This window comes from Sprattus sprattus (assembly GCF_963457725.1).
Source record: "Sprattus sprattus genome assembly, chromosome: 10".
NCBI lineage: Eukaryota > Metazoa > Chordata > Actinopteri > Clupeiformes > Clupeidae > Sprattus > Sprattus sprattus.
Window position 1 is genome coordinate 11935155 of NC_137908.1, and position 60948 is coordinate 11996102.

The 60948-nt window shown below is 42.1% G+C and overlaps 1 protein-coding gene across 7 annotated transcripts; it reads left to right on the forward strand.

Annotated features, from left to right (window-relative positions):
- Nucleotides 1-27279: 27279 nt before the first annotated feature.
- ralgapb (Ral GTPase activating protein non-catalytic subunit beta) lies at nt 27280-60623 on the forward strand. 7 transcript variants are annotated; one of them, XM_080846568.1, is made up of 33 exons: nt 27280-27433; nt 28832-29039; nt 30662-30864; nt 31454-31620; nt 32225-32411; nt 32647-32778; nt 33294-33472; nt 34155-34205; nt 35296-35367; nt 35638-35697; nt 37014-37165; nt 37381-37591; nt 42405-42606; nt 42841-43008; nt 44373-44487; nt 44708-44852; nt 44988-45052; nt 45459-45597; nt 47004-47125; nt 48080-48262; nt 50115-50266; nt 50761-50948; nt 52048-52154; nt 52698-52853; nt 53818-54021; nt 55091-55249; nt 55457-55625; nt 56278-56400; nt 56852-56988; nt 57178-57283; nt 57597-57675; nt 57970-58118; nt 58613-60623. In XM_080846568.1, exons 2-33 carry the CDS (start codon nt 28863-28865, stop codon nt 58804-58806), a joined length of 4653 nt encoding a protein of 1550 aa, XP_080702694.1. In that variant the 5' UTR covers nt 27280-27433; nt 28832-28862; the 3' UTR covers nt 58807-60623. The 7 variants fall into 7 exon arrangements, with proteins under 7 accessions (XP_080702694.1, XP_080702696.1, XP_080702695.1 ...); XM_080846570.1 differs by having other exon boundaries at nt 52701-52853; XM_080846569.1 differs by having other exon boundaries at nt 52051-52154.
- The last annotated feature ends 325 nt before the right edge of the window (nt 60624-60948 follow it).

The window sequence follows — 60948 nt, forward strand, 5'->3', positions numbered from 1 at the left end:
TGCCATTTTTTTTTTTGCTCCATCCTCCTATACCTCCATGTTGCTTTCAGCCTGCTGCATATAGGCATCACACAACCAGTGATCCCTGTTTCATCTTCTTGTGTTGCACAGAGGCAATGAAAAGAGGGGGATGGGTGGATAGAATGATTGAGAAAAAGGAAGCAGAGGTAGAATAAGAGATTGAAGATAGAGAGGGAGGGAGAGAGAGAGGGAGAGAGAGAGAGAGAGAGAGAGAGAGTGAGATGGCCTTTGACTGGATTTAGGAGACTGCAACATTTTCATTTGCAAGCTGCCTGACTTCGCAACTCTTTCATATCTTAAAAGGGACAACCTAATTGATTAATGTTTCCACTCTTGTTGGGGTTGGGTGTGATTTGAACTGCATGCTTTTCCATATCCAGCGCAAATACTGTGTGCTTTCATTGGGAGTAGGATGGTGTCAGTAGATGTGAAGATAAGACAAAGAGAGAATGTCAATCACTGTCATTGCGCAATTGAACTGTTTTGCAACATGTCCTCATGGCCATGCAGGGCCAGTCGAAATAAAGCGAGCTTGCTTAAGACATTCTATATGTGTACACGCATCTAGCTTTATCTTTATATATACATGAGTAACACTTTGAATTTGCTGTCCCTGAAATACAGAGATAAATATGTAGTGGTTTTAGCATAAGCCGTTGCTACGATTGTGTAAATGTTTGATAAAACATCAAATCACTTGAACCATTTAGATTCAGTCATTTACAAAATCACAAATGTCACTGATTAATAGATAATTTAAATCTTTTATCAAACACACAAAAAATGTTTTAGATTTAACAGGATAGCTTAGTTAGCCATCCAATGTCATTCATATGTTAACTACTACACCACTGTGTGATCTGATAGCAAGATGTTTTTATAACGTGAAAGAATATTCCTGTTTGAAACAAGGCTGAAAAATCAGTTAGCAGTTTCGGGCGGCACAAAAACAAGTTTAAAATCTAAATTTGCTCCTCTAATGCGACAGTGTTTATAGCTCTTTCATCCAGCTAGTTGTGCTAGCTAACAACCCAACTTTAGCTAGTGCCTTTTATCACTGTTGCCTATTTCTGTTTTTTCAGCCTCTCACCTTTCCTATGATCTAAGTTCTAGCGTAGTTTTCTTATTCAATATCAATCTAATCCATCAGTGTTTAACTGACAATGAGTGGACATGTCTTTTTAATTTGTTAGCTGTCTTGTTATAGCTTGAGATATCTCTGCTGTCCCTTTCACCGATGTGGTTTTACTGTGTTAGCTATGCATTTAGGTCTAGATTCATGTTTACCTCTGGTGAAGGATAACACTGGACTGGTAGCAGCGTTAGCCAGTTAAAGTCATCTATCAGCCATGAACTAAGTTCTCACATGCGCCGTGGAATAAATGTATCTAGCTAGCTACTTCATGTTTGTGACACATGATTCACCTCAGGATAATGTAGCTTGTAATACAAGATAAATCTTTAGAGATTTTTTAAAAACAAGACCTTGTTAGACTGATTTTTGGCCTGCCAGTCAACAAGCTGTGTGGAGTGGGGTAATACATAAAACATAATATTCTTGCTTTTGAAATCACACTACAACACAATGGATGCTGTAAAGGAGGTTATACAGAGATGCCATTCATTGGATCCATATTATCAGAGGTCGTAATGAGGAACATAAAATTACACAGGCTTTTTTGCAAAAGTAAAGATGTCATTGCTGATGCCCTTCATATATTTGATACATTTAAATTACTGACTTTCTGTGTTCAGCCTTGTGGTTCTGTGCAAACAGTGTAACTTGGAGTTCAAGCAAGTCTAATCACTTTCAATGTAATTTGGATTGGCGCTCGTTAGCTTTGTTGCCATCCTAATTGGAATCCCATAGAATGTTTCCAGCCCACAATAAACACACTGGAACATATCAACGTAAACATCCCAACTTGGCCTGCACAGCTGCATGTGAAGTAGCAGTCCGTAGGAGTCCGTGCTCTCTTGGCCTTGGCACAATGAACATTTCATCAAATGACTCATATGCTCTGTCAGCTCGGAACCCCACAAATGTGAGATGCTGTTTGGAGCACAAACTTTCAGAAGCTTTGGCCTTTCAGATATGTATGCATTGGTGTGACATTTCAGCTACCTTTTTCGAACTTTAGTTTTTCTAACAGTCTAGAAGTTTGTACAATGTGAAAATGGTGTTGCGCACACATACAAGGAAATAAATAAGACAATGCATTAATACAAGATACTAAATCTCATCATGATTACTTGCCCTTTCTGTGTTTTTGACAGCAGCAGAAATATTTATACATCACAGTGCTTCTCCAGGCATTTTCAATTGTGCATCAGAATCTGCACAGAGAAACCACAACAATCTTGACCTTTAGCAAACATGGCGTATTAGATGCTAAAGGTCACTCAGGAGCGGAAAGGCAAAACATATAAAATAAAAAGAGAAAGGGGAGCTCTACACACCCATTCACTGCAAAGCAACAACCACATATTTCAAAATGATCTGAATATGTGTAAGAGAAAGTGGTTGATACAATCTCAGTTTACCATACATAGTTATTTTTGTGTCTACAACAATATGACTCAATGTGTGACAGTGACCATTTTGCTGTCCCTTGCTGTGGAGCTGTTTGGTAAGGATGCTACTGTAGCCTTGATAAATTCAATCGTGTGATTAGTTAGATAACTTTTGATTGGCAGAGCCTCGGGGTGTCTCCCTGTTTCATGGTTTCATCTTGATTATTTAAAAAGCTTATCACTGGAAAGTGAAACTAGGTCACCAAGCTTTTTTCCGTTAAACCCTTTATCAGTCCATGTTGAGCAGGAACACAGTTGTGGCAATCTGCATGTTAGAGACACTTAAACCTATATATGTTCTATAACTCTAAAACCTATATGACTATATTCACTATTGTATTCATCTGTGAATGCCTTTTAATTATATATTCTGTACCTGTGCAGCATAGGTCTTTTCCCCCTTCATTCTATATTGTGAAGAGAGGTGTTGTCCTGGTAATCTACACAACTTTAACTACAGGATTGTTACCACCACACATGGGTCTTAAGGTTCCAAAAATATCCCATCTTAGTGTGCATCCCGTGATGTTTTGTTTTAAATCCTTCAGTAAATATATCAAAATATCAGACCCAATCTGTTGAGAGGACAAAAAAACTCATTTCATGAAGTTTTCTTTGGAGATGACATGCCTGAATCCATTCCGAAAATCCTAGTTGAGGTCCATGAAAAATAAGAATTGCGATATTTATAATTCATTTACAGTGAAAACAGATGGGAGTTGCCTGCAATAAATCAAATTAAACACAGATATTTCAGATTGGATTGCCGGTAAATTGAATTTAAAGCTTCCAAGAAACAAGGAATTTAATCACATTCTACCTTGAAAATATCTGAAAAAAATAATAAACATATCTTTCCTGATACTTTTATCTTACAAAGGAGTCTAATTTAAATACATCAAGTATATTAAAAGATTTAGTACGAGAGCTAAAAGGGCTGGTTGGTCATTTATTCAGAAATGTAATGTGTGGAAAAGAGCACAACCTTGAGAAAGTAGAATTCCATGCACAGCATAAGTTCTCTAGTGGAATGTCTACCTTTACACAATTCCTAGATTCCAAACACAATTCTCAAGGCCAAAGCACTTCTAGCTATAGAAAAGGTGTTCAGCTGACAATGTTGACAAATAAACTCTGACTGTCCTTCTTTCTCCTTCTCGTCTTTTTCTGTCTCGTACCAGTTTGGCTAATGAAGACACACATGCTTATACTTTCTCCTGTGTCCTTGTGTGTGATGCTCCATGCTCGTGTGCTTAACCGACGTAAGAACATAAAGTAACAGTGGCAGAGCACTCATCAGATAGTACCACCCAGACTGCCTGTCGCTAGACACCTCACTAAAACTAATAATCTAAATGTAGAGCTCAGTGAAGGATCATGGGAATTTGGAGTCACTCAGACTGATTGGCCATATCATTACTATGCTAGGGGAAGGAAACACCATGTCTCTGTGGTGCTGTTTCCATGTAACCTTGACTATAAGGCAGAGGCATTCCAAAACAGTAGCTGTGAACAATGCACAATCATATTTCTTTGTCTTGCCTCATCAAAGGGTATATTATTAGTACTGGCATGCCTCCTTATATATTTCATGTTGTTATTTAACATTTAGGGTTTAAGTTAGTCACTATCTTATTATTGTTTACTGGGCATGTGTTTCCTTTCAGCTCCTTGAATACAAGGACACAACAGAAAAGTGTGTATAATGACATAAAAGACACATGGTGTTACCATCAGATAGCAAAGTAAGATCTGCTGTACAACCCTGTTCAATAACATTTCCATACCAAGAGTAGAAAACGGAGTAGAGTGTGTAACAGTGAGTAGTAAAGAATGTTTGCTTGTGAGGACACGAAGCTGAGACAATAACCTGTACACTATACAAAGAGTGGAAAAAAACATTTCATGAATTTGACACTGACAAAGTTCTCTCTCTCTCTCTCCCTCTCTCTCTCCTCTCTCTCTCTCTCAGAACACAATGAAAAAAGCTTCTCTCATCACCCCTTTCGGATTTTCAAGGCATGCCATTTGGGTTATGTAACGCTCTGACAATGTTCCAACAGCTCATCCAGCTATACTGTATATAGACTGGCAGGTTTATCTTGACCATATCTCATATCTTAGTGTTTTTGCTGAAAATGGAACTTTGGTCAGAAAACCTAAATGCAACAGCGAGTTTGATAATCTTGAAAACTTCTATGAAATCCTGTCTTCTTGTGTATGCACTGACAGACATCCACTGACACATTAGTACTAGCACATCATACATTAAATGACATAGTGTCTTTATATATACCCTAACCATAATTCTTAGCCCATTAAGAGAGAGTGTGCCTCAATTAATTGTACTGCAGTAGCTCAGAATCTTTTGGGTCTTTTGAAATAACTTTCTGTCATAAAGGACACTCTTTTAAGGGGGATGTTTTTAGCACGTCAATGTGGATCTTAAATTTTTAGATAAATGAAAGAGACCTACAGATTTTCACCATCTAGTAAAGTTACATAAGCCACTTTCAGCTCGTGACACACTTAAATAAGCAAAGGTTATGTAACCCCGTTAACTGTGCTTCCACCATTGAATTGCTGAGCAAATTAAGTAGGTGTACAGGAATTTACAAGTGAAGCAAAAACATTGTACCAGATTCCTGCCTTTGTTCGAGCCCATGCATTAAGACATGTTTTCACATCAAAAAAATAAGGTACAGCTGTAAAGCATTTCCTCCCTAACGGGTGACTCACAGGAAGTTGAAGAAAAGTGAAAAATAAGACAGGCACCAAAAGGCTTTGCACACTCAAAACACAAAAGTACACATAGAAACACTCTGCAGTCTTTTTTTTTTTTTTTCGTGCATGCTTCATGTAAAAAAGGAGAAAATGGGTAGAATATAGGGAGAGGAGAGTGGATAAGTGAATTGAGGGGAGAGTTAGGAAGTGTTATTTTTTACCGAAATGTAAGTAAGTGTTACTACTTATGAATTCCAAAAGGAGGGGGTGCACTGTATGTATTTGAGCCTTTCATGGATCCATTAATACTTTAAGAGTAACATGGCTTTTTATCAGAAGTACATTTTTCCCATTTCTTTCTGCGCTCTTGATGTAAGCTGTGTGTCAGTGCGCGTTACAGGATTTTCCTTTTATCTCACATGATTATATTACCACATTCTTTCTCTCTCTTCTCTCTCTCTCTCTCTCTCTCTCTCTCTGTCTCTTTACTTTCTCTCTCTACTTTCTATAATGGTTCAAAAATAGTTGTGCTCTCACTCACCCCATCTCAGAAAAGCACGACTGAGCAGCAACTCTACCACATGAACCTAAATCAGACGTGGCTTCAAGTAAAGCGACAGTTCACAAAGCAACACCCAAGACAGTGAAGGAAAGATGTATAGAACAGGGCCGAAAATGATATGGTAATTTCTCAAGCATTAAACTAGGAGCCTGGAGTGGGATGGTGCATCGTGTGGCAATTCAATGAAGACAGCAGTATTTCATAGATAAATTGTGTTCTAAAAAGCAAGAGGGAATATGGAATAATCTTAAGGTCAGACAGTTTGTGAATTGATGGAAAGACATTACCAGCCCTTCAATTGCTGATTCTATGGTCTGTGGAAAACAGCCCTGTGAAAGAGCTGACATTAAATATTTATCACAAATAGCTATATTTATCATAAATATTCATAAGCCAAGTCTGTTATTTTTCAGACTGTGGAACATAACATTCTGCAATTATAGAACAGTCAAGTTGAAGGAGACTATTAAATCTTTACCAGTGAGAATTCCTTTTAGAGGACATGAGAGGAAGGAGAAAAATACCTTGTTTGTTAGCAAGATATTTATGTTCAACAAAGTTTGTCTCCCTCTTTTAATTGGAGGATGTGTCTTTCCATATGCTAATATATATGTGCAATCTTTTGTAGGAGCAGTCTGCACATTTTGTTGTTGAACAGTCATTCATTTATTTTGATGGCTTAAATTACTTGAAATATGTCTTATTAGGAGTATGAGCAAGTTTAACAGTGTAAAACGGTTGTTGATTAACTACATATTGGAATAGATTTAGCTGGATTATATTTTAAATGAAAAACATCTACAGTTGGTTCAGGGAAATATTATGAACAGTATCTGCTCTGTGAACAAAGAATGAAAACACTCGATTTTGTATTAAGTAAAATGGAAAACATAGAATATACGTCATCTGTTGTTGATTCCTCCCTCCCCCACTTTTATTCTTTTAACCCTCTACCCCCTCTGACTCTCCTCCTCTCTTCACCAGCGTTCTCCTCTCTCTCTCTCTCTCTCTCTCTCTCTCTCTCTCTCTCTCTCTCTCTCCTACCCAGTTTTCCCTCCCCCCTCTCAGTAACATTCTCTCTCTCTCTCTTTGTCTCTCTCTCTCTCTCTCTCTCTCTCTCTCTCTCTCTCTATCCATTTCTCTCTCTCTCTCTCCTGCTCATCCACCAGAGATTAAAGAGCTGCTTGTCTGATCATTAGTGATGGTATTAAGATAAAGAAAGCAGATCTCTCACATTGTTTTCAGCATTAGAGTGTGCTCGCTGAAGTAATCATATAGATGCACAGCCTTGCACAGATTTCAAAAGCGAGTGAATCATACATTACATTAAACAGAAATGAAAAAGGCAGAGAATAGCTTTCACCACTGCACGGTTATATAAGGTGCTTTTGTTGCATACACAAAATAATACACACAACCCAAAACAAAATGTCTGACTTGGTGGAAAATAAACATGGAATTGAAATGAGTCGGTCACAGCTGTCCAGAGCAGCAGCCAGTGCTTTTAGTCTTTTATCTCTCACAGTAATGTGCACAGGTGCTGCTTAATTCAATTGGAAAACGTTGCCATGGTTTTACATTAATATGTTTCCATGTTACCCGCACACTGTTGTCATGGTGATGATAGGACTTATTTGAGCTGAAACGGGAGTGTGATTCAAAAGGCGCATGGGTGTGTGTTTTCATTGTCTCTCATTTAATTTAGATTTGTTTTTATCCACGACAACGAATGAAATAAAAGTGATACAAACGCAGTTCTTTTGTGTTTCATTAAAGGAGGAGAAAGTGACTGTGAAATGGCTTGCAGCGAACACCCTCAGTGCCTCTCACAACCTATACTTCTGTGCTGTCTGGCTTCTTCAAATGACACCATGTGAGATTCATCTTTAAAAATGTCAAGAGTTTACAGAATTCTATTCCACTCATTTCTGAAAATCTGTCCATACACAGGAGAATATATGACTTTGTTATTTGTTCTGCCTCATCCATGACAGCAGCTTTAACCACAGAACTGGAAGATGACTGACAGCTCTTACATCCATTTTCCATTGCAAAAGTCAATATGAAATGTCTTGCATTAAACAGCACTTTCGTAAGAAAAAAACATGTAACTAGATTGCAATGGTCCTAAATGGTATATCAAACCAAAGGAGAGCCCAACACCATCAGTGCATAATAGCCTCCCTTGATTACAGTGGCAGTTGCGAAACAAATGAAATGGAATCACATCCAATCAAAAATGTCATACTCATATTCCATTACATCCCTTTTCCTTATGCCTACCCAGAATGCAACGGGAGTGCACTTCCTTCATTGTTAGCTGTGCATGACCTTATCACTGCCTCACATGTTTGGCAGATCAAGGCCATTAAAGATGCAGAGAGAAACACAAAATGTCTCCCAGCAGCACTTCCCCCTTCTACCCCGGTGCATGTTACCGTGGGTGATTTGCCATATTTGGGAAGCAGAGGTAAATGATGTGTCCTGGGTTACGGTGTTCTCGCCGAGCTATGGGAGGGTAATGCAATCACATGGCTTTGTGGGAGCGTCAGACTGGCATTATGTGTCTGCCTGAGTGAAAGGGCCGTAATTGACATCCTTTCATATCTACCAATATAGGAAATCACTACTGTAATTATGCCAAAGATTAGACTCCCTTGAAGAGCAAAACATGTATGTGATGCATCCATTTTCTACTCATATTTCCTGTTACATTTATATTTATAGTTAGGCTTAAAATCCATGTCAGTCATACATCTGTGTATCAGTGAGGAGATAACTATATTTGTTTGCAGCATTTCTACAATCATTTGCAAGCAGCTTTCGGAATTTGGACAGATCAAGCAGCCCATATTTTCAAATGTACTGCATCTCTGTCTTATTTGCAAACCGGGTTTCATATATAAAGTCTGAAGCTGGGGAGGAAAAGACAGATCTCAGATGTATCAGAATGTAAGGGAATGAAGGTGTGGAAATGATGGTATTAAAGGCACCCAGTGCAACTTTATGTAAACATTCAATGAAAAATAAACATTCAATTTCTAGTCTTTTTTCCACGTAGTAAGTTTCAATAACTCCATACCATTACATATCGACATTCAAGGAGCAAAGATGAGACGTCGTTGTGTGGTGAGAACTGATAGAAAATCGTAAACAACAACAATCGCCGGTGGGGAGAAGCCATTTTTCCATTGACTGGAAGCCTGCTTTATTTATTGTAGGTTACAAAAAATAAAGGAAATGGCGGCGATTGTTGGTGTTAGCGATTTTCTATCAGTTCTCACCACACAACGACGCCTCATCTTTGCTGCTTAAATGTCGGTATGTAATGGTATGGAGTTATTGAAACTTACTACGTGTAAAAAAGACTAGAAATTGAATGTTTATGTTTAAGCCTCGAAAGTTGCACTGGGTGCCTTTAAGAGTCGTTGTGGGTTTAAAATGTGCAATAAAATACTACCTCTGGTCCCCTGCTGCAGTAGACTCAAACCTATTAACATAATACAAAACTTATACATGTTTTTATTTACACTTCGCTGTCCATGACAACCCAGAATTTTACAGATGTAACTGACACAAGGTACCCTCTCTCAGTTTGCAGTATTTTCACAGTCCTTTAGTGGACAAAATAACTTCCTGTGCAGTTAATCTGTCCATTAATACCTTTTTGTCAGTTTTGGGTATTGCTAGAAGTGTACTGGAACATTTGGCATAAATCTGAATTTAAAGTAGTCTAATGATTCATACTGGACTCAATGAAATATCTTTCAGTTGTGGGGGAAGTGGATGTGGTTTAATTGAGGTCTTTACAAATTCATCACCAACAGCTAGACTATTGTTTCAGTGGGCCAACACATTTTCACCTTTGTCATGAGCTTATACATACAAAATACCTCATAGGGCTACATGTGCATATATTTTCAAAATGTACCCTGTTTCCACTGGATACTGTACCACTCAAAATGTAAGCCACTGCCAGATTCACACTGCATTGCATGAAAGAGGCTCTGGCAACCCAGGTATTCTGAGAGGGATTATTGTGGTTGCCACACTGTCTTAACACGCATCCACTGATGGGAGGTTCAGTCATGTGTTACCATTCCCATACAGCTACATTGGGAGCATAGCGGGGAGCCAATCTTTACTCTCTCTCTCTCTCTTACTCCAAAAAATATATATGACAAAACCACCTCTGCAACACCACCATATATTATTAAACCTTGTGTGCACAAAAAATGAAAAAAAAAAGTATGAAGATGTATATTCCTTTCCTTGTTGAAAAACAGTACCACCACAGAAATGTTCACTTTTATATATGAACGTCTTTAGAAGATACGTCTTTAGAAGACATTCAAACTTACTTTGTACATTTGGATTGTACACCTCTCTACAGAAACCACTCCACCAACGATCAGCAGAAGTCAACTGAGGGAAAAGGGTCACGTGGAAAAAGATTGTACTCACCCTGTCTCAAATGCAGTCGTTTTTTATTAAACAGCTATGTGTCACGCTAAAGGTCTTATTGCAATAGCTTCAAGTGTTTTCCATCTGCCTAACTATATGTGCTAAGGCAAGTGAAAGCATCACCTCCCTACTTTGTGATATTATCATTTAGAACAGGGCACGTTAGGTTACCTCAAACTCACATAACACGTAGCACCTGTTGCTCAAAAATGAAAAACGTGCAAGAGAATATGAAACCACAAGTGTTGTCATGACCTAAAAATGACTTTCGTCTCTTTGAAACAAGTAATTACAGAACATGGAAATGAAGCATAGTGGAGCGTGTCTGTGCTTACAAAAGGTTGTCAGCCATTTTGACCCAGCACAGACAATTGGCAGCACAAGCTAGAGTAAAGACAAATCTAGTTGTGCGAGCCCCTCTGTGGAATCGACTTGCATCTCAGCAGCAGGTCTCCGCTTTGTCATAGTTTCCATCATCTCCACTCATCATGAGGCATTACTGAAAATGAGAGGGAGAGAAAGGAAGACAGTCAGAGAAAGACATGGAGAAAGTGAAGGAGACAGAGCGAGAGAGAGAGAGAGATAGAGGAAGAGACAGAGAGAGAGAAAGGGGAAGATTAAAAGAGAGAGGGAGAGAAAGAGAGAGAGAGAGAGAGAGAGAGAGAGAAGGATTTGAGGGACAGAACAGACAGCACTCTGCGATCCTTATATAAACCCAATGTGACAAGATGGTTACTTTCTCTCTCCGCTGTGACAGTTAATTCTGGACGAAGAAAAACGTCAAAAATGTTTAGCCGCGCTTGACTGGAGTTAATTACAGCCCCCTGAGGCTGCACCGACTCAGGCTGCTAATGGCATTGACTTACAGATAAAATTCCATTTACAGAAATGTTTTTAGCTACAGATCTAATTTACTTAATATCAAATATTTATGCCAGTGCAATTAAATTGACAATGTTTGTGCTCTAAATATACTGAGTTGATCTTGTTTTTCCCTCCCTCTTCTTCTTCCTTCTGCACTTCTGCACTGACTACTGACATTATTTCTGTATCATATTTGCGAATATGGGAAGTAATTGGTTTCTGTTCTTTTTTACTCCTGATTCGCAGGACAAGGGGGACAGCGAGGGGAAAACATGTTAAATGCTAAAGCATCAACTGATGACCATCTGTGGATGGCGCTTCCTTTCGTAAATGCCACTCAGCAGATTCAGCGAAGACATCTTGTCTCTCAGTGGCACCACACCATGCAGAATATACATTTCTATATTATCATCACTGCATTTGGAAGGACAGGCTTGTTAGTCTGAATTTAGAATAATAGAGAGGCCTGCTCATGCAAAGCAAATCTCAATCGGAATTCATGGACTGTAGTTATCAGATCATAAGATGTGGTTCAGTGGGATCAACTTGCAGTGCTCATTTATACAGCAATATATAGAAGTGTATATAACAGTGTGATGTGTGGCAATTACAAAAGGCAGTAAAGCGTGGTGTACTGGGTGTGGGTAGTGTATCTGATAGAGCATGGTGTGGCAGAAGAGACATGGGGCTTCATAAAGTGTCAGGTTGGAATGATATGAGGCTGGCAGGTTATTTATTTCACCTGGGTTGATCAATACTCTAAGGTTCTCGGGCTAAATTGTCTCCAATCCTTGTGACTCACACCGAGTGGGGAGAACATGCACAGAATGCATGGTCTTTCATGAAGCCCTCGCCTCCAGACCGCTCTCTTTTTCCATCATGAAAAAAAACAACAAAAAACCTCCTGTAGAACAAATAGTCTGCAGACTGCAAATGAATACATTAATAAATCAGTCCTTCTGTATGATTCTCCCTCTCTCTCTCTCTCTCTCTCTCTCTCTCTCTCTCTCTCTCTCTCTCTCTCTCTTGTGTTGGGCAGCGATAGCATAGCTAAATTTAGCCTAACCTTACCTGTTCAAAATACAGCTATGTAGGGCTCCTGAATTACTCATGCTCTGCCATTAATCATTTCAAAACTTTTTTATTTTTTTCTCTTTTTCTCTATGTGTCACTTTTGAAGTTTTCAACGGTTGTTTCCATCTCTCTGGGTGACATTTAAGACCACCTGTAGAAAGACAAATATGTATTTTCTGCTCTGTTCTTCCTCCAACTCACAAGCAAACACTTCCTGTGACCTCGCTGGCTCGACTCGTTGCATGGCATTGTGGTTGCATCATTTCCTTTTTGGCAGCAACCCCTTGCTTGCTTCAAACTCCCTTTGCGTTAAAACATGAAAGTTAGGGCACAGTTCATTAAAAGACAGCCACTGGTTTTTTTGTTCAACTAAGTGAATGAAACCGCTAAGTTTTGAAGTAGGTGTTGAGTTCACAAAAATATCTCCTCTGCAGGTGTGAACTTATGCCATTACATATGAGTAAATGTACATGTATGACTAAGTCAAATGTTCATTCCACAATAAAATGATATAGCCAAGCAGTGGAATCTATAATGCACTGTACATTCACGGCTGGTGAATGTGCGTTCAGGAATGGTACTCTTTGACTTTGGCATATTTTGGTGTTGCCATTTCACATACATGCATGGATAGTGGTGGAGCTAGAAGAAGGAACGGGCCTCAGTTATTTAGAAAGGTTACAGTATGAGCCTGCATTTCTTATCATCATATTTTTAACTGTGCCAGTTCTTGTCTTGTCTGCCTGTAGCATGTCTGAATTCAGCTGTCATTCCAACATGAATCACCACAAAAGAACACAGTCATTAGTATTATGGGCTGTACGCCGAGGCGTCAAGCCACCACCACCCTTGACTAATTTTTTATTTGTATCAAGAAACAAAAAGCTTCATAAATCCCTGGGGGACCTAAGTGGCTTTCCATCACATCTGAGTATGCTAATTACCTTTCGCATGATTAATTGGACCAATTAGAATTAGTGGTGGAAGAAAACGATTCTTGGCAAGGTGCAAAACATTAATTAGTCATGAAAACATTATTTAATGTTGGGATTTAATCCAGGCAAATACAATGGAATTAAAAAAAATATGGACAATTATGATGTGGGATGTTCAGTCAGTGTGTGCGGTGGTACAAGTAATAACTGTGACTGCTTGTATTAAAACCACATCAACCCCTGTCTTTCTGTCTTTGTCACTCTTTCCCACCCCCCACCCCCACCTCTCTCTCTCTGACTCACTCTCTTTATCATGAAATGAAACCATGGTATTCTTAACAGTCCCACAGTGATTAATGATTGATGATCCATGTGGTCCATATGTAATTGCTCCACAGAATGGTAACTATTACTAGGGAAGTTACACCATGTAGGTTGCAGCAAAACAACACAAAAATGCATCAATTCTCAAATGATAGACTGATTTGAATAGTAATTGTTCCTCTTTCAGTAATAATAGAACATGACAGTTAAATGAAATCATCTTTGTGAAATGGAAAGAACATTGACAAGACAAATTAGTACCCTCGCTATGCCTTAGTCATAGCTTTTAAATACATGGGGTATACACTTCTTGAGAAAACTTTTTGGAAATTCCTGATGCAGTCATGAGCGTACTTGTTGGTATAGAGTATAGCAGCACTTGCAGGAAAATTCTGTGATCAGTGCAGGCGCTTTTTTTGCTATGGCTAAAGAATATAATGACATACAGTCTACCTGAACAGTCTGCCTACGCAGATGCTAGGGGGGAAACAACTACAAGTAGAGGATATCGGACCATCTCATCTGTGACAAGAGGAAACTGGCGACGTCAAAACTAGTGAGTAGTTTAAATGGCCAAGTGGTGCAATTGATGAATGTTATTAAAACTGGGCCAGTTAGACATTTTAATAGTCATATCGACCACTGCACCTTATGTTTTATTCCAACCAGGAAAGGTGGGCCGGATGCCTGAGTTGTAACACTATCTTACTGTTGACAGATTTAAGCAGGCAATGTAGCTACTAACCTAAGGAAACCTTTCTGCCTTTGACCTTGGCACTATACATGTAGGTTGCTGCTCTTGCTATACATGACTTAACAAATGCAGGGGCTGTTCGTAAAATCATAAAATGGCACCCTCCTTGTTGTGTGAAACAAGCTTACCTGACTTCCCGTGTAGTGCACAGGGCATGTGGTAGGCTTTTAGTGTTGTTTCATTGCTCTGTGTTAATAACCATTTCTATAAAGATCAAGTGCGAGCACCACATTAAGTGTTCTCTTCTCACCAACTTGAGAAATGTCAGTGATGCTGCTCCCTGAGCTTCTGAAGTGGTCAATATTCATCTTTGGAGACAATAAAGCCTTGACTATGTAAAAGTGTAGCATATATGCGGCATATTCAAGTTTTCTGGCACCACGATTAGTCAGTTCTGTAGCTATATGGCCTGTTTAGCTCTATGGCCAGTTTCTAGTTAATTACACCACAGAAGCAATGAGGACAATGATCTGTCAGTTGAAGATGGTGACAGCGAATTTAACTTGCGTCATAATAGATTACAGTGTGTCTTTGGTGGAACCAAAGTAATGGTCATTATCAGGTCGAACTGACTCTACAGTACTGGTTATAATAATAATAATAATAATAATACATTTTATTTAAAGCGCCTTTCATGACACCCAAGGTCACTTCACAAACAGGTTGTTAGAATTACAAAACATCTCATAGAAATAAGAAAAATAAAAGTCAGTCAGTCAGTCCATAAGCTATCTTGAAGAAAATTAGTTTTAAGTCTGCTTTTAAAGTCAGTAATTGAGTCACAGTGTCTGATGTAGTCTGGCAGTGAATTCCACAACTTGGGGGCGATGTAGCTGAAAGCCCTCTCTCCCAGGGTGCTGAGGTTCGCCTTAGGAACATGCAGTAGGCCTGCTGAGGAGGATCTCAGTGAGCGGGCAGGATTGTAAGCTTCCAGGAGGTCAGAGAGGTAGGTGGGGGTACTGTTGTGTAGGGACTTGTAGGCCAGGAGCAGGACTTTAAAGTCAATTCGGTAGGATACTGGAAGCCAGTGCAGTTGCATAAGCAATGGTGTTACATGGCTGATGGATTTGGAGCGTGTTACAATCCTTGCTGCAGAATTCTGGATGAGTTGCATGTTGTTATAACAACCAGGACACCCTACTATGAGTAATCAGTCAGAAAATGGAAAAATAAACAAACCAGCCTAAACCTGGTAGCGGCAGGGAAAGACTTTATCAGTTTATTGATATACAAATCAACTTGTTGAAGATACAATGTTAATACTCTGTGCTAGCTGTGTAGTTGCATGCAAGCATGATATATCCCAAAAACAACCAATTAGAAACAAGGAACTGTGAATCCCCATGTTCAAACTACTGTGAGAAGACTGACTTCAAACACGGGCCAGGCGATAACAAAATGAGAATACCTGACATTCAAAAATCAATAGGTAAAGGGTTTGAGATGATAACTAAACAGCAGTTGGAAACAAACAAACAAAAAAGCGTACTTCTTGTTGTTTTTCTTTCCGTTATTATTTCCCCCGGTCTGTACCAAAACATAAAAAAAAAACATTAAGCAGCTGAGTCTGCATTGGCTTGAAAATGTTCCCCGTAATTTCCATTTCCACAGTAGAACTCTGGGAAACCAAGTCATTTCAGTACCAGTAAATGTTGGCCCACATCAATTGTCATTAACCTGCAAAAGAAAAAAAACAAAAGTAATGCCTCCGATTGATTCCAGTAAGTAGAAATATGCCACTGATGAAACCAGAAGGCACTTAGCCTTCAAAATCATAAAAACACGTATCTTCATGCAAAGGCAAGAAACATGTTGTTATGCCATCCAATGCCCAGCTCTGATCAGAGTGCCCCTGTGACCAATTTTGCTATTCTGAGCTTACCTTTGGTCAGAGAACAATGTGCTCCCACAGCTATCTGACTGATTTGATGTGGTCAGGCTCAAATCTCACCCATCTCCCCTTGGACATTGGTATATATACAAACTTCTGGTCAAATAATGTGCTCAATTTGAGACGCTTAAGATGCTGCATTGTTAGTTTATGGACCCTCCATATTCTTAACGAGACATGGTTTATTCATCACTGAAGTGCATAGTTAACATTTTCATTAGGAAACATATTTAAGCAATATAGTACGAGTGCGAGTGGGGTGGGTAAGGGATATTCCCACGGGTGGTGTTCGGCCGTAGCCACAGAGGCCGGAGGCCGAGTGGTGTAGGCAACAACACCCGTGGGAATATCCCTTACCTACCCCACTTGCACGAGTACTACATTGCTTTTATAAAACAATTCTATAGTCAACCAATTCACATTTAAACACAAAGTTATTGATTACAAAAATGTTTATTTTGCCATTGTTTCTCCGCAACACAAAATTGTTCCATTATCATCAATGTGCTATAGAATGTTTCATCGCAGAGTGATTTATTATTCGCTGTGACAAGTCAGAGTTGGATTGTTCTGGGATAATCCAACGCATCGAACGTCTATCGTCCAATCAGAAACAGCTAAATAACGCGATAGAACCCAATTGTTTTATAATTATACTTAATATATTCATAAAAGGCCAAAAGAGTGGGCCTTTTGTCTACATTACGAACTACGTTACTTTAACTTATAAACAGTGAATAGAGAGTCTGCATAACATCTTGCTTGTTGATGTGGTCATCAGACATACTTCTTCAAAGCAGGGCAAGTTTTTAACACCTTCCCACCCTCACACCCAGTATCTCATCAACAACCTTGCATGCGCTGTCAATATAGAAGTAAGCATATGCCTGGTGATGAACAAACAGACATCATTGCAGTTGAGGTCTCCACATGGTGGTAATATTTTTAGCTCCACGGAAGGCGGGCTAACAAACTCAGAGTAGATAACAGATTAAGAACACAATGATTATTTAGACTTTCCTATTAAAAACACCACTGGGCCCATACGGTCTTGTTATTTATCCTCCTGCTTTGGAAACTGCAGATAATAGAGTTTCCTTGTCTGGTGTTGCTGGTGACATTTAAATCGGTGGTGATGTTTGGCTGGTGAAGGCACTATGGTCGTGTCCTTCCACCTACTGCGTTCCGAGCACTTTGCCTCATTTAGAGGGAAACACTGCTGTAATAGAAGGAAAATGAAAGAAGTTTTTGCAGAGCTTATCTAATTGCACTGTGAACCTTTATACTTAGGCAAAATCATATAGATAAGTCTGCCTCAAATTGGGAAGCTGCGGACACAACTTGTTTGGCTGCCCCAGGTCCATTGCTTTTAATGCATGAACACTGTGTTCATTTGGGGAAATTGACTGGGTCCTGTACAGCACAAATGGCTTTATTGAAGACCAATTTAACTGAGCAAAACATCAGTAATAGATGGTGCGCCCAATGCTAAAACTTAGGCCCTGTGAAATATATACCATTCGATGTTTCTGACAATGATCTAAATCATCATATATTGCTGCGAAAATATGGCACATCCCTCATCTGGCAGCCCAATCTGTTTCTTTTCGCTTTATGTGACTTTTATGAAAATCTCTTGAGCAGAAATGATCTAGAAGAGCAATAATGTCCAGTACTAATTTAATACCTTATTACCATAAGCCTGGTGCAATGCATGCATAATAAATTGTTGTATCTTACCAGACTCAGGCATATGGTTGGAACAGGATCCTGTCCTCAAACTGTGCTGGCGAATTTGCATGATATGATGTGAGAGTTGAATGGATTGGGGGATTATGTGAAACACAGCCTCGCTTCCCTGCCCATTGTGCTGAAGAGAAGTATCGCATACCCACAGATGGAGGGGAATTTGGAAACAGCTAAAGAGAATCGTTAAAAAAATGCACGGTTTGGGGAAAAAAGAGACATCAAAGAACATGCATTTTTAATTTTTTTTTCAAAGAATATCTATAGGATTTCAGTGTTCCGTTTTCTTTAAAAAAAATCAAAATTCAATGCTACTAACAACTTGGTGTGAGGAGTAGAGCCAATGTTGTTAGATACAGTGGAAGTCATTCTAGGACAGTCATGTTTCTCAGCTAACTCAACACAACAGCAAGCTTGTGACCTTGCCGTCTTTCTGTTTTGACCACAGATGTCAGAGAGATTGTAAAGCGAATGGGAAAAAGATTTGGTCAAGATTTAATTGTCACAATGAACACAAGCTCTATCATCTTCCTTCATACTGCTTACCAATCACTTGCATCAGGCTGAGTTTACAACCTGTTTGTTTTGTCTCAACTATGGGGAGCTATCAAAATATGATTTAATATATGTTTGAATAGTCTACCAGCCAAAAAGCAGCAGGTAGTCACTAAAACATGCTCAAATGAAAATGGACTCTTATTGGAATACTTATTGTTTCTAGTGGTACTTTTTCCTATAGGGTACTCTAAGCAATGTCAATAATTGAATGTTCTTAAAACTGATGAAAGTCTTTTAGCTTTTATATCTGTCAGACAACAAGAGATTTGTAAGGTACGAGTGAGAAACGTGTCTACATGTACCTGCCTATGATAATCCCAGCATATGCGTTGAGAGGGCAAAGTGTGCGTAACTTCAAACTGTGGCCAACTTGAGAAGTCTTACAATCTGATGGCTAATGTCGATTCGGTGACAAACCGTGTGGTCCTCCCTCTTACAGTAAGCTTGCCCATATTCTGAGTTAGTAGGTCAAACGGTGTAGGTGGAGAGAAACCAAAGGTTTGCATTTATATGCCAAACCAAAAAAAAAAAAAAACGGTTAAAAAGAGACTTAAACTATGTCGGGAATTTTTAAGTTTGTTTAAAAGTTTATGACATTTTCACATTTTCTGTATGAACAGTTCTTACCGCTCACACACACACACACACACACACACACACACACACACACACACACACACACACACACACACACACACACACACACACACACACACACACACACACACACACACACATACACACACACACACACACACACACACACACAAACACACACACAAAATGCTTGTTTACTTCAGCTTCATCATTTGGCGGCTCTGAAGTCTCTGCCTAGTCCTTAACATCGGGGCTCTCGACAAGTCCCACATATTTAGCAGCAAGGTTATGTTTATTGATCGTGAAGCCAGGGGGAGAGGAGATGTTGTATTAATATGACTGTGGTCTGAACCTGACACATCCAGGCACATTCCATTCCACCGGTAAAGGTCAAGGAGAATTTGAGAGACCAGCTTAGTTTCCGTCTTGCTTAAAGGTTGGTTGTGACTAGTCACATTGCTACCCCTAAACAACATGATGTGGAGAGTCTAGTGGATTGTTCATAATTGTCTAAACAATCCAGTCAACCTATAACTACCCTTGGGACACTTCAAATGAGAAGGAAAAAAACGTTATGCTGATCTTTCATCCATCAGATTTTTTTCATTCTTTGCCCCCAAAGTGCTTTTCTTACCACAATTTTTGGCCTACACACAGAGTGTAACATGACAGACCATATTATTGAGTGATGCACATAACAACATTCTGTTAAATATTAGTAAATAGATGTCCTCTGCTTTCAAAATTGTTAGGGCCTGTTCATCACGAAGCACTTAGGGAAAATGCCCTGTGGAATCTAATAATGAGAATATCAGAATTTAGAATCTAAATTGCTTTGACAATGATGTGAGATCAAATAAATGTCTTCAGAAGTTGGATGAAAGTAGATCTGAATGCTGAAAAGATTTGCCCAGTTTTGTGTGAACAAACAGACATGATGATGATGTCCCCCTCCACCTATTCTATCCATCTCCCCATCATGGTGTGTCACATTTTATTTAATTGTCTACTTCAAGTCCAATCAAGAGCGGGCTGCTTTCTAAAATTAGATAGTGATGACTCACATCTGAAATCATCCTCTAAAGGTTAGCTGATTCTAAAGAGCAGTAATTGAAGTGGAAAGCCTATTAGCTCCAATAGAGTCTGAAACCATTGGGGAAAAATGCATTCTCATGCCATTTCATATGCTTTTAGGCTGAGGGAAGATGCATATGAGAGCAATGAGTAAACCTTTCATTTACCTCTGAAAGCACAGAAACATTCTGGCGCATTTAATGATGTGATCATTCCTAACCACGCTCCTTTTATGCGCTAGTTAGCTTGATGGCTGCTAATGTTATGGAGTTTGGCATATCTAACCCTTGCAAGTAACCTACATGGGGAACCAATTCCGATGCAAACTCTCATCTTGTAAGAAAAGCAAATTATGCACTTGAACTTTTGACCTAGTGTGATGATGGGTGATAATTTTACATAATGATGACTTTTTTTTTTCAACCGGAAGATTGATTTCATAATTCATCTATTAAATCTAAAAAAATGAGTCAATTTGCTAGTATGGTAGGCAGATCACAGACAAATGCAAGAAAGGTTATTTTACCCAGACAAATGATAGATATACCTATTAAAGACATCACACTCAAACCTGATCTTACAGCTCCTTTATCATATATGATGTATGGAAACAAAGCCCTTTTTCATTTTTGTGCAACAATCGACTCTGTGCTACGGGATGGAGCTCCAGTTTAAGATGCACAAGTCCCCCCCCCCCCCCCCCGAGATACCACAACTATTCCTTCCCTGGCCCAGCAGATATCAGAAATAATCTTGTGTTTCATCTGTCTGTGCTGTGCAGAGTTGTATTGTCACGGAAAATGAAAACCTGTGTTGCCGGGGCTGCACAGAGAAGAAGGCCCCATCTCTTGCATGAAGGTACGTTCAAGCCTCTACATGCATTATTCATCCCTTCCACTCTCATTTCTGTGTGCTGTTGATTCGTGGAGGATAAAATGAGCGAGGTGCTACTGGGGGGAGAGGAGGGCAGAGCGTTGTGTGTTCCTGGCGTCTCTGTGCATCTCTCTGTCTGCCTGGAACCATCCTGAGGTTCATATTTTCACAGGGATCCTACTGTGTGTGTGTGTGTGTGTGGGGGGTGGGGGGGGCTCTGAAGAATCAGGAAACAGTGGCATTCCTGATTCACAAAAGGGGCATCTGATTTGACAGTGTGTCAGGGGAGGTAGTGGTGATGATGTTGGTGGAGGTTCACCCTTACCAAAATGGCGCCTCGGGCAAATGTTATGACATGTAATGATATGATTATACTGCGGTCCATGCTGTGTGTGAGCACAATGTCTTGTTTTATTATATACTAAAAATACGCCTAATTAAAATTGTTTTTGGTCCCTAGGTATTCAGAAAACCATCAGGTTCCAATGTCAGCATTTCCAGGAATTTATGATGAGGTAAACTAATCGATGGAACCACACAAAATGAGTTCCATTTCGAGGGAAAGGGAAACTTAAATGTAACTGTCCACTCTCAGTGAATCAACACTGTCTCAGTGGGATTTATTAAAACCGCCATCTGGTCACCACAAACGCTCCTTTACAAAATAAGAAAGAGATAGAGGGGGAGACAGACCACATAACAGCAAAAAAAGAGAAGATAATATGAAAAAGTAGGTGTTTGGTGAGAAATGAGATGAGGTGGGATTTCCCCTTTAAGAGTCAGGTTATAGTCATAAAGTCATAAAGAGAGAGATTGACAGAGAGAGAGAGAAAAAAAAGAGAGAATGAAAGAGAGAAAGAAAGAATGGTGGAAAGTGTGGGAGAGAGAACCTGTTTCATAACGTTTCAGTTCTGAACACCCGTGGCTCTCACGTGTGCTACAAAAGCTATTTTGTTTGACAAAGTGCAGACGCAGCACATGTAACTCAATCAAAGGTGTTTGCTACATGTGACTCATCTTAACGGAATCAATTATCGAGAGTCCTCCTGAAACACCACATGTTGTATTAAGGAGTCATTTTAGCATTAAAATTGATGGCACCTTCCCCTACTTTTGAATAATGAAACTGGATGATGAAAGCTTAACGTTTGCCAAAGAAGCGGTTAAGAGCATATTACTAATTTAGTGCACATCAGTAACTGGTCAGAGTAGTTCACAATGGAAGTTGCTTACACTGTAACCCAAACATTATTGGTATTTAACATGGTACAAGCTTTTCAATATTTAATTTGTCCTTGGTACAAGCAGTGTGATTAATCCTGGCATATTCCTATTTGTACCCACAGGTGTTATGCATCCGTGGACCCCATTGTCTCCTTAACAGAGTAACCCTTTTAATGATGATAATTGTGGGGAAAATAATGCAGATGTGAACATATCCGTAAATTATAGATGATTAAAATGGCTTTTAAAAGCTTTGTTGAGGAATTAAATTGCACTACACAAGAGGATAATAAGTAACTGTGGCATGGCTTCATTGATATTTAAAATGGGGCTTTAATGGCCCTGTGGAGGGAGATGTTGAGTGCACAATCACATCTATGATAAATATTGTATTTGTAATATGTTGTTCGAAGACCTCTAGTTGACATTGTATGCACAAGGGAAAATAAAGGCTCCCTGCATATCTCAAGGTCAGCCATACATCTTGAGACCTACATCTCCTCTGCAAGCTTCAGCCACTGTGTTTTTTATTTATTTTTGTGTAACTCACATCTTTTATTTATCATATCTCTCATGTGCAGATGTTAAAAGCAGTCGTCCTGGATGCATTTCCACAGAGCATGTGACAATTCTCTGAATCATCACCATGCAAAAGTATAGGAACATCCATAAGCAAAGCTTCATTGATGCACTCTGCACAGTGGTTCTTGCCTCTTCTTTGATCATAAGGTGAGCGGTAGGTGCACTGCGCCTGTACTGGCGGCTCTTGCAGTCACAGTAATGCATTTGTTTTCGTTTGATTCAGGCTGTGTACGGGTGTATCAATGTATTATTAATCCTCCTGGAGCCTCAAGTCTCTTCCTCTCACCAAACACTACTCAATCTGCTTAGCGCCACTAAACCATTCGACAACAGCCCCGCGCAAACAGGAACAAATATTAAGCAGAAGCACAGTGATGCTGTGTGTGTGTGTTTTTTTTTTAAGACGCAGCAGTGGCAAAAGAGGAATGTCTCTGAATATAATTACAGCAGGGCTTCAGATCTTCAGATTGCTCCTCTGTCGGATCCCTCTCAGTACAGAGGTTCTCGCCGCCTCTGGACTCTGAGACGATCCTGGGCTGATTTAGGTGACAGCTCTTTAGCCCTCCACGTGCCTGACAGCCATTAGGAGACACCCAAGGGCATGAAACCCAGAGACGGATCCCTTCGGCGAGGGACTGGTGTTCGGCGAGCGCCCACAAATCAAAGGCAGTGTGAGGACAGGACCGGGTGACGTGCAGCACTGAATCATGACAATCAGTGAAGGCGATCATTGGACAGAGAAAGGCTTCACATTGGAATACATATTTGAAAAAAAAAGACTGCTTGAGGAGTCATAAAGGATGTTTTTTTTCCTCTGGTAGTGTCCTGCGTCACCAACCCCCCAGCATATTCAAACATGAGACTATGGTTTGCCATCTGAATATGTCTCCCAAGTGTGAAAATGATATAAGGAGTGGTTTTGTCTTGTCTTTCTCTTGATAAAATGCATTCCCATACCAACATACTCCCCTTTTGACTTTTAGAAGGCTATACTTTATCTGCACAAAAACTAAAAATCATAGTTTAATAACATAAATAGTTTGATCAATATCCTAGACAAAATAGCCTACAGAGAATGTTCCCATTGAAAATGAAACAAAGGGGCTGCCCTCCACAATTTTTTGTTCAACCCTTTCAGTGTAAAAGCAACTATACAGCCCATCTGCATGCCAAATGATGGGCATTGAACAGACTGTTTTGCAATACTGAAAAGACCATTATTCCTAATAGGCTCACTGAAACTTTACACTGTGACCTCTAAATGAGGTCTCACTTTTGTTCAAAGACCAAAGACCCAAACCATTTATTTATTTATTTATTTATTACACAGGGTTTAAGTATTATGATTTCTGTTATTGTGATGTAAAAATTCCAATCAGTCATTTATCATTACACTGACAATCCCTGGTGCATGATGGTTTTGCACTGCTGAGGGATTACTAATGTGAATACTATCTTCTACCCCAGATGGCTGAGGGCTTGCACTCCTGTTTAACCCATGTAGGAAAGGTGCCATCTACTGGATATGTGAATTATTGCAGTTTGGTGCACGTTGAGCCGTGCATCTCCACTCATGTGATTCAATTAATTAAAAAAAAAAAAAACATTACTGTAACTCAATCAGTTTGAGATAATGCTAGTAATGACCACATACAACCATGAAACATTAACATGCTAGCATGCAATGTTGCACTCTAGGTAGCTGATTATCCTATTGTCTGTGACAGGTCTCAGAATGTATTATTTTGAGATGTGAACAGCAAAGGATTTATGATTGTTGACTAGCCCAGTGAATTAAAAAAAAAATCACTCTGTAAAAACATTGAATGAATTGTCTGTTTCTCTATTCATGCAGAGGCAGTGAAAAATTGTATTGTTTAAAATACGTTTTGTATTGAGATGTATTGACTTAGTGTAATGATGTACTATACAAAAACAAACATGTTGTTTCCTGATATTGCTGTGCATTGTATGCATAACTAATTCTTGGTATCATGTTTTTATGCAGGTGTTTACATGTTCAAAGATCAGAATTATTTTAGCAAAGGCAAAAAAAGGCTTGACAGAGATAAATGAGGCTCGGAATCAATGACTGTAAAATGCATAAGGAGATAATGTTTTTTGTTTTTTTTATCTGGCTTTCAGAATGACTTTATTGTTGTAAGTCTAAAAGCATTTTTTGACAGCAGAAACTACTTACTGCACCTTTAACTCATGGCTTAAAGAGCACAGATGCCATGAAGTGCCTGTGGATTATTATAGGACAATGCAGATGAAAATGGTCATGCACTTTACACTGAATGTGCAAATACTGGCCTCTTTAATTATTTACTGTGGCAGCCTGTCTTGGGCTAGTGAATAGAGTGCAGTGCAGTGCTTGCTGTGACGATGCAGAATTATTCTGACAAGATGCAGTGAAAGCCCGGAGCAAAAAAGCTTCAAGGAGGAGGGGTGATGCAGGCTACGGTTTAAACCCTAAATGGACCTAAAATACCGTCAGATTAAGAAACTGTCAGACAAAGTTCATTACCTGAACATTATGAAGTGAGATAGACTAAATATTTCAGGCAGTAAATAAAGGTAAAGTTTGGCTGAAGCCAAAATACATATTTCATTGAAGTCTTCTGGAAGCAGAACATATTTACTTAGGCCTATTATGCCTCAGGTATTAATATACCCAGTTATTTGAGGAAATGGCATTGTTTTCCTGTTCAGAGTGGCATTCATGCATGTATAATTAAATTCATATTCCCAAATATATTTTAAAAGTTCCAGAATAAAGTAACCGTGCGAGTACCACCACAAATAGAACAAGCAAACTGGGGCCAGGTGATGGCGCTATTTACCACATTTTCTCCCTGAAAATAACTGAAGGCTCTGTTCACTCACAAATCGCTCACAAAAATGTGACGGAAAAAAATGGTACAGGAGGTAGAATACTAAATGCTCTATCTTCATAACTGTAGAGGTTATAGTGTCCCTGCTCACTCATATTGAGCTCATAAATAGGCTACGGATTTGATGCAGACAGAGGATGAAATGATTCTTGGTTCATTATATTTTTTATTAAACTAATTCTTAGGCCTGATTCTAGTTGGGCCATCAGCTTAGCTGCCAAATCAGTGGACATGCAGTCATGATGAAGCAAGTTGCTGAACAGTCTTTTTTTTTTTTGCCTAAGCTGCATTCCTACCAGTCAGAGTATAGAAAAAAAAAACAATACGAACTCCAATTTGCAACTCTCTTTTTTTCCATGGATAAATTGCCTGTTTTACCACACTCAAAAGTTTAGGTTGCATGGAAATGATTAACCTATCACTATTATCCTATATTGTTTTACAGTTTTTCTTTGTCACTTTGGCACAATTCTCAGATCAGAAGGTACAATTCTCAAAAAAGACCTACTTGTTTAAGCTCCACCCCATCTAGTCACTTGCAGCAGCATTTTCTCATTATTTTTGTGAATTTCTCATTCATTTGTGAAATCGTCTGCAGCTTAATCTCAAGAATGAAAAAAGGGTTTTTTAGAGAAACAATTTGACAAATTATTGTGTGTGATCATTTGAGCCACACACCATGATGATAAATGTGAGTTTCATCTTTATTCAGTTCCTAAGTTCTTCTATGAATGAAGGTAAAATGTCAGTCACATGATTGGATACTTGGTCTTGATACATTGTTGTGTTGAAATTGGTGACATGAATAACATTCATTGGCTATAAAGTCATATTTAGTTAGTTAGAGACAAGCAATGATCTGGTATGTTGATAGATCATGTTGGTAAAAGACTTATACAATAAAAAGCAACTTTGAAAATAAGGAATACACTTCCATGACACTATTAGGCTATATTGACAGCATGGTTAAGCATTTTTGACAGTCTTGGTTCTAAACAATGACACAAGAACGTTTCATTGTCGTTGCACTGACATATTAATTGTCATAACAGTTTACTATTGAGACAAACTAATATTTCTGAGTGAGTTAAGTGCTTTTGCAGGTAGGCTAATCCATTGTGTGCTTTTATTTGTAAAATGTACTTACTGTTTCGAAAATGTTAAGAATGTTTCAGGATATGTTTTTCATGTGTTTCAATGAAAATAATTATAATATAAACGCAAAAACATATTGAACGCACCCACATTTACACTTCCACCTCCCCCGCGACTGAAGACCAATGATTGGCTAGAAGAGTCCAAACAGGGTCTTGTTTTTAAAGAGCCATGTCCCTTTTGCTACTATAAATCTCCGCGGTAGTTTTTCTATTGACCTCCCTTTAAATTAGAGGGAAATATAGTGCATTTTCTGGGGTGAACTACAGCCTACCGACATTCGTCAGTTATGCTAACAGTTGTTTGCCTCCAGCCTTTGTCTTTAATTATTTAAAATACCAATCCACATGGTCTAGGTCTCCGTATACATTTGCATCGCTGCTGCCAACCTTACCGGATGACGACAGGGCGGAAAGGCTTGTCCATGTCAGTGGATTTTCAGCGACCAAAGATGATGTTTCTGAGGTTCATTCGTTGGTCCAAGTACCTGTGCTGAGAAGACACCGATAACTGATATGTCAACCGTTCCCTCAGACGCAGGTAGTCGGCGATCTGTGGTTGTTTGTCTTCTAAAAGACAACTTGTGTGTGTGTGTTGCTGTCGTAAATGTCCCGCAGTGGGGCCTACAATAACAGTGCATATCCAGTAGATTCGGCTCCAGATCACCTTGCCACTGTTAGCTGTCTAGGATAGCTTGCGCTTAGTTTTGAATAAACGTCTGCACTGGAGTTATTCATTTCCAGAACAAACATACGTGCTGTAATGTCAAACCCACATATTCACAAGTCGACAAAACGTTGTCTGATAATGTAGCTATTTCGCCATCTTATATATGCCTTTAGCGTCAGCTAACGCTAGCATAGTTAGCGGTATCTGGCAGCCCCGGGCTAGTCCAGTTCACACATCCTAGTTTGTTAGTAAGTTAAGTCGGACTAGTTTTTCCTTATTGGCTTTGGGTTCGTCACTTCTGAAACCAGTCTAAAGCTAGCCAGACATATGTATTTGACTTGTCACCAAGTTTCATGAAAGCTAGACAACGGTGTTACGAATGGTGAACTGTTTCGCGTTTGCTTTCTTGAAAAAAATCTTTACTGTACTGTTAGCTAGCAAGAATGCGTTAGCCACATAGCTAGAACTTTAAACGGGCTTGCCCAGTGCAACGAAGTGGGCGATTTGCTTTATTGGTAGCTAAAGCACACACCAGTGAGATGAAAGAATTTGATCGTATGAATGTCAACTCTGGTCGTTTCTCTCATGTTGATTTTATCCAAGTCTCACTTCAAAAATCAGCGAGTAAACATGCTAATGCTAACTTCAGTGCAGAATCTAGTTTGCCAGCTGTAGCTATGATTAGCGCTCGAACTGAAGGCTAGAGGGCGGAAACTTTGTGAAGGTAGCGTCATATCAAATCAGGAAATTAGACGGTATATGGGAAGTTTGTTTGTTATAAAACATTCCGATGGAAGTGATTGTCTATGCAGTGTTCACGTTATATTTAAAACTACAGTGTCTCAATACACGTTTGGGTCCTTTTCCCACACGCCCCGACTCTGTGTATTTGATGCTAATACGCATATAAGATAAAAGGAGACAAGAAGATCCTAAACTTAAAAAATAAAATAAATAAACATTCGGACATGTCATTGCTCAGACACGTAAGCCTGCCAGAGTTAAAAAGAGCGGGCCACCTTGTTTTTGACACTCCTCAACAGGTTGTATGCCCATTGAAATTCAACTTGGAACATGTTGCCAAAACACAACAAGCCCTTTCTTTGTTTGTTGTTCCTTTCAAGTGAACTGTGAGAACTGGATCACTATTACATGATGGGCAAAGAGATCAAATAACCACTTTTACCCACCCACCCTATTGCATTTGGTCAAGCGACTAATCTTACAAATAATGTCTATATCTCTTCCCTATATATCTTCATTTGATAGGCTGTTCTTGGATCCAGTAGAAGCCCCAGTCATGTATTCAGAGTGGAGGTCTCTGCACCTGGTGGTCCAGAATGACCAGGGCAACGTTAGCGTCCTGCACTCCTACCCGGCAACGGTGGGACGAGATGTCGCCAATGCCGTGGTCCGGCCCCTGGGAGCCAGCCTGGGGGGGCCCACATCAGAGAGCTTTCTGAAGACTGATAAAGAGGTACAGGAGCATTTGTGTGTGTGTTTTGAGAGAAGGTGTGAGTGAGTGAGTGAGTGAGTGAGTGAGTGAGTGAGTGAGTGAGTGAGTGAGTGAGTGAGTGAGTGAGTGAGTGAGTGAGTGAGTGAGTGAGTGAGTGAGTGAGAGTGAGTGAGAGTGAGTGAGTGATAGAGAATGAATAGGAAAGAGAGAGAGAGACAGAGAGAATGGAAGTCAAGAAGAGGGGTGGTGCTAGACCTAAGAGGGTACTAGAGAATCAGTCTCTTGTAAGTCATACTGTGTGTTTAGCTTGGGCCATTGTTTTCAACTGCAGATGTGCTTTCCTGCCCCATTGATTGATGATTGTTGAAATCCTTGGTGAAGGACCCCATTGCACCCTGTTATGACATTAGTGTTGCTTGGACATTTTACTCTGATGCTTTCTTTCTCTTTCTTTCTTTCTCTCTCTCTCTCTCTCTCTTTCTCTCTCTCTCTCTCTCTCTCTCTCTCTCTCTTTCTTTCTCTTTCTTTCTTTCTTTCTTTCTTTCTTTCTTTCTTTCTATCTGTCTGTTGATGCCTTTAAACCAATGGCATTTTTCAAGAATACATTTTTAAACTATAGAACAATGTGTTGTAACAGTTACGCTATAAAGGCAGCTAAGTTACTGAGGAGCTCTGATGGTTCTTCACAGTCTCCCGTCTCTTTAGCCTGCATTATCATCTTGTCTGCATGTGAGGGTGAGCCTCATGTCTCCTGCATACATGAACTGTAACAGTTCCTTTTTTGTTTGTATGTGTTAGCTGACTTGTATTGTGTGTGGATCCAGAACAGAACTCGGTATTGTTCCCTTTGCCTTTTTCTGACTTCCGCCCCCGTTGTGTTGGAACTTCGGGTTCCTCCCGGCTTCTGTGTGGCGTGATAACAGCGCAAGGATTTCCTGTGTATTCCCCTAGGGCCTCTGCCTCTGATTTTCACTTGCTGCTCCTCTCCACTCCACTCCTCTCCTCTCCTCTCCTCTCCTCTCCTCTCCTCTCCTCTCCTCTCCTCTCCCCGCCCAACTCAACCAAGCCCAGGCCCTCCACAGACCATTAGATAAGACTGTTTTGCTATAAGAGGCAGGCAGAAATTCATGCCCCTTGCCAAGGAATGCACCCTAGCTCTTTATTCAGCGTGGCTGAGTGTCTCCGTGCAGTTTCCTGGCATGTTTTCGCTCACAAGATAAGTGGCTGAGCATGCCAGAGTGTTTAGGGGGCACCGCCTGAGGGTACTCTTCCTGTTAAGGACAGGGTGGTTGTTCGCCTGGGCAGAAGAACACCACAGCCACATGCTGAGGTTAATGAGTGATGTTGTTGATGAAGACTTTAGACGCGTCACGTGCCACGTTGTTGAGAGGACAGATTTAGCAGTCTGTTGTCAGTGGCCTTTAGTGTGTTGCACGATTGCTGTCTTTTATGGTTCCAGAATTGTCCCATTCACTCTCAGCAGTGTTGCTGAACATCACAAACACTAGACAAGATACAAAAAAAAAAAGTTCAGATTGTTTGAGAACAGTCTGCCATTAATTTCCTCATAGACGCTGTGATCCATTTGTGTACGACGCTTTTAGTTACTCAGCGGTTCTGTATCCTTTCCCTCTGGACTTCAGGTGAAATGGACTATGGAGGTGCTGTGCTACGGCCTCACCCTGCCTCTGGACGGAGACACGGTCAAGCTGTGCGTGGACGTCTACACGGACTGGATCATGGCCCTGGTGGCCCCGCGAGACTCCATACCTCAACCCATCATCAAAGAGCCCAACCTCTACGTCCAGACCATTCTCAAACACCTTCACAACCTCTTCTTGCCAAGGTACGTACCACAACCCTGCTTGTGCATGCGTGTATGTTTGTTATCCTACATATCCTGTTGTGTCATTGGTGGCCTATTCTCATGATAACCAGTCAAATGAAAGAGAGGTTGGCCTGTTCTATGTGATTGTGTGTCATTTCAGCTGAAAAGCTTTCTCAAGATGTTATTTTGGCATGCTGATATTTTTGGATATTTGTTTTCTTGGTTATTTTTTGTCGAGGAGGAAAGAGGTTGGGTTAGAGGACCAGTTATTGCTGGCTCTTTATTTGCTTTGATGGGGCGCCCTTGACGACAACTATCACGAACCGAAATAATATCAAAAATAGAACTGCTTTAAATACGGCTTTCTGTTCTTTCATCTTTCCCTCGTCACTCACCTTTTTTACATCATATTCCCTGTCTTTGTCTCTTTTCCGCTCTTTGTATCTCTTCTGTAGTTCCTCTCTCTCTCTCTCTGTCTCACCATCTATCTATCTTAACCCTTTCAGTGCTCTCTTTATTTCAAATTTAACCAGTGTGACTTATTGTGTTTATTTTAAGTTGTTTTCCTCTCCTCTCCTCTCCTCTCCTCTCCTCTTCTCTCCTCCAGGCCGGAGCACTGCAACCCAATGCACTTCAGGTTGTGTCAGCAGGTGCTGTGTGCGGTGCAGAAGCTGGCGCGGGACTCCTCCTCCATGGTGCGCGAGACCTGGGAGGTGCTACTGCTCTTCCTGCTGCGCATCAACGACACCTTGCTTGCACCGCCCACAGTAGGAGGTGGGGAATGAGTACTCTGCAGATCTACAAGCTCCTAGATGGGCTGCTGTGGATGGGCAATTGTGTCTAGCACGCACTCACATTCACACTCACATTCACACACACGCACTAACGCACTCACAATGACAAACTCACTACTCACACACACTTCTTACCCATTCACTCCTTGCACACACTACTTAGACACACACACTCCTTTCTACAGTGTTCACTTTCCTCTGGAAGACTCTTGTTGTCAAATTCAGCAAATTTCTCCTCACAGTCCTCAAGCTGCCAGTGTCAGTGCTAAAAAAAGACCTCAAGTGTTCCTAGAGAGTCCTGGACCTCTAAATGGCAAAGCAACAAAGTGGCTCAGACCGACCCCTTAACTATTCCAGCCAATCAACATGGTGCTACAGGAGCACAAAACGGAGGGGTGCAATTTGATTGGCTGTTGAGCTCAAATATCAAAAACCTTTTGCGAAACCGAAACAGAATTGCGGACTGCATCTTTAAAGAACACATTGTGCTCCTTTAATTCGACATACATTTGGGGAAAAAAAATCATGGTTTGTTGTGATATCAGAAAAGCAGAGCCCTGACTGTCTTGGTGTTGCTTTCGCAGGTGGCATTGCTGAGAAGCTGGCGGAGAAGCTGATCAGTGTGCTGTTTGAGGTGTGGTTCCTGGCCTGCACGCGCTGCTTCCCCACGCCGCCCTACTGGAAGACGGCCAGGGAAATGCTGGCCAACTGGAGGCACCACCCCCCTGTGGTGGAGCAGTGGAGCAAGGTCATCGCCGCCCTGACCTCCAGGTAAACAGCAGTTCTCAACTGGATAACGCCAGGACTGCAGCTCAGGGAAGAATATGTCCGTGCTCAAGGGCCAAGTCCACAAGACACAGCCCAGACGAGGGCCAGTTGAATCTGTATCTTTGCCCTTGACGTGACTTCTTGATTTATATTTAAGAAAGTTCTTTAAAATAAGATCCTCTCTCTCTCTCTCTCCCCCCCCTCCCTCTTTTTGTTTGTTTTCTTTTCTTCTGTCCAGATTGTTACGGTTTACATACGGTCCCTCGTTCCCACCATTCAAGGTCCCAGAGGAGGATTCCAACCTCATCCCCTCTGAGATGGACAATGACTGTGTGGCTCAGACATGGTTTCGTTTCCTGCACATGCTCAGGTACTGCCCCCAGGAGATTCCATCTCCTTCACTTACCAGATTATAGAATAGAATGGAAAGGAAAGCCTTTATTGACATACAATGAAATTTGGAGCCCTGCTCCTGTTGATGATTAAGAGTAGAACAAAGTGCAGTGGTATGGAGTACTTCCAGTATGTTGCAAATAAACAGAGGAACATTTTTGTTCTGTCTTTGTTTTGTAACATTGCCAAGAACTGACAAAAGAACACTAAAGTTTGTATAGATATTTATTTATGCACCAGGTCAATCCATCATATCCGTCATTTCCAGGTAGTGGATGTGCACCACAGTACCACAGAAAACAAATATGCAGAACTAAATGCACTTCTCCATTTCTAAACCAAAGTTTCAACAGTAACAGTACTGGAAGTAATATAATACTCAGCACCTTTCTAGTGTTTACCTTACAACTCCAAATCTAGCCAAAGGTATCTCTCATCCTACACCACCCCACTGGAGCCATGCTAACCAAGCTCCCCCACCCCCTTTCCCAGCAACCCGGTTGACCTAAGTAACCCAGTGATCGTGAGCTCCACGCCAAAGTTCCAGGATCAGCTCCTCGGGGTGAGTGGCGTGCCCCAGGAGATGGTGCAGCACCCCTGCCTCAAGCAGCTGCCACAGATCTTCTTCCGGGCCATGAGGGGCATCAGCTGCTTGGTGGACGCCTTCCTAGGTGAGCATGGAGTACCTTCATCCCACAGAGTCTCTCTTCTAAATCCCATTACTGAATCCCCTTCAATAGGAGAGACAAGACAAAGGCAAGTTTATTTATATGGCACGTTTCATACATGACTGAGGTCAATTCAGTGTGCCTTGCATAAATAAAAGCATAAGGAGCATCCAAAGGGGGGAAAAAAAGTGCTCAGGAGTGGAAAATAATAAAAGATAAAAAAATCAATAAATATATAAATTAGAATATAAACATACTGGAAGTAGCCCCAACTGTGTGTTCTCTTTCAGAGCAATTCCCCGTCGGGAGTGATTTGAGGTCTACTTCCAGAGTAAATAGTTTAAAGGTGGATGAAATGTGTCCTTTCTTCGTACTATCAGTTCTCTGTCTGGGAACCCACAGCGCTAGCATTTTGTAAGTCTCTTCCTGCTCATGTGTAGCCAATTGGCTCATCATTTTGCTGTGTATATTTGTAGAGTCAAAGGCAGAGAGATATCTTGCTCTGGCAGCCCAGGATATGAGCTAAGTTGCTGCTCGAACCAGAAAGAAATCTGCTGTCACAGTTATCTTTGAAAGACTCGCCCTCTCAGCTGAGCTCAGCTGAACAGCTCTGAGAGATAATCTGTCTTATTTTTCTTTATATTATGTTGTATTGGCTCAAGTGTTGATCTGTGTTCTCCTGTAGGTGTTGCGGTCTTTAAACGACTCGAGTTCCGTGAAAAGCTGCCCTCTTATGGTACTCTGTCTTCTGGTCCCCTGCCCTCTCTGTCCTCTCCACCATGATTCTGTCAATCTGGGCTATAAGGGATCGTGACTGTGACTGGCTGCTCTGTTTGTCTCTGATTGCACAAAAATCTGAAAAGCAGAAAAATGGGGTTTCTACTTTATACCAGACAGTTTATTAGCTGGCTAACTGGACCACTTTGTGTCCTTTGTGCCCTTTGGGCTGGTAACTACCCCCCCACGCACACACACACACACACACACACACACACACACTCTCGCACACACACCTGTTAGGCCTATCAGCACATTTTGATCGCGTTTGTAGAGTTAAGTCATTGTCAGTTAAACAGTCTCTGGGTTTAATCTTCCTGTGGTCTGTCCCAGTGTTACAGGAAGTGTGTGTGTGTTCGGTTGTGGTTAGGCAGAGTGCAGTCCTGTGCCTAAATTAGGATAGGGTGGGCCTCTTCGCTTTATGACCGTTTGGTAGACCTAAGTCACTAAGCACTTCATCTTTCTGCTACACAACGTGTAATGCCCCTTTGACCTTTAAAAATATGCAGGAGCCTATAAACACACTTAAAAGTGTGTGTGTGTGTGTGTGTATGTAAGGGCCTTTTCAGACCTCACATAGTGTTAACATTATCCCACTGAGCCTGACAGGCACATATACATTGAGCTATGCAGTAACATAAACATTGTGAGCACATAGGCATTTGTGCATACAACAAATATTTTCCTTTTCCCCCACATCGTTATGTCCTGTTTGTTGACCGTTAAATGTCATGACCGGCCAGAATCGACCTGTGACCGAAGTGCTCTAGCCATGTTAATGTCTTCATTTGTCAGTGGTAGCAATGGTCAACCTATTACTAAACACAAATCATCCTTTTCCGACATACTACTAACACACTGTCATTGTTGTGTGGGTTGTGTGTGTGCATGTGCGTGTGTGCTTGTGATGTGTGTGTGGGTGTGTGTGTGCGTGTGATGTGTGCGTGTGTGTGTTTTCCTTCATATCCTGGCTCCTGTGTGCTCTCAGTGTAGATGTGTCCGTTTTACCTTCTCTTGTCTCCATACATTTTTCTCTGTTCCTTGTGTAGGCTTACATGAACTTTCCTCCGTAGCAGACCCTCTGCCTCGGGGCTATAAACGTGACCGGCTCCCTTCCTTAGGTACCTTGAGTTGCACCAAAGCAATGATCTCATGTGTTACAGCAATGCTTCTTCCCTCAGAGGGTGCTGGCCTCAGTCAGCAAAGCATGTTTTTTAAGTTCAGCACATTTGGATATTGGGCTTTTTGTTTATTTTTAATGAATCCCATAAACTGGCACTCATAACTGATTCCCCACATGACTTATTTGTGTCGTTCTATTTAGATATTTGCAAAAAACATCCACCTGCTTCCTATTTCCTCTCAAATGTATTTCTGTTTTTGTAAACCAGGTGTTTTTCCAGGTGTTGCTGTGTCTAGGAACAATTTTCGCGACAGGCTTCCATCTTATGGTACTTTGTAGATCTCCTTAACAACCATCAGGGAGGTTGATGTGGATTTTGCTGGGGTTTGGCAAGATCTTATTGTGGAATGGTGCATGCACAATGGCTGCTGTGTCTGGACCCTTTAGGTCAAATGATCAAAAATGACTCAAAATATATTCTTGCATTGTACACTGCATGTGTAGTACTAAAATATCTTAATTAGATCACATACTGGTCTCTTTTTTGAGATAGACAGTTTTTCCTCTCAAGATATTCTCTTACACCTGGTCCCCAACACACACACACACGCACACACACACACACACACTGCAGGCATACTTGATTAGCTAAGCACACCCAATCAAGAAGGTTGTAATTACATTGACTGTAGAGCAGAGATAGCTGGAAGACATGCTGTGAGGGGATAAGGCATGGACTGAAGCTGAACTAAAAACTCCTGGAATTGGACTTCTGGGTCGGAAGTCCTGTGGTGCCTAACGCTACACTCTTCTATGCCAGACATCCACTCAAACAGTCCATCGTGATCAGTTCAGTAAATACATTGGTTCAAGTGCAGGTAACAGGACAAAGTTAAAGTGCTCTACTGACATGATGTTTGGACCAGATCACAAGAGCTAGGCATCGTTACCGCAGGCCATAATGCATTGCATCCAGGGCTATAAAATGTGCAGACATTGTGTTGGTGCTTTATTTTGTCTTTTCCTGCATTTTGGAATCGTATCGATCTTGATCAATTTGGACATGAGTTTCACTAACCCAATCAATTTTGTGGGGATCTTCTGAAAATATGTGGTACCTTGTGCATGAAGGAAGATTACTTGGAATGATGATTTTTTTTTTTTTATGATATACGGCATCCTTAATCATCTTGCCTTTCATTCAGATTTTGGCATCAGGCGCGATGTGTTGCTGTTAATGAACCAAATGTGTTGTTTGCTGAAAACAAATGCCACCAGGCTGCCACTGTGTTAAGCCCAACTGATAACGTTGTTTGCATCTGTATGAAGTCTGTGTGGTTGTGGGATGATATGTGGGAAGACCAAAAAGAAATTGTCAAGAATGAATGCGGCCAGTCAGAATGGTCCTGGGCTGCCCTGCTAATGGAGAAAGGTCATCCCTCGTCTCCTGGTGATTTTAAGCTGTTGGCAAAACTGTGGCATGTTCGCTTGAGTGATCTGTCCTAAATAGATAAGGGCAATTTTGAAGATTTGGAATTCAACTAATCAAATGCCTCTTTCTGTTTTAAGTAAATACAGGCCATCCGGGGAGCTTACCTGGTTCATCTGTCTGACCTTCTACCTCTCCATGCACCCATCCCGCAGGTATATCCCGCCCCCGTTCAGACAGTGCCCCTCCCACTCCAGTGAACAGGCTAAGCATGCCTCTTCCCCCCACCACCACGAACACTACACCTCCTCACAGCCGCCGGCACCGTCCTACAGCTGTAACCAAGACGACCAGCAAGGCATCGACGGTAGGAAGGCTAATGTTGAACTGTTTTTTTTTCATGTACTGTACATATACATCTACCGTCAATTACAGTGACGTGATATTACTACCAAATGATTTTATTACAGAGAAATGAAGAATATTAAAGTGTGTGTATAAAGACGGTTCTAAATAAACTATTCAACTTTGTAAAGGATTAACCTCCTTCGAATAAAACACTTCTTTTCCTTCTGCCACCAGACGGGACAGTCCAAAGTTTCACACCAGACCTCCTCCTCGTCCTCTCCTCTGTCCAGCCCCAACCAAACAAGCTCCGAGCCGCGGCCCCTGCCCGCCCCTACGCGGCCCAAGGTCAACAGCGTCCTCAACCTGTTTGGCCAGTGGCTGTTCGACGCGGCGCTGGTCCACTGCAAACTCCACTCGAGCCTTAGCAGAGACAGCAGCATGACTGGTAAGGTCCGACACACCCCTCACAAACCCAGCCGGTCCTACCTCCCTCTGCTCGCTCACTCGCTTTGCCTCCGTCTTCCCGAGGGTTGGTGTTGGCGTTACGTTTAACTTAAGGTAACTTTTCAAATAAACGCATAAATAAATAAAAAAAATAAAAAAAATTCTTTCAATCACTGCATGTCTCCAGCCAAGAAGATATGCGATGAGCCTCAAGTGCCGGCTTTTAATGAGCGGCTAGCATTTGCTTGTTCACAGTGAACTCTTTTGGCAGGCTCTTCTCATTATAGAAGGATGACTTGCAGATTTGTGTGAAGGTCATTTTATTTATTTATTCATTTTTGTGGTCTATGAAGTGTTAGTTAGCTGTCAGTGTTTCGGTTGGCTGCATCTATAGCATTGATTACCCCACCGCCACACCAACCCCCACTGGAGAATTGGAACTTTTTGAGGCATTTTTATGAGCTTGTCAATTCTGATTCTATTAACCTCTGTGAGATGTGGTGGAATTTGCCAAAAGCTATGCAGCTTCAACATTTCTCCTGGTTCCGTCTGTCTCCTCCTGTGCATGTGAGGTGTCTGAAACCTCACCAGTTAATTAAGCAGGGGTATGCAAATGCTGGTCAAAGATGCAGTGCATCAGGCCATGCAGCTTGAAAGAACCATTGTAAAGTGCTTCATTACCTATGCATAGTTTATTCACATGTTACTGTTCTTATTTGATTAGTTTCTGGTTTCATTTTGTGTTATCTTGCAGCCACATTTTTCCAAATTCTTCTTTCTTATAAATCTTGTAAGTAATGAGCATAATGCTTTTACTTGATATTTTAGTTTTGGCAATTTTTAGTTTTTGCTCTCTTGCATAGGTTTGCCTTCATAGTTTTTGAGTGGAAAAGGACCACATCCTCCTAATTCTGCAATAACATTTCCATCCATTCCACGTAGTGGCACTACTTGGGTTGCAAAGGCAGTTTTTGCTTTGTTTCCTGCTTGTGTTTTTCCGTTTTGGATTGAATGGTCACCGCCCACATTCCTCTAGGTCAATTGTAACAGATATTGTGAACATAAATGGGGACTGATCGCAGCGGGCTTTCTGACATTTTGCCACAGCATCACGAACAAGAGGTTTCTTTTACTGTTGTAAATCTGACGCTGGTAATCTCAAGTAACCTAGTCACAAAACTCACTTTTCAGGAAACAGTTAAAGCACTGCATACATTTTTGTTTACAATTGACTTTGCCTGCACATAATTGCCTTTCCCCCATCTCATCACAACACTTTTAACCCATACCCTGTTCACCATAGGGGTTTTCTACTAACCTGGGGCCGTATTCACAAAGAATCTTAGGGCTAAAAGTAGCTCATAAGGGGCGAATTTAGGAGAAACTCCTAAAAATAATGGGCGTGTCAGTCTTAAATGTAGGACTCCTAATTTTTTTTACTAAGAGCAATTCACAAAATATTTTATCCCTAAAAGTAGCACCTAAGTCTAGGACAGCTTAAAACTCCTCATGAGGACTCCTAAATCACTAAGACCTATTCACAAAATATCGTAAGATGGCTGCAGCCGACTTGGAATTGATAAAAGACATTGCTTAAACCGTGAAGGTATTAATATTGTCGTAGAATTAGCGCGGGATGCAATGACGCCTTTAAACAACGATGTGTCCCGAAGTAAAATGTTTGGAAACATAAAGATAACCTATTTGGCTTCGGGAAAACGCAAATGACGACACTGGGAATCATCAGTCAGCCGTTTAATTCATCAAACTATCAACGCACTGTAGACCCCACATCATCCAACAGTTTATCCAGTTGCCTTTGGACAATCGCCAATTACACAAGATCAAAGTAAATTCCATGGCGATCGCAGGAATGTCCAGTGACGGGACACACATTACAATAATTCGTCCACCGTGGCCTGGATGTACCGATGACTCGTTCATTTCAACGGGGAGCGGTCGCAGGTTTTTGAGAATTTACCAGCTGGATGCCGCTGGGGTGACAGTGGCTATTGGTCCTGGGACCAGTAGGCTTTCACCTAGGCTACGGTTCACGTTCGTTTCGCTTTGATCAATTAAGATTGGAGGGCTTGAAGGGCCGTATGTGCTGATATTTGAAGTGGTCAAGGGCTGGAAATATAATATCCTAACAGTTTGCTGGGTGCTTTAATTATTACTGCCTTGATTACATGCAATTGCCATATTTTATATTGATCGCTTTATATTTCTCTTAACGTGCTAAGTGTCATTCCCGTTGGATGCACAAACTTGTCATCATGCGTGTGCATTCTGCTAACTGCACTGTCCATAACTATTTAATATGACTTAATTTGAAGCCTAGGTTATTCTCTTATTTTCAGTCGATATAGTGGGATTGTTAGAGAGACGTCACGAATGAGTTTTTAATGAGATAGCCTGTCAACGACCAATCACCGTCCTCACCCCTTCTAAACTCGTGCATGAGAAGCGACGTCATCCATAGCAACGGAGTTTTTATCTTAAGCTTAGGAGTTGGTGTTATCCTTAGTATGAGTAGGTCTCAGAGCCGTTGTGAATCACTTTTAAGAAATTACTCCTACGCAGTGGCGATTTTAGCCTGAAATTTCTGGTGGGGCAAATTTATATGACGTCATATTACATTACAAAAATAGAGGTAGCTGATTATTATAACAGTAGGCCTACATATATAGACCAGTCAGGTATACAATGGGCTGCATTTTGAGTGCCAGCAGGGAGCAGACATCCTATTTCAAATACATGTCACATGCTTTACCGCTCAGCACGACACAAAGATGTTGCCTATAATAATATTAATAATAATATTGCATTATATTTTAAACGCACTCTTCGTTCCAAATAATCTCAGAGCGCCAACATGGTACGCAATATAATAAAGCATTAAAGTAAAAAGATCAGACAGACACATAGCTTCAATAACTTGCATAATTTATTAAACTAAACGATCTCCTTCAGCTCAGTTTTGACTCACCAATGCAGAGCCCAGTTTCCCGAACGCTAAAGAGGACTTGAAATCGGTCGTAAGAGGGATATTGCAGAGCGGTTTCCCGACGCCGCACTTACGGCAATGATGAGTCTATGATGTCGCCAAAATCCACGTAGGCCGTTAAGATACGTCGTTATCGGGAAACGAGGCCCAGATCACTTAAAAGGAAGTTGGCTCCACGGTTCTTTGCTTGAGCAAACCTCTCGATTACGTTGTCGTTAAAATCCAGCAGTCCATTAATGAAGGTGTTTTCAATAGAAAGCATGGACTGTGTGGTCCCAAACGTTGTATTTCCAATTTTTCTTCCTGCGGCAATGTGCTGAAATGCACCCTCAGCAAACAATCTACGTTATTCATTCTTATCCATTCATTCAAAAACTCTTTCAAAATTGTGTAAAATCTACCGATAGCGAACTCTTCTGTAAGTCTCCTGTAACTCCTGATCTCACTCTCACTGTATGTTTTTTTTTTTTTGCTTAGTCTCGGGGTAGAGTTCTCGCGGGTTTCCCATTATCCCAGTCTACATTACGTAGAATACGTAGATTACGCAGTTAACGTCTAGGGGCAAATTTGAAATTGCCCCTAGCCTCAATGTTAACTTTGGCCGGTGTGGTTCGCGCTCATTGGTGTTTCTATGGTAACGGTGGGGCAGCGTGGGTCTTTGCCCCTCCGGAAACAGGAAACGGAAATATAGACATAACGTTCATTCATGCCTATGGCAAGCACACAGGCAGTAGAACACACGAATCAAATTACTCCAAAACAAGAATATAATGCTTGTGAGTCAAGTTTATTCACACAAATATGTACGCTACTTTGCATATAAAAATATATATATAGTTTGCCACGAAGTAGGAATGGATTGAGCCTTCTGCTCAACAGCGCCATCTCGTGGGTCTGGTGGGGCACTGCCCCACCTGCCCCTAATGTAGAAACGCCACTGCTCCTACGTAAAAGGTTTTAGCGCGAGTTAGGAGCACTCCTAGTGGTAAGATAAAAGGCTTTGTGAATACGGCCCCAGGCGTTGAAGGACTACTGTCTTTTATACTGATGTATGCCTGGGATGTCGTTGCCATTTTTATGAGTGATGACATACTGTGTGAATATAAAGAACTACTGTCGAGACTCATTGGGCTTGTAGTGTAATTTCTCAGAGGAATGAGTCGAATTCGTTACGAGCTGATAAGAAGACTGCATTATTTCTTTACCCAAAGTTTATCCAGGGCCCTACAGGCGAAAATACTTCAATCCAGCTCAACCACTTAGTTTGGGCCATTTTTTACATTGTGAAGATCCTCTGGAGTTTCCCAGCAGTTGAATAGAAACTATAGTTGGTTAATCCAGGACAGATAACTACTCTGTGAAAATTAGTTTTTTTTAGCTGTCTGCATTTTTTGCATCCATCTGAACCTACTCCTGTGAGGATCTGTTGTCTGTTTGTTATAGAAACCGAGAAATAGAAACTTTAATAAGATGCTGACAGCAACTGCATGAAATTCACTTGTACTATCTGATGTTGGGGATTTAAACGAGAACTTTCAGTGCAGACATTTGCAATCTTTGACATTTTTGGGGCCTGTGTTTCCCTCAGACATGCCTTATTCACGGTTTTTTTTTCTGTCCCTTCACCCCTCTCTGTCAATCTCTTGCTCTGTCTTTCTTCATCTCCTCTACACTCACCTCTCCATTCCCTATCTAATATTCTCCTCCTCTCTCATATCCTCTCCTCTCTTCCCTTGGTATTCCCTCTCCTCCTCCTCCTCTCCTCTTCACTTCTCTTCTCTTGCCTTCTCCTATGTCCTCTTGCCAGCCTTAGCAACCCAGGCAGGGGTTGAGCTGAGAAGAAAGGGCTCTCAGATGTCCACTGACACCATGGTCTCCAACCCCATGTTCGATGCCAACGAGTTCCCTGACAACTACGAGTCGGGCAGGGCAGAGGCGTGCGGCACCCTCTGCCGCATCTTCTGCAGCAAGAAAACCGGCGAGGAGATTCTACCCGTCTATCTGTCCAGGTGACACTGTACTACATGCCAGGAAAAGTAAAATATAGTAAAAAGTAAAGTGTTCAAAAGGTAGTTTATTTTAAAGAAATGTTATCTGTTAAATTATTTCTACCACTTTGGTATTGTAAGGAACTTGGGAGTCCCCACAATTTCAGATCAATGTTCTCTATCTCTTTTTTTTTTCTTTCCCTTTCTACTGTCTAGTCCTAATTCCACTAACCCAGTCTTTTACCTTTTGGACAGGTTTTACATGATTCTGATTCAGGGCCTCCAGATATCTGACTACATCTGCAGACCGGTCCTGGCCAGCATCATCCTCAACTCTTCTGCTCTGTTCTGCTCGGACCTGAAAGGCGTCAACGTGGTGGTCCCGTACTTCATCTCCGCTCTGGAGAACATCCTGCCTGACCGGTGAGTGTGAGAGAGACAGATAGAGAGTGACGTACACACACACACACACACACACACACACACACACACACACACACACACACACACACACACACACACACACACACACACATCACCCTCCTTCCTTGCCTTCTCCACTGCAGATAGGCCGGCTGCACAGAGAGAATTAGAAGCAGCTTACACAGATGTTGCGACACAAGTGTAAGCTAGCACTGACAGAACAAGTCCCAACATTATTTGTTTATTTACGAAGTGAAACATTCATGAGAGCACTTGTGTGAATTTGAATGTGGTGAGGAGAGACTGCTGTCCCATCTCCTGTCTTGATGGTGATAGTTATACATGCTGCAAGTGCTGACGGCACATCAAAGTTTTATATGTTCAGGCCCCTTTTTCCCTCACGCATCAAGGCTTATGCAGAGTTCATGCAATATGACCTAACACAATGTTAAATAACAATGATGAGGTAAACATTGCTCCAGCAGAGCAGTTTTAATTATAAAGCAAAATGATACTGAATATGTATCTTATTCATGATAATATATGACTGTGAGGAGGGAATGGAGTTTAAACAGATCACATCTTACTCGAGGAAGCAATCACATCTGTCGGGTATTTTATGTTTTAATGCTTCCCTGTTTCTACTTGGTGTTTCTGGGAGAGTTCACATACTCAGAGAGAGTAAGCATTTGATAAAAGTAGATTTCACATACTCCGAGGGAGTAGGCATTTGATAAAAGTAGATTTCACATACTCAGAGGGAGTAAGCATTTGATTAAAGTCTTGCTATATTGATGTAGAATTTCAGAATTCCAGCTTGTCATAGTCAGATCACCCCCCCTAGGATGGCATGGATAGCTGGATAGATATTATATTATGTATAATGTATTAGGCAATACAGCCTTGTGACAAAGCCCTGGGTTAGCAATGCTGTGTTCCTCTTAGATCCCTAACTGCCTACATTGGTTTCTCTCTATTCAATTAAATTCAATTCAAAGAAGCTTTATTAGCATGAATGTTTTTTAACACTATTGCCAAAGTTGATTCAACACATACATATTACATACACATACAAGAAGACAAAAATAAAATAAACAGAGTTGAATAAGAATAATCAACAAAAGAATATTCCAAAAATAATAACAAACCCAGCAGCTAGATTGGCCAAATTCCTGTCTTCCCCAAGTATGTATGGCAATTTTGCCTCGCTTGTGATCTTTTGAAAGCCTGGGATGACCAGATTGAACCTATCAAATTAATCGTATCTAATGATTTCATATTTTTCATTTATCTCATATCTCTCTTTCTATCCCTCTCTTCCTCTCTCTCTCTCTCTCTCTCCCCCCCCCCCCCCCCCCCTCTAGGGAGTTGTCGAAGTTTAAGTCCTATGTGAACCCCACGGAGCTGCGGCGAGCCTCTATACACATCCTGCTCTCCATGCTGCCGCTGCCTCACCATTTTGGACACGTCAAATCAGAGGTAGTAAATGCCCACTCGTCTTCCCACCACCAGCCAGCTCCTCTCATCACACGCCGGCCTCTAAATCAGCCTTTAGGTGCTCTGCTGTCCTCTAGTAAAACGGCGTCTTGTTTAGTCATCAAATTGTTCTGAGATATGGCAGCACTGTCAGTTTCTAAGTTATCACTGCAGGCCCATTCTGTAGATGCTGAATCTGAGATTTTGCCACTCTGTGTATAAGGTGCTGTTGGAAGGGAAATTCAACAATGACGACGCACTCCATGACAAGTCTGTCACCTTCCTATCCCTCAAGCTGCGACTGGTCAATATTTTGATTGGCGCGCTACAGACAGAGACAGACCCAACCAACACACAAATGATTCTAGGTACATTTATTTATCTTCCATTAAAGTGATGTTGCTTGCATAATATATATTCTCAGTAGGACTGGAGAAAATTGACAGCATTAACCTCTCTGTGAATAAACCAAGATAAATTAGTTGGGACTGATTTGCTTACAGGGGCCATGCTGAATATTGTGCAAGATTCAGCTCTGCTAGAGTCAATTGGTGCCCAGGCTGAAGTGGTAAGTGATACTGTGACCGGCAATGCAGTGTGCGTGCATGGGTGCATGGGTGCATGCGTGCGTGTGTGTGTGTGCGTACTTAGCTGTAGCAGAAGTGGACACGTAAAGTTTTGAAGACATATTGGAAAGAGTGCTAGGCTGTGCTGCGATACTCTGACCGGCAATACAGCAATATATTTTAATATGTGTGTGTGGGTATAAGTGCTTAGCTGTAGCAGAAGTGGACACGTAAAGTTGTGAAGACATATTGGAAAGAGTGCTAGGCTGTGCTGTGATACTCTCACCGGCAATACAGCGATATATGTTAATATGTGTGTGTGAGTATAAGTGGTTAGCTGTAGCAGAAGAGGACCATTAAAGTTGTAAGGACGTATTGGAAAGAGTGCTGTGCTGCTCCGCTCCGTAGGGCAGTTTGGACGGCAGTCACTCCCTGGCTAAGAGCCACAGCAGAAACAACAGTGGCATCAGCACGGCCAGTGTGGGCAGCTCGGAAGCCACCACGCCCGACAGCGAAAGACCCGCTCAGGCTCTGCTCCGAGACTACGGTAAGCCGGGAGGAACATGAGTGGCTGTGTCATAGGTGAAAAAATATTCTGAAAATGTATTTTCATCTAATAATTTATTTTTTCATCTTAAATTCACACTAGTTTATTATTTATCCTTAGCAAACATTTTCAATTGTGTTCAGAAGAGTTATTTGGTAAAGGTTTTTATTTTGTCTGGTGATATGAACTTCTCGTGTTTTTGCAGTGCTGTGTCATTCCGAATTTGTCACAAATACAACTTTTATGTTTGCCGCCACTCTCCTCTTCTTTTGAAATTGCTATTATATATTAGCAACAGACCTGAAAACAAAGTCCCTTGGCTGCATGTCCTATTGGTTTCAGCCTTCTGCATGTGGCCTTCTGTGCGACTTTGCCACATGGATCTGCTTTCAGACTGTAGGATTTCCTCATACTGACTTCCTCAAACTCTTAAACTGCCTTATGCTCCTCTTCACTGGATGAAAGGATGCTTAAGACAGTAAAGAAGACAATCATTTGCTTGTGTCTTCCACAGATGTATTCTTCTGTTTGTTTGCCCTGAGTTTTGAACTGCAGTGTCTCTCTGTTATTGCATGTCAGTTGTCAAACTGTCACAATGGCTGATGCTCCCATCACCTCATCTGTAGCCCATTAATATTATAGTCTGTAAAGGGCTTTAGATATTTATTCAGTGTTTTCAGTTTTGCCTTTGTGTTCGCTTTTGGATGTCAAATTGTATCAGTGGTCACCAGAGTCATGAAGATGATGATCGCTGTGTGCCTCTTCGATGCCCCTCTATTGTATTAACACAAATCTTTACAACGGCCATCATTTAAACATTATCCAAATAAATATTAGGCCCTAGTTTAGAATTTACCCAGTAAGCTTTCCTAGGTCCTTAAACCTAAGGCCTTAACTCTGGTCACCACTGGAAGTACAAGCCAAGCTTATAAATGCAATGCTGTGGGTATATGTGAGAGAGTGAGTGTGTGTGTGTGTGTGTGTGTGTGTGTGGCTGTCTGGCTAGTCACCTGCTAGACCACTGGCCGAGCTTCCGCTTGCGTTTGGTGTGTGTGTGTGTGTGTGTGTGACTAACCCCCGGCTCTCTCTCTCCCTCTTTCCTCTCCTCTCCTCTCCTCTCCTCTCCTCTCCTGTCCTCTCCTCTTTTCCCCTCTTCACTTCCTTTCCTTTCCTTTCCTCTCCTCTCCTCTCCTACACCACCTCCTCCTCCCCTCCTTGCCTGCCCCTCTATCTCTCCCTCTCTCTCTCTCCCTCTCTCTCCCTCTCTCTCTCTCCCTCTCTCTCTCTCCCTCTCTCTCTCTCTCTCTCTCCCCCTCCCTCTCTCTCTCTCTCTCTCTCTCTCTCGCTGTCTCTCTGTGGGGCTTTCTGGCTGGCTCTGGGGGTTCATATCCAAGCTCTTCACACAGATACGGCCAGCGGCCTGCTCATCCGCAGCATCCACCTGGTCACCCAGCGGCTCAACTCCCAGTGGCGGCCCGACATGAGCATCTCACTGGCGGCTCTGGAGCTACTCGCAGGCCTGGCCAAGGTACACCAGCCCACAGAGCCCTCTACTGTCTCACTTACCAAAGCCATCACTTACCCTGAAGCTGGACAGAACTATTAAGGCTACCAGCGGGGGGGGGGGGGGGGGGGGGGGGGGTGTGTGCGTGCGTGCGTGCGTGCGTGCGTGAGAGAGTGTGTCTGTGCATACAGTAATGGACAGAATTAGCAATATTATATTATGGGCGGATCAATAGTCTGCAGCTACTGACCTTTGATCTGTGCTGGGCAAGCCAACTGCCCTCTCTCCTCTCCACCTTCTTTGCACCAGCCACTCCCAACCTGTACGGGCTCATCGGCCCACTAGCCCTCGTGGTAGACCGCTGTGGAACGCCAGCTGTCTTCCGTGTAGCTCGGTTTCAGCACATCTGTGCAAGATGGGAATCAGCATTCCAGGGCTTGTCTGCTCTGAGGCTGCTCAGGCCCTGCTAGCGAGTGTCTGAAATGCTAATTGACTGGCCTGCAGCATGTGTTTTAAGACGCTCTGCAGGTTGCGTTGGAGCAGGGAATTCCAGCATATTTTTGCTGTTTTCCTTCTCAGTGGGAGTGATGTGTGATGTGGTGCTCGTTACCTAATTAAGAATTTGAAATGGACACCACGTCACACCACACCATGTGTCCATGCCTTATGTGTCTGCAATACTTAAATCATTCTCTCTTCCCCTGTATTCATTCTTCTCTCTCTCTTTCTTTCGGTCTCTCTCCCTCTAACTTTCTCTCTATATACATTACTCTCTCTCTCTCTCTTTCCATCTTTATCTATCTATCTATCAATCCATCTCTCTCTCTCCCTCTCTCTCTCTCTCTCTCCCTCTCTCTCTCTCTCTCTCTCTCTCTCTCTCTCTAATTCAAATGAGGTTTATTGGCATGATAAAAGCCTTTTATACTGCCAAAGCACATATATACATCTCTTTATCTCTCTCTTCAATCTCCGTCTCAGGTGAAGGCGACTGTGGAGTCGTCGGACAGGAAACGCGCGGTGAGCTCCGTCTGCAGCTACATCGTGTACCAGTGCAGCCGCCCGGCCCCCCTGCACTCCAGAGACCTGCACTCCATGATCGTGGCCGCCTTCCAGTGCCTGTGCGTCTGGCTCACCGAGCACCCGGACATGCTCAACGAGAAGGCAAGGGCTTTTTTCACGCCTCCCTCTCGCCCCCTCTCACACAGACACGCTGTGCACAAGTGGGGATATGGTTCCCTAACTCAAGGGTTACTAGCAGGCGTGTGGTGATGCATGGAAATAAGGAAGAGATGTTTTTCTGTGTGTTCATTATTCCAACAGCGCCTTTATGTTATGTACTCCTCTTCATTACATGTTGTATGTAATGCAATAATCTGTTTGTATTGGAAAGTTATTTCTGCTGTAGTACTTACAGATGTACAGAGATGGCATTATCTGAGTCTGGATTCGGAAAGAACACCAGAAGTGGGTGTGTTTTATACTAGGGATGAAATAGTTACCAGTTTAAACTTGTGACTATAAACCATGTATATCTGGCTTTAGTGTATGTGTGTGTGTTGGAGGTGCACAGCGACGTCAGTATCTTTATGTGTATTCGGATAGAAGATCGAAAGTGGATGTGGTTTGCTGGAAGTCATGTTAAGTCGGCTAAATGAAGTATTACCTTACCTAATGCTTATTGGGAATGCAATTGCTTCCTTCACATCAAATTGATTGAATATTGGCATATAATTAATTATGAAACATATTTCCACATCCTCGTTCTAATGGTGTAGCCAGAAAATAATTTTTGGACAGGCCTCAGCAAAAGTGAGTGGGCATGACCTTCACTGATATCACTAGCCCACACACTCTTTATAACCTCCTGCTGGACTGAATGCCAGGCATGTAGTGCAACTGCAGTGTACTCGATGATCAAGCCAGTTTGCATGAAAAGCAAGCACACTTTAACCAGAGGTAGCGTAAAACGCATGCCCTGTCACAGCACTAGTCGGGTTTACATCCAACTGCTTAATGCAAATGAATGCTTAAACATCCAATCCAATCTTTTAAGCCATAGAAGAAATGAATTTGCTGGAACCAGGAGATTGGCACAGGGACAAATTATACTGGTTGATGGAAGAGGTTTAGTCACTTTTAAAAGGGGGCTCTCATGATTTTATCACGTATTTCCATTAAAGTTGACCTAGACAAGTTTTAAACCCACGGCTGTTCCGGCGCTCGCGCAATGAGGAGAGTACATTCTTAAATCAGCCTAACACAGCTGATGGAAACACAGTCCAGGAGAGTCACCACACTGTCAAACCTCACCATACTGAGAAACAGGGAAGGGAAAGGGAAAAAAAACTAAAACATTTTAGCCTACCTGCAGTGCAATATTACCAGCACGTGGCTGGGCCACATGATGATTCAGAGACGACAAGGCTTGGCATTGAAATGTGTAATTAGGTCATAATTTTCCCAGTGGCGAATACAGAAAGTTGCTGATGGGTAAACTTGGAAAAATCTGGGTAGGCTTGATTGAAGCTCATCAGCATACGTTTTTATAAAAGTCAACCCCTTTGGATGCCCTCTATCACCCTCTGCAAATGGGATACTTGATAGGGTCTTAGTCAAAGTTCCATGAAACCTATGGCTGATACATACAGCTTGTAATATCTTAAAAGGACGAATATTGACTGCAATTCTAGCTTAAACATTGTTTTTTCCAATACTTCAACTGCTTCTGACTGCTGTGCGCTGACTCGTTGGGGACGACTGCAGCATCTGGTGATCGCTTTTTAAAATTGATAGTTGGTGAAATCAATGTTCTATGTTGCAAAGAGAATGGGCCTTTTTTAGCTTGTGGCCATCGGCAAAGATATTAATCAATTTGAAGAAACATAATGGCTGACGCACAGACACGTCAGTCATAGAGCTGACTTTTTTTTTCTTTTTTTTTTATCTTACTGAATATTAAAGAGCAACTAGGTCTCTCTTTGCAGTGCTTTTATCTTGTGGTCTCTGTTTTCAGGACTGCCTGATTGAGGTGCTGGAGATCGTAGAACTGGGCATTTCAGGAAGCAAGTCCAAGACGGGTGAACAGGAAGTGAGGTACAAGGCCGACAAGGAGCACAACCCCGCCTCTATGAGGGTGAAAGACGCCGCCGAGGCTACCCTGTCGTGGTGAGTACCAGTCACATGACGGAGACTCTTGAGTTTATCTCTTGTGTCTGTTGAGAGGACTGTCGGTATTTTGATGTAGTTATACTTAAGGTATTTAACAGATGCTTTTGATGTAGTTTATAGTTAAGGTATTTAACAGATGTAGTTATAGTTAGGGTATTCAATGGATGCTATTGTCCAAAGCCACTTACAAAACCTTAGAAATGAAGAAAATACCTAAGAAAATAGAGCAATAACAGCAATGAGAAATTGAAGCAATAGGCATAATACAGTTAAATGTAACTATCATATTGAAGTCAAACCATCTATAATAATAATAATGACATTACCAAAAGTATTATAAAAGTATGGCTCAAACAAATGAACTAATAAGACAAATGCTTTTATATGATCCTAATGTGTGTGTGTGTGTGTGTGTGTGTGTGTGTGTGTGTGTGTGTGTGTGTGTGTGTGTGTGTGTGTGTGTGTGTGTGTGTGTGTGTCTCTCTCTACAGCATCATGCAGGTGCTGGGTGCCTTCCCTTCCCCGAGCGGGCCGGCGTCTCCCTGCAGCCTGCTGAATGAGGAGACTCTGATCAAGTACTCACGCCTCACCTCCACCAGCCACGCAAACTTCCGCTACTTCGTTCTGGACAACTCCGTCATCCTGGCCATGCTGGAGCAACCGCTGGGCAACGAGCAGAGTGAGTCTCTCACACACACACACACACACACACACACACACAAACACATAATAAGGATCTTAAAAAAGCATTTGTCTAATCAGTTCATTTGTTTGAGCCATACTTTTATAATAAATTTGGTCATGTTAGTATTATTATTATAGATGGTTTTACTTCAATATGATGCTAAAAGCCTGCACACACACACACACACACACACACACACACACACACACACACACACACACACACACACAATCTCACACTCACAGCCCTCACTGGCTCCATGTGAGCCAATGGGCTTGGATTTCTGCGGAGGACAGTGAGTTTTAGGCCGTTAGGGTGTGGATTGGTTGGCTGCAAACCTCCAACTTCCAATGTCACGCAGGCAGTAATAGTGATGATGGATGCCAATAGCAGGAATTGACTGCAGCACCACTGGCCTATTATTGTGCAGAGGGCTAACTTTATGCTCTGTAGTGTGAAACAAAGCACAATATAGTGTCAGTTGTGCTAACATGAGCACGGAAATGAAAGTTCACTAAGAACCAGTAACATCTCACTTTCGTAGGGAAGGAAAAGTCTTTAAACGTTTGTGAAATGGCAGTGCAGTGTGGAGGTTTTAATCTCCTGTAAACAGGGAGATGTCTGACAAACTACAGCTTAATCAGGGAGACAAATCTCATCTCTCCACGCACCAGGGAACTGGAATATGAATATCTCCGGTCGGTAGACCCAAACAGCTTATTGTAAATCTCACTTCTCAGATTCCTCTCTCTCCGCAAATATTTGACAATCTCAGCTCCAGACAGGTTGTTGAACAGGAATCTGTAGACTACTAGATATCTGGTCTCAGTTATGCTGACAGGAACGAGAGATTAGGACCGATGACAAACGGTGTGGAACAAAGCCGGAAATCTACTAATGCGTCTCTGTTTAGGAGAAGAGGTTCACTTTGTTAAACACATTGCCATTTGCAGCTGAAGTGCTGTCGGTAGCAAATGGAGACTGAACAGCAGGCCCCGCTCTGTCTGTGTGTGTGTGTGCGTGTGTGTGTGTGTGTGTGTGTGTGCTTGTGTGTGTGTTTCTCTGTGTGTGTGTGTGCGTGTGTGTGTGTCAGCAGACCCGTGTCCCTCTGTCACAATGCTCATCCGAGGCATGTCCGGTCGCCACGCCTGGACCATGCAGCTCTTTCACCAGCCGCGAGGAGCCAGAGCCAATCAGAAGGTAAGACGTCCTCCGCAAAGGCCATTTTTAAAGCAGCCAATCACAGGGTGTGAGACATCACGTCAGAAAACCAATCAAAAGGTGAAAGACATTTTGATGGTGTGAGTCACAGTGCACTACATTCCTGATGCCACTGGGGGCAGAAGAATGCACAGCACTTAAAGCAACAGTAAGGAGTTACGCTTTAATACTAGCAAGCAACTTACCTAAATGACATACAAAAAAAACGTATAAACACCTCAATCAACCACACAGAACTACATAATGAATATCCTAGATGGCTAGTGGGAATGTCATTTTTTTTTATCTGTCCTTCACATGACCATATATCAACAAAATACATTTGAAGATGATACTGAAACTAGAGACCTAATATAAACATACCTGTGCCAAATGTTTGCATAGTGTTGCTTTAATGAACCAAGAGGGATTAGAATACCCTTCTGCAGAGGGCCCTTTGAATGGCTGCATGTCGGCCATTTCCCAGTGCGCTCCATCTGTTTGGTGTTCTGTGCCGCATTCACAAGTCTATTGGTCTGGCAGCAGGTGTTTGTCCCAGAGGCTCGGCCGACGCCAAAGAACGACGTGGGCATCCGCTTCAACGTCAAGCACAGGCCCTTCCCCGAGGAGGTAGACAAGATCCCCTTCGTCAAGGCTGATCTCAGTATCCCCGACCTACACGATATAGTGGACAAGGAGGTGAGGAAGCACAGAAATGTCTTGTATGCTAATTAATCTAATTATTTTGTATGGTCCAGTGATCCACACACTTTATCCTTGTGCTGTTTGCTGCATAAGTCCTTATTCAGAATTGGCTTGGTCCTCAGCCAATCAATTATTCATCAGCATCACGTTATGCTTTATTTACAGCATATCAGCAGTGCTGAGGAGATATTTTTCTTTTGGGTGTGTGCGTGCTTGTGTGTGTGCTTGTGTGTGTGCGTGTGGTTGGTTGAAGTATCTGTAAATGTTGCAGCAGTAGCTTTGCCTTTAGCGCCCTGAGCTGTGGTTTGTTGACTGACAGGCCGAACGCTCCGGGAGGCGTGGCTCGGCACCGTGGCACACAGATCCCGTTGTGAGTTTGCCCCCACACACACAGTCTGGAATTTTCTGGAACGTGGCTGTTAAAAACCTTTTTGCTTCCTGGGCTCTCCGTCAGACACTTTATTTGTGCCCTGAGACTGACACATGAAGCCAAAACTGTTTGAATGGAAAAGGCTTGAGTGGGCTTTCGCCAGTGCCAAACCTTTTCTGTGTATATGGTGGGGCAATGGCCATTTGGGGTTTCTTGGGTGTGGTGTGTGGGTGGGTGAGTGGTTCTGTGAACACTTCTGGAATCAAGACCATTGGGAAAATAAAGGTGGACGTGTGTGTGGTGTTGGTGGGCCCTCAGGGTGGTGTGTGTGATGAATCATGATTTGTTACACGTCTGCCTCTGTGCATACTGTGTGTTGGGCACAATTATGAGGTAGGTTACTCTGATTTCAAATAGAGGTGTGTGTGTGTGTGTGCGCGCGCAAGTGTATGTACGTGTAAGTGTGTGCGTGCAAGCATAAGTGTGTGTGTGCGCGCACAGGCTTGTGTGTTTGTGATGTGCTAACCCTGCCGTGTGTGTGTGTGTGTGTGTGTGTGTGTGTGTGTGTGTGTGTGTTTGTGTGTGCAGCTGGAGCTGCAGCATGACAGGTTGCGCGGGGTGATGGGGAAGCAGATCGAGTACGAGGCGAAGCTGGAGGACTACAGCGAGCAGCTCTGGAAGAACCGCAGCTTCCCCGACCCCGACTGCAAGCCACCGCCCCCCTCCCAGGAGTTCCAGACGGCCCGCCTCTTCCTCTCCCACTTCGGCTTCCTGTCCCTGGAGGCGCTCAAGGTACAGCAGACGCGAGACTCATTATCTGTCCATCCACCCATCCATCTGAAATAATGTGTTGTTCCCATTTTTTCTTGAAATATACAATATTTGAATGCCTTTGCTCAAATGCTCAGCCACACACAGACATGGCTATCTATCTATTAATATATCTATCTATTTATATATCTTTCTGTCTCGCTTTGTTTCGTTCTTTCACTCTTTATCCTTCTCTCTCTTTCCCCCTCCTCCTTTTTTGTCTGCCACTCTATCCCATACTTATCTCTTGCCCTCTCATCTGTTCTCTTCAAACTAAGTATTTGATGGAACAAGTATAGCCTTCAAGCACGGCCATCTTACATTGGCAGAGTTTATAACCAAACTCAGCTGCGGCAGTTGTCTTGCTCAAAAGGGCCTCCACCGAAGATGAATGACTTACTGGAAGCTATTGTGCAGTAGGGATGACCTTACCTGACGTGTTCTGGCATTTAGTCAATTATAATAACATTACAGGCATGGCTGGTCAGAATGTCATTTGGAACAATGATAAATAAGTCTGTCGGATCATTTGTCACCTTCCTGTAGAATAATTTTTTTTAGACTGGACACTGTGATCATAACGTGACCAGACTGGGTTAACACCTGCAAGAACGACATAAAGCACTGCTCCGAGAATGCAAGAAAGCGGCAAAAGTTCTTGTGTAGTGTTTGTGATTGCATCAAATAATAATGTTGATACATTTATTAGACTAACAAATAAAACATAGCTGCTTCATGGCTGCTTTTTGTTGTCAGCCTGTCATGATACCCTTTCGTTTGGTTGTCCTCACTACATTATACTTGTGCACATGTCTGTGTTGAAGACACATTTACTCTACGATGGGCTATTGTGATATTGTATTGCAATATTGTTACTGGAGAATGAAAACAAACATTGTGATTGTGACCGAATGTTTCCACCCCATTAGCCGTTCTCATGAAACGATCGGCTATATGACAGCAAGATCTCTGAGGAAGTACATTCCTGTACTGATGGTGTGTCTGATCAGCCTGTAATGGCCTGTTCTTTCCTCGCTTCTCTTCTCCACAGGAGCCAGGAAACAGCCGGCTGCCGCCACATCTCATCGCCCTCGACTCCTCGCTGCCCGGCTTCTTTGACGACATCGGCTACCTGGACCTGTTGCCGGGCCGACCGTGCGACACAGTGTTCATCTTCTACATGAAGGCGGGCCAGAAGAGCAGTCAAGAGGTGAGGCTCAGAGCAAAATGCAGTGGGAGACTTGAAACATTGGGCCCCCCATGCCTCTCTCCCATGGCTCAAAACCTAGTCTGTCTGTCTATCGGCTTGTCTTTGTGATTTAATATCTTGAGTGCTCATTTTAACCTTGATCTCTGTTTCTCTGTTACACACACACAACACTAAAACACACACACTCCTCGTCACACACATACACAGATCCTGAGGAACGTCGAGTCGTCGGCTAACGTCCAAAGGAACTTCCTGGAGCTGCTGATGTCTCTGGGCTGGCCGGTGGAGGTGGGTCAGCACCCCGGCTGGACGGGCAGCATTTACACCAGCTGGACCATCAACACCACCGCCAACGGCAGCGACCACAGCTTTACAGGTGAGCTTAGGCACAGGCTGATTTGAGATTGAGATCAGATCCACCCACACGTTTTCATACACAGACACTACTGGGACCAGCACAGTACTCAGAGGTACTACTCACATACACACACAATGCAGAGAGCATATGCAAACGTCCACATACGTAGAATGTACAGATACTAGCAGGCAAACGTTACCTGAAAGCACTCCTTTAGACATGTATGTTAAGATATAGTCACTCACCCCTAACACACACACACACACACACACACACACACACACACATACACACACACACACACACACACACACACACACACACACACACGTTTGTGTGGCTGTGCGTGGGTGCTCACACAACCCCTTCTCTGAGCTGTGGACACCCGCCCAAGGATCCTTTAAAGCCAAGCAAGAAGTTTTAAACATGCTCTTTTAAAAAGCTCACGAATCGGTGGGCTCCGGATTAGAGGGAGTCGTCTCATCGACCAGTGGGAGTAGGCCCTGACTAATCTTTCGTTGAATATTAATAGACCCCGGCCAAGCCGCTCGGAGAGCCAGCATACGGAAATGCCATCTTTAATAGCCTCTCCATCCTCTCTGTGTTAGTGTGATTAAAAGTCTCTTTTCTCGCTCTCTTCCTGTCCTTCTCCATCGCTCTGTCTTGGCAGATGAGTCAGACTCGCTAGGAGACACGGGCGGGGGCGCCTTCAGCGGCGAGAGACAGGTGCTCTACTACGCCGACGCTCTGACCGAGATCGCCTTTGTGGTGCCGTGCCTGAGCGACTCGTCCGGTAAGACGCCTGATGCACTCACATCACTCGATTGTTTAGCTGGGCTTTCTCTCTCTCTCTCTTTACCTCTCTCTCTCTCTCTCTCTCTCTCTCTCTCTCTCTTTTTTTCTCTCTCTCTAGCTCTCTGTGTCACTCTCTCTTTCACTTTCCCTCCCTCCTTACCTTTGTTAGGGCAGGGGATTGATTAAAGCAGGGACATTGTTCATCATGTCGCAGTTCTGGTGCACAATTATTTCTCTCATTTCTGTGTGTGTGTGTGTGTGTGTGTGTGCGCGCGCGGCTGTGTGTGTGTGTGCGCGCCTGGGTGGGTCATTGATTTTTTTTTCAAACATGTTGGTCCATTTCTTGGCCATGTCTGAGGAAACAGTAATTCTGTTTGATCCTCTGATACCATTGCCTATGTCCATTTATTATAGCAACATGAAAAATTGTGTGTTTGTGTGATTTATAGCCGAGTCGTCAGAGAACAGCTTCCCCACGGTCGACTCGGACTCTCAGCTGGAGCTCCTGCCCACCCTTCTGAAACAGCCTAACCTCACACTGGAGCTTTTTCCCAACCACTCTGACAACATGGGACCCACACAACGGGTACACATACTCTTCACCTCAAACACACTACCAAAGACACACACAGAGAGAGGTGCAAATAGACAAATAAGCAGTCATAGTCAAAGACCGACAGACTATTATTGTCAAAGTTAGGAGCAATTACCCATTGAAGATACTGTTTTGTGGACAGGTCCAAAGTAAGTGTGTGTGTGTGTGCTTGTAATGCAGAGTCCTACGGTGAAGAGTAAAAAGATGCCCTCAGGCAGATCCATTCCTACGCTGGGGCCGGAAACCAAAGTGCTGGTTGTGTGGGTGGAACGCTTTGACGACATAGGTAACCACCTTTTGCTGAGCTTTTGGATGTATCTCGTCTCGTAGTGCCATTGCTTTGATAATAATCCTGTTTGATTGTAGGCTTTAACTTGCATCATAAATTATGCCTAAAATAAGAAATGTGTATGAAAATAATCAAGCAACAGCATTTTAACTCAGTTTTGCATTTTCGTATGGACGCTGACGAGCTCTCAATGTTTGTGTGGACTCAAATCTTTTTGAAAGCGAAAAGGAAAAACATTGTTTTCAAAACATTACGTTGTCGTGTGGACGACATCCGAGATTGACCGTGTGATTCTCCTCCTCTTCGTCAGAGAACTTCCCTCTGGCTGAGCTACTGGCAGAGACGAGCACTGGGGTGGAGACCACAGTCAACAGCAGCACCTCCTGCAGGTGAGAACACGTTTCGCACAGGTCAAATGCAGGGTGCCGTGTGGTACCTCTCCTGAAAAGGTCCTTTAAAGTGGGAAGTGTTCATGTTCCAATTATGTCAAGGTCAGCAGGTGCTTCATTATGCCATATCCTCATTCACTCAGTAGTACTCTCTTTCTCTCTCTCTCTTTCACACTCTCTCTTTCTTTCTTTCTCTCTCTTTCTTTCTTTCTTTCTTTCTTCTCTCTCTCTCTCTCTCTCTCTCTCTCTCTCTCTCTCTCTCTCTCTCTCTCTCTCTATCCCCCTCCCCCTCAGGTCCACGTTCTCAGAGAAAGATGTGCCTGTGATCTTCATCCACCCACTGAAGACAGGGCTGTTCCGCATCAAGCTGCATGGGGCCATGGGCAAGTTCAGCATGGTCATCCCTTTGGTGGACGGCATGGTGGTGAGCCGGCGCTCATTAGGTGAGTAGAGCTGGTCCCCACTTGCTGTGTGTGTGTGTGTGTGTGTGTGTGTGTGTGTGTGTGTGTGTGTGTGTGTGTGTGTGTGTGTGTGTGTGTGTGTGTGTGTGTGTGTGTGTGTGTGTGTGTGTGTGTGTGTGTGTGTGTGTGTGTGTGTGTGTGTGTGTGTGTGTGTGTGTGTGTGTGTGTGTGAGAATCTAGGTTCAGCTTTTATATCTGAGTGAACGTTTGCGTACATCTGTTCCCGTTTGAGTGTCCTTCAAACAGTGTTTGTGTGTGTGTGTGTGTGTGTGTTAATAACAAACCAACTTACAATGTGCTTAATTTCATATTTGCACGATGTGTGTAGTGTGTTGTGTAGCATAACAGGCCTTATTTCGCTGCTGTGCTGGTGTTTCAATTTGTCACTCCAAATAAAATAATCAAGTGTGTTTGTATGCTTGCTTCTCTCTCTCTGTCTCTCTCTCTCTGTCTCTCTCTCTCTCTCTATCGGTCAGGGTTTCTGGTGCGTCAGACAGTGATAAACGCCTGCAGGCGGAAGCGGCTGGAGAGCGACTCGTACAGTCCGCCCCACGTGCGCCGGAAGCAGAAGATGGCCGACATCGTCAACCGCTACCGCAACAAGCAGCTGGAGCCCGAGTTCTACACCTCGCTCTTCCAGGAGGTCGGAGAGGGCAGCCTCAATCCTTAATACACACACGGACAGACACACACACACACACACACACACACATATGCCGATACTGTAAACAATTCCCTTATGCAGAGAGACAGAGGGGCTACAATCAAAGACAGAGGAGACACACACACACACACACACAAACAAGCTCAATTTCTAGAAAACAAACAGTTTTTCTACAGACACACACAGTCAGTTCTCCAAACTTCATTTTTCCCTTACAATGTCGTGTTTCATACATGATCCAAACTACTGTATTTTAGTTCGTTTTTCTTTGTTGTTGATTTTTTTGTGTGTTTGTGTGTGTGAATGATTAATAGTGAAAGAGAAGAGTCAGGAGAATATCTGTTAACACTACAGTCCAGCTATATGAGGAGACGTTGACTACCACAATGTTTGACTTTAATCTGAAAGTGTGACTGCTACCGGTGTGATGACTGTGTGGTCTTTCCATTTCCTAACAAAGAGAGAGACTTTCTTTTTCGGTTTTGTTAGTTTTTTTTCTTTTCAAAAAATGTGCCAGTTAGCATTGAACTCTTAGTACTCTGGTGTTGTTTATTTGGATCTCAGGTAGTTTATTCCGTATTTTAACGTGTGCGTTGTTGGGGTGGCTTCAGTAACTCGGTGCACTTCACCAGCCTGGCCTTGGCTCTGAAGGATTCCTTCACCCTGTGGGCTCCAGGCTCCTCTCGGCAGCACTTACAAATATGACACTCACGCTTTTTTGTTCTTTTTTTGCTTTGAAGAGACTGTGCTGCCATTGTGAGTTTCTGTGTTTTTTGTTTGTGCCAAGACTGAAACCTCAAGTAGTTCTTCCAGTTCACTAGAATGAGTGGCATAGTTTGTGGAGAAGACGGCCATATTTGTCATACAGTTTTTTGGGCTTAGAGTAAACCTGTAAGCCATGGTTGAATTCATGGTTGCTTAGTCAAGCAGTGTCTTTTTAATTATTATTCCATTTGACTTGTGAAGCAATTAGAATATAAAGGGCTTTATTTCACCCAGTTATTTCTTCTTTGTTCTGTTGCTAGACCTCTGGTTTAGCTGAACTACTGGCCATGGGTCCAGTCATTTTTTTTTTTTTCTTAAATGTTTTCATACTCACCTTTTTTGTTTATTTATTGTTATGGCCATTTCAAATGGAGAGTTGCACCCGACTGTTGTCAAGCTGATGTCCAGTATCCATTTCCACTGATAGCACATCACATTGTCAACATTTCTGCACTAATGACTGAAAGAGGAGACTCAACCATTACTGTACTCAGTCCTGAATGCTCATACTATTTTCTTTTATTACACTATAACTTTGTTTTCAGAGTTGTGTACTTTTTTAACGAAAACAGTCTTTACAGTGGATCAGGACTAGTTGGAGAGCTACAACTGAATTATTTGATGTCTGAAAGGAAAAGGGCTCCAATGTGGACATGCCAAGAAGGACCCTTATGAGTTGGTCATTAGCCTTCGGACAGAGAGGAATTATGTTTTGAGAAAGTAAAAACATCAACATATCTGTTTTGGGGATGTGTATAGCTGTTTTAAATACAATTTATTGTTATTAAGCCACCTGCTTTAATATAAATAATGTTACACACACATTCTTTTGTCATTTGTTCGAAATGATTTTTTTCCTGCTGTTTTCTGTAAATATTGAAAGCATCAGCTTGTATAAAGTTGGATGATATGTACATATGAAAGTGTGAAAGTTGATTTCACTCATTTGATCTCTACTCCTTACGAAAGGCACACAAAAAACACGCTTGTTTGTATTTATGCCTACTATATGTGTCCAAAAGAAACACATTGAATATTGAATGTAACACATGTAATGAATAAAGATTTTAATTAACTTCTTAAACAACAAGAGTCCTTGGTAACTCTTTCTGGAGAATTCCATTTGAAGTGTTCATATTTCTTTATTTTACTTTGGTTTCCACAGACGATGTTTCACTGCTTATCAATGACGAGGGTTTTCCCCAAGGTCCTCAGCTTCGACCCAAGATGTTTGTCACTGTCTGCTTTGTGTGGATAACAGTGCCAGCATTGTTCTGTGGCCTTCCAGGCTTTTGAGCTGATTTGTGGCTGAGATTTAATGTTTCTGTTATTCATATTTTTTCTTTTTGGAAGAAGATAAGATGACATTCTCAAACCCCGTTT

Bases quoted from the DNA above. Each gene is read 5' to 3' on its own strand.
- ralgapb (XM_080846568.1), top strand. From the start codon at position 28,863: ATGTATTCAGAGTGGAGGTCTCTGCACCTGGTGGTCCAGAATGACCAG. The intron at 56,401-56,851 runs GTAAGACGCCTG...TGTGATTTATAG, and splicing joins GTGCCTGAGCGACTCGTCCG to CCGAGTCGTCAGAGAACAGC. The intron at 56,989-57,177 runs GTACACATACTC...CTTGTAATGCAG, and splicing joins ACATGGGACCCACACAACGG to AGTCCTACGGTGAAGAGTAA.